At 42.8% G+C, this 70,222-nt stretch overlaps 2 protein-coding genes across 3 annotated transcripts; one reads left to right on the top strand and one right to left on the bottom strand.

The window, feature by feature from the left end:
* Nucleotides 1–10,584: 10,584 nt before the first annotated feature.
* On the top strand, nt 10,585–19,749 carry TMEM243 (transmembrane protein 243). 2 transcript variants are annotated; one of them, XM_027722493.2, is made up of 4 exons: nt 10,585–10,723; nt 17,144–17,194; nt 18,070–18,174; nt 19,240–19,749. In XM_027722493.2, the coding sequence occupies exons 1-4, from the start codon at nt 10,646–10,648 to the stop codon at nt 19,360–19,362; spliced, it is 357 nt and encodes a 118-aa protein (XP_027578294.1). In that variant the 5' UTR covers nt 10,585–10,645; the 3' UTR covers nt 19,363–19,749. The 2 variants fall into 2 exon arrangements, with proteins under 2 accessions (XP_027578294.1, XP_039241967.1); XM_039386033.1 differs by having other exon boundaries at nt 18,070–19,327.
* A 1-nt stretch (nt 19,750) lies between these two features.
* DMTF1 (cyclin D binding myb like transcription factor 1) lies at nt 19,751–48,097 on the bottom strand. Its single transcript, XM_027722492.2, has 17 exons — nt 47,959–48,097; nt 42,637–42,753; nt 41,987–42,106; nt 40,936–41,030; nt 40,094–40,208; nt 37,439–37,515; nt 35,875–36,032; nt 35,040–35,072; nt 33,788–33,897; nt 32,947–33,175; nt 31,194–31,345; nt 29,536–29,751; nt 27,119–27,204; nt 26,330–26,488; nt 25,235–25,621; nt 21,963–22,110; nt 19,751–21,089 (listed from the first exon to the last, which is right to left on the bottom strand). Exons 2-17 carry the CDS (start codon nt 42,743–42,745, stop codon nt 20,980–20,982), a joined length of 2,304 nt encoding a protein of 767 aa, XP_027578293.1. The 5' UTR covers nt 42,746–42,753; nt 47,959–48,097; the 3' UTR covers nt 19,751–20,979.
* Between the last annotated feature and the right edge of the window lie 22,125 nt (nt 48,098–70,222).

The following is a 70,222-nucleotide window of genomic DNA, read 5'->3' as shown; positions in this document are numbered from 1 at the left end:
AATTCATGAAAAATAGATGTGTTGTACAGCCAACTCACACTTATTGACAGAAATTATTGCTATCAGCAAATGCAGAAGAAGGGAGAACATTTCGTACAGCCATTTTCTCTGTCTATAAAAAAGACACAGTTGGGCATTGAAGAGCAGGAATTAAAACTGCAGGGAACTTTTTAGGGTTTGATTTTTTTTTTCTTTTTTAAGAAAGACTTCTAAAAATTGAAACATGCAAGAAATTATTGTAGTATTCCCTCATTTTACCTGACTACTCCTCAATATTTTTGCCATACTGCTGGATGCTTCTGTCTATATTCTGTCTGCATTTCTTACAGCCTGTGGGTATTTCATTTCAGATGAGTAGCATGGGAATTCATGTTCCACTTCTGAAATGCTGATTTTATATGAGTTGGCAGATTCTTCTCCATTTGAGAGAGTGAACTACTTAGATTTTATTACTTATGTTTTTCAGTATTGTCAGTGTGGGAAAAGATGGAATCTCATTGTGATGTTTGAAAGATTAATTGGATGAAAAGGAAAGACAAGCCTTGTAATCAGTGCTGGAGGCCAGTGGACAGACATAGCCTTTGTCAGGACTCTGCTGAATTTGAGAGTTCTCTCACTTCATTGCCGGCACAGCAGGTTTTGTACTGGTAGTGATAGTTCCAGTGATGATTGTCCTTTGGCATCCAGTTCATATCCAGATTTCACTCCAGTTCATGCTAAACTTCAGGTAACATAACCATTCCTTCAGCCTGTCAAAGTTCTTCCTGACCTGGCTTTGGTGTTCAACCAGAAGGGCTGAACATGAAGGTGACACTTGAGTACCAACAAAGTTTCCCCTGCTACACTTATGCTGGATGTATCTTTCACTCAGAAGTGCCGTCAGTATTTTCCCTTATCTGACACATCTGTAACTGAAATGTCCCCTAACTCAGTTTTAAGCATGTGGGGAAATGTGAGCGTACTTTTGTCTTAATGTAATGTCATCAACTTGTGAAGAAGTATTGGGAGCAAGCAATCTGGAGAAGATATGATTTGTTTTAGGGGTGCCACAAAGTTCATATAAAATAAATAATTTCCAAACATCATTACAGAAACTTTTTTACTGAACTTTAAAGAGCTGGAGATAAAATCTCATCTCTCAGTTTTAGTGCCTTGAGATGAAAATATGTGCTATTTTTCTGATAAGAGTCCTAGTAAAAAGTAATTCTGTGAAAATATCTTCCAAGGTATTTTTTTATCTGTTGGTATTCCTCTTATCAGGGAATACTGTAATGCTCTCAACAGCCATTTGCAGCAGCTCAAGGAGTGGCTGGTGGCAAGGCTCCCCGTGAGCTTGCACTGATCTACTCAGGGTAATTTTAATTCCCTTCATGGCTTTGTACAGGACAGGAATAAAAGCTTTCTGTGCCTGTTGAAGCTCATAAAAGGAGGTAGAATAAACTTCCAAGACCTGCTTTTCAGGCTTTGGGTTTGACAGCTACATGTGGAATGGCAAGAGTGCAACCTTGTGTGTTCCGGGCTGGTGTGCTCTGATTTCAGCCTTTACTTGAATCTATTGTGGAACAGTGTTTTCTGACAGTGATACCACGGTTATTTGGTTGCTTTGCAGTCACAGCAGCTCAAAGCACAAACAGAAAGATGGTTTAAGTGTTTTAATTTTCACTTAGGCACCTGAGTGGACAGTTGTTCTTCCAGCTCTGAAGGCAGTTGAACCTCAACCTTTTGTTTTTCAAAATGGTTCCCTTGTTTCAAGGTGTTGAAAATGATTGATTGGCTTCAAACCTGTTAAAGACAACTTTCTAACTCAGCAGCTGGTGGTGCAGCTATTCCTCATGTTGACTGTACTGAACCAAAGGCTGCCTGAAAGCAGCCGGAATGGAGTTCCCTTATGTTCTTTGAAGGTTCTCTCCTAGTACTCCAGTTCCACTGAATTTATCTTTATTTGTTGGATCTGCTTTCTCAGTACCTGCCTGTGCTGAACATCTCTTGGCAACTTGTAATTACTTAATAAAACACATTTTCTTTCTTGTTGCAATCAAGACTTTGCAATTACTTGAAGTCTGAAGCCCAGCACACTCACAAACAGCATTTGGGAGGGTGACTGGTGAATGTTTACTGTTCCAGGCTGGCACCTGAAAAGTCCCTGCAATGTAGCCTTGAACAAACATCACCATTTTTATGAACGCTTTGTCAGCCAGTGTATTTACACATCTCATTGTTGGGATAGAGTATTTTTGCTGCTTGGTGCTTTTGTGGATCTTTTTTCCCATCAATACTTTTCCATATTCTTGGTCTTCACAGGCACCTCACACTCATGGAGTTCTTGAAAATCCTGTCCAGTGTCTTCTACCCTGTCTGTCTCAACCAGCCTTGGCTCAGACCTCGAGTCTTCTCCAGGGGCTGGAGTTAAGAATAGGATTTAACAAGAAGACAGGCCAGACTGCAGGGATCAGAGGCAGGGCCCAGTCAGGTGAACGTCCTGCCCAAACACCTGCTGACATGTCTGATTCCTCCAACCTCCCTCCTTGCCATCTTCCCATACTTGTTCCACCCTAATCCTTCCCTTCCTTCTTTGATCCTGCCCTCAAACATCCCATAGTAAATTTTGTACAGTCCCCCAGTTTCCTTCAAATACCCCTTAATATTCACACTAACCATGTTTTCCCCGTCTTATCAGTTTCAAGATTGAGGCTGACCCCCTCCAAAGCCAGAGTAGCTCCATCAGTGCCTGACAACCTCTGGCTTCCCTTATTATCTCTCTCATCACCTGCGTATTAATGGTTGCGTCTGTGTGTTTAATTTACTATTTTCCTCATTATTTGTATTTCCATGATGTGGAATAAACCTTAGCCACACAACTTAGGGAAGCAAATGCTCTCCTATTTCACATATCCTCCTGGCAGCCTCCCCAAGGCAGGCACTTGGCTCTGAAGGATGAAGACATGTAGAGGCACCTACGCAGCAGGAGCTCTGTGGTGCTGCTGCTGAAGGTGTCCAGGCAGGCATCGGCTCTAAGGACAGGGAGACAAAGGGAAAGGAATGCCTAAAAGCAGGAGGAGGAGGAGGATGTGGTGGGGAGGGAGGGAAGAAGGGGATGGGTTCAGGGAAGGATGAACACATTAATGAGTCAACCACACAGATGCATCAGCCTTTTGCCAGCCATCTTGTACCCACAGAAACCTCCTCCCTTGCTGGCAGTAGCTCAGCTCTTGCTGGCTGGGGAAGCAGGACACAGTCCCAGCTCCTCACTGCAGATGTTCCTCCTGCCTCCTTCCTCTGAATGCCTCATCCAAGGGGAAGGTGTCCTTCTTGGGTGGATAAGATGCTGGCAGCTGCTTGGGGGATGGAGCAAAAAGCAAGGGGACTGGACATGTGGCAGGTTCTTCATTTTTGCCCAGGGTGTCTAGAGGATGTCTGCTGTGCTGTCCTGGGGAGCATCCTCGTGCCAAACACATGGTGCTTTTGAGGAACAGCCAGCGCTGGGACGTGAGCGAGGAAGAGCCAGCAGGTGGGCTGTGGGTGCTGGGAGATAAGTTCTAGGATGCTGTGCCTGGAGAGATGGGCTGGAGCCAGGCACACTCCATGCAGGGATGTGTTGGACAGTGTTTCTGGAGGAAAGAGCATGGTGGCCCTGCAGATCTGCCTTTTTCCCTGGCTCTGGTCTCCTGAAGCTACAGACTTCGTACAGAGTTTTCGCTCTGTGGCCCAATTCTGTGACTGTGGTGATTAGAACCTTCCAGATCCTATCCTAACCTCCCTGACAGATCCGTCTTGATCAGAAGGAGCTTGAGTCACAGCCCAGAGGGACCCAGCTTCCCTTCACTGCCTCTTAAAAAAAGGAGGTCTGTGCACCAAGGGCTAAAAGATCAATGTTTGGAGGAGATGTTGATTAAAAAGATGAAATATGTATTTGATAGTCTATCACTCACAACTTCAGTCTCAACAAGTGAGAAAGATCACTACACTTGCAACTACAAAGACAGAGATTTATTTAAAACATCAGTGGATTAATATTTAGTTAGACTAGAGTAATATTTTGGAGAGAAACAGAGAAGAAAATATATGTAGATAGATATAGATATAGATAGATATGAACAATAAGTTCAGAAGTGATATTTAGAGAAGAGATATTCATTGCTTATGTGTATTGCGAGCAGATTATCTTCGTTTAGGAATAGCTTCTCTGCTATTTACAATTTTACCATTTATATCCCTCAGATGGGAAAAAATCACATCAAATGTTCATAGTTCCTTCTTTACTATATCAAAGCAAAATAGTGGAATCCATCTACACCAGATGAAATAATTTACTGTCTGTAACTAAGGAGGATATGAAGCATCACCTGCTAAATATAAACACTTCCAGTTCAGAAGTCCAGGGTCATGTACACTCTCAGTAGCTTAGGACTCCATTTCATGAATTTTAGATCTTAACAAACTTTGGAAAACTGGAGAGGCACCAGAGGATGGATGGAGGGTCAACATGAGCCAGTACTTCAAAGGGAATGATACTAGACTGAATAAACAGACTCTAGTCAGGGATAAGCTAATGAAGTGGTTACCCTGGAACTCTGTCAATAGAGGTTAATAAGTATTTTCCACTGTGCTTCACTGATCAGACACATCTTGTCCGACACAGACAAGATGGATACAGAGGTACAAGACAGATACAGAGAAGGCAGAGGGTTTGTTTCTGGAACATTATTTTACTGCCTGAGGAGTAACACAGTTTCCAAACGCTGTCATCAACCTCAGCCCAGAGTTACCTAATGATAAGCAGTGACTTGTGCTGTGTGAGACCCTAAACAAGAGATTCACACCTCTCATGTGGGATGGTGCATCTATTCAGACGCCATGAAATCCATGAGCTTTTAGTAAGATAACAGCTTCCTATGCAAATAGGATTTACATTACTTGCTTTTCAATTCAGAGGCTGTAGCTGCTGCAGGTTTTGAATTGCACAGCCCATGGAGAAGAAAAAGCCTGTGGCTGGGACAGTGCCAGCTGGAAACATTTCAGCACAGGAGGCAGCAGTCTGGATTCCAGGCAGGTGTTTTAGTCACTCTCTGGCTAGCCCTTGTTTAATGGAGCGTGTGCCTTGGGAACGCCGAATTTGAGAAAGAAAATCTCCTTCTCCTGTATGCACTTTGCTGCCAGGTAGCCTTGAGATGTTTTGGGCAGATGGAGGAGTCACACAGAACCTCGCTGCTGGTGGGATGACCCCTCCTGGCACAGCAAAGTGTGCTTGCTGTGAGTGAGGAAGGTCTTTCATCTCTGCAGAGAGCATCATAAAATCCTGAATTTCAAGGCTGAGGCTGTGCTAAGGGGACCATATGCACATAATGAGGAAGGACAAGGAGGGGGAGATTGTTCTTTGCTGTTCGTCCTGCTGTGGAAAGCTTAAATAACAAGATGGAAAACCTGCAAAATCAGGAGGTGGTACTGCTGCTATAAGTACTTTTGCGATTCCAAGTAACATTTTTTCCCTCTTGAAGATCAGTAACAATCCAGATTTCCCTGTGATGTTCCTGCCACCCTCGCTGGGCTGACAAGTGATGTTGCCTGATTTGCAGACATAGCAGATGAAGGGCTGTTTCGCCGCTCAGATGGTGTGTAACGATCGGTGTCAGTCCGAGCTCCTCCCTCTGCTCCTCAAAGGGGTGTTTTGAAGCAGCCCCACAGCTGCTGCCCCACTTAACGTCTGCCACCGGCCTCAGAGGAGAGCTGGGTGTTGGTAAACTGCTTCTACGTTTATCAAAGGCACAGCAAGAAAATTTTCATTATATATGCAAACACACATGTATATTAATGAAACTGTTATATTTTTGAAAATATTCTCAAAAATAAAAAACCTTGAGGACATTTTTCTCTGACTCTTCTATCAAACACTGTGAATCTTTCAGTTGAGATTTTGGAGCATGAAGGAGCAGATAGGACAGCTTCTGCAATACATTAAATAAGATAACGTAAAAGAGGGAGAATCCACAATCCTCATGAAACTCAAACTGCTGGAAAACTCACGGGAGAATGAAGATTATAATGAATAATTCAGACAACACATCCCTGGATCAGAATGTTTGAGCTTCTTAATTTGTTCAGTCTGTTGTCTGATCTCTAAAAGCTAAGTGCAAATGTGGAAAAAGTGAAATGCAATAGTTTTGCAGAACCATTTGAAGCCCCCTGCCTGCATTCCGGAGCTCGGAGGGACGCCGCAGGCTGAGGCTCGCACCGAATCTGTGAGCTCGTGCCTCCCTCTGCTGACTGCCTCCCCCAGACCTCTCTCTCCTTGGCTGCAAATGATAAAGGGCTGTAGTTGTTTTTCCCCTCCTGTTGGGCTGATGTTCCTTCCCGTGTCCCAAGCAATGACCGTAACATCAAGGGAGCTGGTGGATACGAGCTGCTCACATCAGCCCCACCGCCGCGGTGCCAGTGGGTGTCACTACAGCAGTGCCGTGTTCCCCCTGTGACACCTGCCCTGTGGATCCCTCTGCCACTGGAGTTCTCCATTAACACTAAATTAGTGCATGAATCCTTGTTTAGGGGAAATCTCTGAAAGCTGTAAGGCAGAGACTCAAGGAAAGTTATCATAAGCTGAGAGATGCAAGCAGGGACCTTTGGCTACATCGTGAGATTACACCTGGGGAATGCTGGAAATATTTTTGCTGAATTTTAACTGCTGTCATTGTTTCAGTTTGAATATGTCTGTAACACCACTGGGTACCAATTTAGAAATCTCTCAGTCCTTACAGGCAGCTACTGAGTAAAACCGACCGCAGGAACTCCAAAACTTAAAGCTTTTGGTTTCTCTTCTCTTTTCACAAACCCTCTGCAGAAACCCATCCTCTCAGCAGAACATGTGCCCCTGCCACATGCAAGTGCAAGAAATGTACAGTCTCAGCATGGCAGCATTAACTGGAAAAAGTCATACCCCTTGCTCGGGGGTGGAGGAGCAGTGCTAGCAGCCCTTGAGCTGGTTTTACCTTTCATCTGCCAGGGTTGGGTGACCCTTTCCATGGAGGGAGACAAACCCAGCTCTTCTGGGATGATGGAGAGGGATCTCAGTGTCGTAAATGTCTTGTCCATTTATTTATCTTCCAGAGTATTTCCTCAGGTTGAGGGCTGACAGAGATGAGAATGAAGTCCATTTTAACAAATCAAGTCTGTTACTCAGGTTCACTTTGGACTTGAAAACAAAGATGAAAACAGTTCCTGGGTCCTCCAGGAATTTTTGGTTGTGGAAGCTTCATTAGAAAGCTCCAAGGAAAATGGTATCCTTTCAAATTAAAACATACCAAATAGAATAGCCCAAGGGGCATTGTGCTGGGAGCTGAAGGCTGATTTAATAGTGCAAAACCCAATTACTAGGCTGTAATTACTAACGGCTGTGTCGGGAAGCTGAAATCGCTGCAGGGAAGGAGACAGGAGAGCAGTGGCTTCTGCTGTTGGAGCTGCAACCAAGATAAATTGCAGCAGAAAGCCCATGCTACCGAAGAGTTATGGGATAAATTGATGCATTAGAAGCCTCAGCACATTAGATCACTTGAAAGGACATACAGAGCATCAGCAAAGAGGATTGGTGAGGAGCTGAAGGCCTGCCTACATGAGCTACTGACCTCTGCCCTGGGACTCCAACAAACCAGCCTGTGAGTTATGGAAGCAGCAGCATCAATGACAGTGGTATATAGTTGGCCTTGGGATACATTGTAATTTTCATATATGTGCTGAATTAAACCTTCATCCAGAGTACAGGAGATAACACATCTTGGCCTTTAATATAAATAAAATATTAGACAGGAGAGAGCATATATTCTTCTACAAGTCCATGGTGCTGATGTTCTGAAGAGACTCCAAAGCTCTCTGCAATTTATGGACCAGATCTATTGCTTGGAAGCAATGCCAAGAATGTTTTTGAGAAAGGGGAGCTAAAGCTCAGCACATATACCTTGGAACTGCTCTAACAGAAGCAGCCAGCTGCAATAAATGTAAAACACACCAAGCAGGAACAAGAAAGATTGTGTCCAACCTGAGCAGAACAAAGCTTTGTAATTTTAAACCACCCAAGATTTCCTTTTATATTTTTTCCTCCATTAAAAAGCGGGTTGTTTTTTATTTCAGCCCTGAGAAGTGTATGTGCTTTTCACTGAGGATTAATACACTTACTTTATGTTGTAGAAAGAAGTGAATCTGATGGGTCTGTTATATTAGTGGCTCAATCAGATTCCTGTGTTTCCCAGGCCCCAACTAGACCCCACAAAACCCTCGGTATTTAATCTGGGAACAGCCAGATCTACTTGGGAATGTTAATACACAAGTGCTGAAAAACGAGCGTAAACCCAACTGTTCTGCAGGTCAAGAGCACTTGTGTGTCAGGAAGCCACATCCTTCACCCACCATGGGATTTTTTTTCCAAGTGGCTCAAGATGACATGAAGAGCCTCTCCACCGAGTCCTGGAGATCCTGAGACCTTCTTCACCCAACTGTGAGTGTGGGAACAGCTGCTGGAGGGTTACAGGAGGCCTTTGTGAGTTCCCACCCAGTCCTTCAGCTCAGGACATAGTTGAGCTCATCGAAACCTTGATAATTTTCCTGCCTTACTTGAGTTTAGTGCTTCCTGTCTTTGGCGCTGCGGCACTTTGGTCTTTGAGCTGTTCAGCTCAGGAGGCGGAGAGGGGCCCTTAGTACACAGCATGGCCTGAGGTCAAGCGGCCCCGGCAGCACTTTTCACCTAAAATGACCGAAATGTTTCGCAAGAGAAGCGACTGCTTTCACTGCCCTCTTGCTCAAGAGCAGGGGAGCTCCCACGAGCCGTGACCAGTGGCCTACAGGGAGATCTTGGATGGCTGGGGATGGCAGGAACTGGACCCACCAAGGGAACAATTGCACTGACAATTCATATTTGCGGCTACTTTTCTTCTTCCTGGTCTTTTCCCCTACAGATCTGGCCTCTAAAATTTTTTATGCAACAAGAGGATATGCCCATCTTATTTCTGCTGAATTCTACTGGTGTTTAGTGGAATTTGACTTTCAAGGCAAGAAGCCCCCTGGAATTCCTGGAGAGGTGTGTGGCAGGCAGTATGGTGTATGGTCAGGGGAAAACCACAGAGTTTGTTTGAACAAAAAAAATTAAAATGTCCTGGGAGCCATGACATTTAATGCATCTTATTTGGTTTATTTTCATCCTAAAGTGCACTTGGAGAAATGCTGAGGCCATGACGGCCTGGGGGATATTTTGTGAGAGCAGGTAATGTAGTTAAAAAAATTAGTTAAAATAAATGAAAAATAAATCAATAAACCCCAAATTAAATAAAAAAACTAAAATAAATAAATATGAAAGGACATCAAATTTAAAAATAAAAAAAGTAAAAAAGGAAAACAAATAAAAATTAAAATTTACTAAAAAAAAATGAATGCCCCCAGGCTTTTTCACATGCAAACCCATCTTCAGCTCTGCAGTGGCAGTATCAAGCTTTACCCTAAGCAGCAGCAGCAGCAGTGCATGGGATTTCACTTGGTGACTCCAAGGGAAAACTGGCTAGTGAATGTATAGAGCAAAATCCCAGCCCCAGGAATAATCCCTCCCTTTTGTCTAGTTGAGGTGGATAACACATGTTGGTGACCAGGAAGAGCACATGTAAGTTCATTTTTGAGCTCTGCGAGCATCAGATGTTTAAAAATAAAATAATTAAAATAAATAAATAAATGAATAAATACACCTCATCTGCAATAAAATAAAGTAAAATAGAATAAAGTAAAAAATAAAATTAAATATAAAATAAGAAAAATAAAATACAATAAAATAAGGTTAGGTTAGATATCAGGAAAAGGTTTTTCACACAGAGGGTTGCTGAGCACTGGACAGGCTCCCCAGGAATGTGGTCAAAGCACCAAGCCTGACAGAGTTCAAGAAGTGGTTGGACAACACTCTCAGGCACATGGTGTGACTCTTGGGGTGTCCTGTGCACAGCCAGGAGTTGGACTTGATGATCCTAATGGGTCCCTGTCCAATTCAGAACATTGTATGACTCTATGATGGCAAAATATAATAAAGGAAAATAAAATAAAATAAAATAAAAACCTAAGAAAAATAAAATAAAATAAACAAAATAAAACAAAAATAAAAAGAAATAAAATCAAAATGAAATTAAATAAAACAAAATAAAATAAAATGAAATAAAATCAAAATGAAATTAAATTAAATCGAATGAAATAAAATTAATTGAAATGAAATAATGAAATGAAATGAAATGAAATGAAGCTCAGTTCTCCAGGGCACCATATCATGACCAACAACGAGATTTGCTCAGATACCGCAACTTTTGTCGAACAACAAGCGGACACAGTCTGCAGCAGAGCGCTGACCCCGCCCCCTCCGCATCCGCGGAATTCCCGCGGAGCCGGGGCCCCTTCCCCAACTCCCTCCATCCCCTGTTCCCTCCCCCTCCTCCAATCCCGGGTCCCTCCCGCGGGGGCGTGTCCGTGGGATGGGCGTGTCCCCGTCCGGGCGCGCGCGGGGCGCGGAGCGGGCGCGGAGGGGCCGCGGGGTGGGGGCGGGAGGAGGAGGAGGAGGAGGAGGAGGAGGAAGGCGCGGGATGAGCGGGACGAGCGCGCGCCCCCCCGCGGCCGCCGGCGCTGCGCCCCCCGCGCCATGGAGGGATTCCCCGCCCGCGGGTACGGCACCGGCGGCGCCGACCACCGCCCGCTCTTCGGGGAGACCTCGGCAAGGGTAAGGCACAGCGCTCACAGCCCCGGCGGGGACACGCCGCCACCGCCTCCTCTCCCCTCCCCTTCGCGGAACAAAACGCAGCGACGAAAACGCAGCGGGAAGTCCCGTAGTGTGTCCGCCACCCCCCACCCGGTGTAAATGCCCCCCGGTAATGAGGAACTTCCTCCCTGACGGCGGCAGCCCCCTCCTCTCGCACCCCGCCACGGTTCCCGGAGAACCGCAGCCGGCCCGAGTGAGGAACCTGCCCAAATCCTGCAAACAAATTAAAAAACACCCCTGTAAAATAACAAATTTGGTCTCCCAGCCCCCCCCCCCCCAAACCACCATCGAAAATCAGAAAGCTGCACCTCGATGGCAAAATGTAAAAGGAGCACCCCCTAAATTCCAAAAGAAGGAAATGCTGCAAATTGGCAGAATTATAATAATAATAAAAAGACCCATCCTGAAATAAAACCAAAACAACCCCCTCCTGATCAGTGCCCCGAACCAAAAATAATCCATCAAAACCAGCCTAGACAAACAGCCCTCAAATTCAAAAAAACCCAAACCACATCCCCAGAACTATTTCCAATTCCCCCTCCAGCAAGACCCCTTCCCCAAATAAAAAACTCCCAAAACAACCGTCTCCCCCCAAAACAATAAACTTTCAAATAAGCCCCCCAAAACCAACATCCCCCCAACTTCCTGGGGAATTGGGGCTCGAGGTGCAGAGAGTCCCAGGGTCGGGGGGACCCCTGGAGCGGGGCTGGGAAAGGGTGTGGGTGCAGTCAGGGGGTCACTGCGTCCCAGCCGGGTGCAAGTGTCCCTGCAGCCCCCCAAGCCGGGGCTTTGGGGCTGCAGCACCCCGGGCTGCCTCTCGCCCGATTTTGGGGGTCTTTGCTGGAGATGGGGCTGGGGGGCCGCGTTTGGTGCCCTCGTGGTAATTTATTTTTCTCCCGGGATGGAGGAGACTGCGGTGTCTCTCCTTGGCGGTGGCTGACGTGTGGCAGCACCGACTCTTCAGGTGTCAATCCCCCGTAAGCCGCTCGGCCGGGCGGCTCTCGGCGCTGCTGCGGGTCAGTGCTGTGGGGGGGGCTGCGCTGGGGAGGGGGCTCCTCAGGCACTGCCTGGCATCGGGATCCCTCGGGAATCATACTTGGTGGTGTGCACCTGTGTCCAGTGGGGTGACATGGGTTTGTGACTTAGGGTTTGTTCCCTGTAAGGAGAGGTTACCCAGCAACGTGTGTGTGTGTGTGTGTGTGTGTGTGTGTGTGTGTGTGTGTATGTGTGTGTGTGTGTGTCTGTGTTTGGGGGGCGCAGGCTGAAACTGTGCAGGGTTATTGACAACTGTATCAAACGCATCATTCCCCCACCCCCTTCTTGCCTAAGTACTTGGAACTGCTGCTAAAATGATAATGTTTAATAAAAATATAAATAAAGTGATACGAGCCAAATTTTCGGACGAAAATAGGTTGATGTGGGATAAGAGGACAGGCAGGACCCCGAGAAGATGAAGTGAGGGGGACAGGTTGTCCCCAGCAGTGGATTCCAGCCCTGAATGGGGAGTGCTGGAGGTTAGGAGTACCTCTGTTGGAGCAGTGCCCTGTGCTGGGGACCTGTTGGCTGTCCTTGGTCTGGGATTTTGAGAAGCTTCCAGGGATGGGCACTTCTGGGGACCAGGATGTGCCATCGGAGCAGGCAATCCCCCAACATTTGAGCCCAGGTCACGCCTTAAGTCCCTGATCCCTGTCTTTCTCCAGCTGTGCCTCTGCTTGCAAAGGAGAGCAGTAAATAATAAATATGGGATGCTAATTCCAGTTCCTGTGCTCAAATGGGGATCCCGTATCCTACACATCACCCCCAGCCCATCTCCTGTGGCTGTTTTTGGAACCTGTTGTGTGGGCCCAGCGGCAGCCAATGGTCTCTCACTGCTGAGCCCGTGTCCAACAGACAAGGGATCACTGTCCTGGCCCGGGGTCGTTTCCTCCGTGATTCACTGGGGTTGCCTAGAGACAGACGCTGGTGAGGTCCAGAGCTGGAAGCGTTCCGCGTCAGAAATGGAAAAGCTAAACTTTGCCTTAGAATGGGAGCAGGTCTGCTGGGAGAAGTGTGTCTGCCCGTGCCCCAGCTCTGCTTTTGGGTCTCTGCAAGCGATGGCTGTCCTGGCAAAGGACATGGGGCTGGGCATGAGGCCACAGGGAGAGGCAGGGCAGTGCTTGTACCCCAGGAAGCCCTGCACCCCAAATTAGGGGTCTTGCACCCTTGCCAGCAGTTGGAAATGGATGTAGAGATGGAGATGCCCTCTTCTTGCCTTCTTATGCTTTCCTGGTCTCCAAGCTAGTGACTTTGAGGCTAAAGCCACCCTGTGGGGATGGGAGAGTTTGGCTGCAGCACCAGCCTCCTTCCCCTGCCATGCTCCAGCTGCTCCTGCCAAGCTCGCTCTCTCGTGCTGACTGCTGAGAGGAGACTGGGGGCAAGATGGTCCCAGAGAAGTCGCTGGTGGGAAGAGGGAATGCTGTGGATTTAGCTGTGGTTATCAGGGATGCAGCACTGGCAGCGAGTGGGTACGAGATGACACAAAGCAAAGGCACAGCAGTGCAGTGGCAAAGAGGAGACTGAGTGTCACATGTGAAGGACTTCTTGGGAAAGAAGTTGAAAGTTGGGTTCCTCCATGACAGAAGCATTTAAATGTAAGTGCAAAAGGGTTAACTGCTGTGGGTTGAAAGCAAAAAGCACTAGAGAGGCTGAGCAGCCCAAAATGGGAATGAGGAGCCTTCGAGGACACACCAGCATGTCCCCATGTCTTGCAGGGGGTGGGTTGGCCAGCGTGGCCCTGAGCACAGCTCTTCTGTATACAGCTTGTATTGCCTGCGATGCCGTGAGGTTTGGGCTGGCACTAGGTTCAGGGATCCCCTATGGCTGCAACAGGCTGTGATAGCTGCTGACCATCTGGACTTGCTGATGTAAGACATAAAAATGGCCTTTCCGTCATTCCTGCAAAGATGGCACCAGGTATCCACCCTCTGGGGGACCAGTGTGTTCCCCTGTCCTGGCCAAGCCTCTGCCAGGATCCCCATGGGCTCAGCCCACAAGCTGCTATCTTGCAAAGTGCTGAGCTGGAACAGGGCAAAGAGCAAAGCTGTTGCTCTGTCAAAGCCCGTGCAGCAGGTGCAGTGGTGACGCTACACCCTCGGTCCTGCCTCGGTTTCCCTGTTGCTCCAAGTAACCTTTACTCAGATCCCAAAGGATCCTGGATTGTGCCCTCCTGCTTTGCAAGGACTTGACACTTCCCGACCTTGTCTCCCTTTCCCAGAGGGAAAGAGGTAGAGGGACCTCTGCACTGCAGCAGCTCCTTGGGACAAGCCTGGTGCCTCCAGCACCTGCAACACCCTCCACAGAGTAGGAGGAGAGGGTATCAACCCTCCATTTCAAAATGCAGCTTGTGCAACACTGAAACATGGAATTCATCTCCTGTCTGGCCAACAGCTCACTATGGCTGCTGAATGGGAACCCCCATCGATACACTGCTGGGGTGTAGCAGAAGTTGGTGCCCATGTGCAGCGTGACCTCCAGCAGCTGTTTTGCTGTGCATGCTGCATTTTTTTTTTGTCTTTTTCTCTAGCAGCTATTGTAATTCATGGTGATGCTGGAGAAAAATCCTCCCTGAATCAGCTGTGCTGGTTGTGAGAGCTGGCTGTGCCAGCTGGGTGACATGGCATGTAGGAGACATGGCTCGTCACAGCCTGTTTCTGCGTGCCCAGGATCCATGAGTGTCTGCCCGGGCTGGGCTGTGCACTCGGACATGGTGTGGAGGTGAAAGGCTCCGTCATCCCCAATCCCTTTAGCCGTCTTGGCCTCTGCTTGAGTATTTTTAACCTTTTTGCTGTGCTAAGCTGCCTGGGGCTGAAGTGTCAGCAGGCCCTGGGGAACACAGCTTCTCACTGCTTTGCCAAGCCCAGGATTTCAGGATCAGTGTCTCTAATCCCTGGATCCTGAAATACCTTCTTCTGCCGGCAGTGCATTTGGAAAATTTGAGTGACTGCGGGTTTAAGCACCAGGAAGGGGATGCCCTGACCCACAGGGACCAGATGCCACGTGGCAAAGCTGCTCCACTGCTGACATCTGCACCTGATTCAGCTGTTGCTGGGATATCCATCCCTCAATAGTGTCAGAGGAGAGGTCCCTCTACTGGGGGATGCTCTTTCCCACACCATGAAACAGAGGAAAATGCTCTGTGGTCACTGCCAAGTATGACCCCCTTGTTTTCTCCCGTCAGACCAGTCTCAGTCCTGGCAAAATGGGTGAATTCTCGCCATCTTAAAATCGTCCCTCCAAGTCTGTAGTTGATTAGGAGAAAAATAGCCATGGCTGAGTTTCTGGATGGTGTATTAACCGTGTGTCCATCCCTCTGAGCCTCTCTGTGGAGAGCTGGCTGTGACTGCGCTCACTGGGTGAGCTCTACAGGATGGTGACCCACTGCTGCTCTGCAGCTGGCTCCTCAGCCTTGCCTCCCTTCTCTGCTGTTGGAAACCCATCTCCTCATGGCACAAGGAATCCAGCTGCTCACCTCTTGCCACCCTGAATGGAGGAGCTGAGGCTGCACACAAACTCTGATCCCCCTCCATAAAATCGCCTTGGTGGGCTCAGCTGAGTCTGCGGGGCAAGGGCAGAGCAAAAACACCGTCTTCTCCTGGTATCAGAGTGGCTTCTGGGGGTAAGGACCTTTCCATATACCATCTAAATTAAAGTTAGCTTTAATGAATTTATTTTAGCTTAGGTGAAAGAGTCCAACTCAGATGTCATGATTTGCTTTCATGGAGCATTTTGTGCTTGCATTTCGTGCTGTTGCTTCTGTTATTTGCCTGGAGTTATTTCTCTTGGCTCCTTTTTTGGGGTCAGTGGTGGGTACCTCATAGATGGCTCCCAGAGGCTGCTGGTTGTATTGATGATCCCGTGCGTGGAAGCGCTGTTGAGAAAGGGTTTGTGCCTGACTGGCAGGAGATGTTGGTGACAATTTCCTATTCACTTCCCTTCCTATGGAGGTGCTCCCATGGGAGACTAATAGAAGAGGTTTCAAAGAGTCTGCTTGCTGTGGCCCTTTCTCTTGGGGGGTGAACATAACCAGGGCACAGCATCCCCCTGTGTCTGAACCACCTGAGCCTGAGCTCCACAAAGTCTTAGGTGAGGGCAGGTGGTCTCCCACCAGAGCATGATTTGCTCTCTGCCTCCTACTCTTTGTTCTGCTTTTCTCCTCATGCCCTGCTGCTGCCAGTGTTACTTCTTCATGATCTGGGGCTTTTCCCTCTCCAAATCCAAATTCTAGGAGGGAAGAAGGGTGCAACACCAAGTGGAGGAAAACCCATGTTGCCCTGCTTGCTGGCTGGGATGTCTTGGGCAAGATGGTTTCACTGCTCGAACTCTTTTCTCACTTTCCTTTCATCATACCTATTCAATGACTCTCAGTGTAATTAACTGAAGTTCGGGGAGCTTTCTCTCTGCACATCTTTACTGCTGTAGCTGTTCTTCTAGCCTTTGATTTGGGGAGTCAGCCATCTGGGGTGTTACAGCTGACTGTGCACAACCCAGTCCGTGTGTGGCAATAGATATTTATACTCAGAGCAGCACCATGAAGACAGGGAGGAGACAGGTGTCCCAGCAGGGATGGGAATGTTCTCCCTTTTCCTTCAAGTTGTTTTTTCACTCCAGTAAGTGCATCAGTATGGGGTCCTGCCCTGGGTGCTCATGCAGCCCAGTGTAACAGCTAGTCCCTGCCCTGATGCCATTGGGGTGGGACTGTGATGATGACACCTCTTCCTAGGTGCAAAAAGGTTGTGTCTTCTCAGCCAATTGTTTTATCCTGATGAGATCCTGCAGAAAGAAATGTGTGGGGGGGTTATCTGTCCATCCAAGCAGAGCCACTGTGCAGTGTGCTCAGGTCTGCTGGTGTTAGGGTGTAATGTTTGGGGTGCAGGCAACACTTCACCCCCTTGCCAGCAGCCCACAAATTCCCACCTAAGACACTATCGAGCTATTAATTCTCAGGCAGCGAGGCTAAAACAAGCTTTTTCTGACAGCCTCCATCTGTGCACTCCCACTTTGAAAAAAAAAACCCTTTAAATGATTTGCACAACTGTAATAGATTTGGACATAGCGAGGAAACCATTTGCAAACAAGCCAACCTGCTGCACAAGGCCTTGGCCAGTACAACCTCCTTGGGGTCCGTGGAACTGGAGGGCGGGAAACTTTCCTGTGTGGCAGATAGAGCTGACCAGGGAGCCTCAGTGTTGTGCTAGGGATAACATGGGTCCTGGGTGATGCTCTCAGTGTTGTTGGTTAATGGCATGTTTCAGGTGTTTTTTTTGTTTTTTTTTTTGGTCGTGGTGTTTTGGGGTTTTTTTTGGCAAGGGATATGTGCATGTAACCGTCTTCTCTTTTCTTCAGGACAGAATCATCAATCTAGTTGTTGGTGGCTTAACAACCTTGCTGCTTGTAGTAAGTATCCCACATCCCACCCCATGTTGAGTGCCTTCCTTAGGTGACAAGGGACCAGAGTTCCTCCCCAAAACAGGTGGTGAAACTTCCCGTGACTGAACAGGCTGTAATTGGGGCCCAGGTAGTCACTTTGGGACACACCTGTCTTTTGAAGCTCTTTGACAACAGGAGAATACCCTTCTTCGGGCCATCTTCAGGCCAGAGTTTGCATTTTTATGAGTTGGCTGTGCAATAAAAAGTTCTTTGGTAAATTGTCCATCCTGGCTGAATGCGAGGCTAGGTGAGACAACAAAGTGCTTATGTCCCAGGAGAGCATGTTTGCTTCTATTTCCTTCTATTTATAACTTCCCTTTAATTACGTCTTATATGAGTCTTTCCAGAATTTGTCCCTTTGTCTTGAGCTATGCTTTCCCCAAGCTTTACAGACAAACCCAATGCTATTGTGACTGGAGAACATCAGTTCTGTGGTCCCAGGTGGGCGGCAGCATCATTTGAGCTGAGGTGCAGAGAGGCCATAGGGACAGCCAAGGTGCCAGCTGGGGAAATGCTTGGCTGAAGGAATGCTCCTACATGGGCAGTGTGTAACCCTGTACCTGCTGGCTTTATGAGTACTTGGAGGATGGCAACAAGCCTGAGTAGCAAAGTTTTCATCAATGTTTTCCACCCGTCTCAGTGTGCAGTTGTACCAAACAGATTCTCCTCCAGAATTTTGCATTTCCCTCCAGCTCCTCGTGGGGTGGGAGTTAAAGAGGAGGGAGGGGTGTGCAGGGGGGGATGTGAGCATTGTGGTGCCCCAGCTGTCAAAGTGAGCCTCTTCTCATCACAGCTCTGAGAGCAGGCGAGAGCAAACTCTTCATCTTTGTTTTCCTCCACAGGTCACTCTAATCAGTGCTTTTGTCTTCCCGCAACTACCTCCAAAACCTGTGAATGTATTTTTTGCTTTCTGCATCTCCTTATGTTGCATTTCTGCTGGCATTCTTGTAAGTACCGCCACATTTGCCGTGCAAGCCTTTGAGTCTACAGTTCTGAATAAAACATTCTTTACGTGGTGCTGCCTTCTTTTTTACATTCTCCTAGAAAAGCTTTCCTGCCTCCATAAGACAAGCTGACAATGAGAGTGGTAACCAGTTTCGTTATTTACTGCGGTGCAAGCGTGTGGACTGAGCCAACTCTTGCAGCCCAGCTGTGGTACAAGACTTGTCACCTCTGTGACTGTGCCACTTGCAGCTGCCAGTGGAGATAGAGTAGGAAACCAGGGAGCAGAGCAGTGAGATGGGAATGCAGAGATGGACTGTGCTGCAGAACTCGCTTGAAATGGTGGGGGCCAGCCAGGCACTTGCAGAAGTCAGTGACCTTTCAGGCACAGGGGTTACAGGGGCAGGAAGCTACAGCAAGTAGGAGATGTTTCTCTACTCAACAGCTGCAGAATTCCAAGAGAGTTGGTCCCAAGCATTGGCAAAGGGACCTGGCAGGTCAGGGTTCATAGAATCACACAATGGTTTGGGTTGGAAGGGACCTTCAAACACCACCTAGTCCAGCCCCCCTTCCATAGGAAGGGACATTCATAGCTCCTCCTTTCTGCCGTAGCATTTTATATTTGGGGCATTCTCCTTCCTCCAGCTGTGACCTGGAGTGATCTGGCCCTGAGCCCCAATGCTGGGTGAGCTGGGAAGTTGCTCTGCAGTGCCTGGTCAGCCCCAGTTTCTTATTCTACAGCTGGTAGCCACAACTCTGCCCAGAACAGACTGTGTTAGTGCAAACCTGATATTTGTCCTCATCAACCAGGGTGTAGCCAGCTTTATTCTTTTTTACAACATCCCTGGCTAACACCCCACCCACCCTCCCTCTTCAACAAAGCTGACCAGACAACCCATGTCTTCATAACTAGTTTCACAGACAAACACACGCTCATTCTCTCTAGCCAGAAGAAGCTGGGTTGTTTTACAGGAAAAAACAGATCTACAAGTTGCCAGTTCAGTTACCATGGAAAGTCTCCGCAGAAGTACCTGGCTTTTTGAAGTAATACAAACTCTTTTCTCTTCTAGATCTACTGGTATCGACAAGGAGACCTGGAACCTAAATTTAGAAATCTAATTTACTATATATTGTTTTCTATTGTCATGTTATGTATATGTGCCAACCTGTACTTCCATGAAGTGGATAAATGATGGACATTGGGAAAACCCAGCAATGATGCTACTGTGTCAGAATGTTTTCAGCTCAGCTCTCAGCTCTACTTGAGACATTTAAGTGAGAACAAGCAGCCTGAGAGGAACAAAGTGGGTTGTGCAAGGATAAATCAGTACATGATTTTCATGTAAATGTATATGTAATGTCCCTCTTGTTAGGGAAAATTATTGCCATAAGACGTGACATTCCGCTTTTTTTTGAAGAGCTACTGTTGCGCTTAATGAACATTCCAGTTGTACTGATGTTTCAGAATGGCACAAGCTTTTTCATTTTGGAAAAAAAATGCACTTTTTTATTACTGTACAAATAAACTGCAGCATTGAAAGGATCTGTGGCAGTATAAATAAATGGCATCTTACAGTCAAGTAAGACAAATACTCTTTATTTTGCTGAAACTGAATATACAATTATTTCTGTTCCCTAGGCAACCATTTAAAACTACAACTTATTTTCACATTAACAAAACCACAGACTGAAAAAGACCAACTCTTGATTATGAAGAGCTAATTACAGAAATAAATAAAATAATTTATACAAAGAGTCTTTAATTTCTATAGCTTTTTCTCTTGATTCCTAGCTAACAGGCTGCTGCTCAGCCTAGTGTCTGTTTCAAACCCTTGGATGTAGGAATTAATTGTCCTCCTTTGCCTCGGGGCCCTATGTCCAAACTCTCACAAGAGCTATTCCTCCAAGACTGCCACCTCCACATCATTCCCCATCTACTAACTTGTTGCAGAAATCACCTCTGGAGAGGTGGCTGGTAGTGTCAGGTAAACAGTGAGAGAGACAAATGTTCCAACCTACTCACAACAATCTCAAAGAAGTTACAAGCTTGTGGGGGTCCCAGTAGCTTCCCTTTCTCATAGCCCTTCCCTTTTTATTCAGCTTGCTGTAGCAATGAGAGAAAAGAAAATAAAGACTTTCCACAACTGATCTTTCCGAGCTCTGTCCGTTGCCAGCAACAGACTCCTCAGGAACAAGCAGACCAGGCAAGTCCCATAAGCTTCTGTGTCTTCCTCCGATGCCACAGACGTACGAACGAGTCAGATGAGATGGGAATACACACCATTTCTTCATGATGCTGCCCATGCTCCCTGAAGTCTTTGATGGAACTCATTCCTTCCTGAAATGTAACAGTAACTCCATGTATTACAAGAGTCAGTAAGTGCAGAAATCCTCACCCATTCTTCATGAAACCTGTGCAAACTAATTCTTGCTGTGGCACTAAGAGGCTACAGTCCACAATCCTTGACTTCTGTGCAGTTTTCCAGATGTGCAGTTCAGCACACCAGTAGCAAGTCAGATCAGAACTGTCTGGATGGGTCCTGGCAGTGAGCACTGCAACAGAGGCTCCTCAGAACACTGAACACCCTGGCTGAGATGTGGCACCTCAGGCCTCGGCTGGCTGCTCAGTCACCCTTCACAGATGAGGTAAAACAGCCTGAACAGAGAAAGTGCACCATAGTAATTTCAAACTGGAAGTTTCTGTTTAAAGAGACAGACTGTGACTGCTTTCTTTGGAGATGTGGCACAGAGTTGTAACTAATTTCACAATGCAAACGTGGTCGATAGAAAATGGACACGGTTACTGCTTCTCAGTGACAGCTCACTAAATCCTCAACATCCTTTGAGTCTTCTGAGTCAGGACTGCCCAGTGATGAGCCAATAATGTGTGACCCATCTCCATGATGCTGTAGGATAGGATCTGTCAAGAGACAAAGTACATTAGAACTACTAATACTGTGCCATTATAACAAGATATAAAATACGCACTTAAGAGACAGGAAACACAGTCTGGAATTTTAACCAATTTTAAGTGATATTGCTCAAACTAGGCAGTTTGCAATTTCTAGTTTCACAGAATCACAGAATGACTGGGACTGGAAGGGACCTCTGGAGATTATCTAGTACAACTCTTTGCTGAAGTTGGTTGAGCTGGAGCACGTTTCCCAGGATCACGTCCAGGTGAGTTTTGAGAAGGTAAGCGATGACTAATATGAATGCAATCAGCACGACTCACTTTTGGATTCATGAGGCATTACACTATCAGGCCTAGTGCTGTCCCTCTGATGGCTCTGCAAGGAGATCTGTCCTCTGGAAGGCAGTACTTGTTACATGCTGCAGTGTGAGAATAAATCTGTGCTGCTTCCAAGTCTGAGATGACTCTTGGCATTGGGAAGTGTGGCACAATCTAGCACATCCTTCCAGGTAAGTGCTGTGCCAACACACAAACAGCTCAGCCCCTCACGATGAGAGGCGTCAAGTGCATTGCTGATGCCTCTGGTCTTCTCTCAAAAAAGACAAACAAATTTCGTTCCAGCACCAGGCATGAAGAAATGCACACTACAGAAAGAGTTACCATCCTATGTGTACCAGTTCAAGGCTCAAGGGTGATGGGAACAGCTCAGCAAGCAATGAAGCACTTGCTGTTTTAATGCTTTTCCCACAAGGTCACATGGGACCGACTCACCTTAAAATTTCATGGCAATGACATGGAAAATTATTTAAGAGAAAGCAAGTGTTGTCTGCAGAGACTCAGAAGTGCTATATACTGCTTTAATGACAGGGACTGTCATACCTGTCAGAGTTGTCAGGGGCAAGACTGATTCACTATCAATATCATCCGCTGCCTGGATAAAACCATGGGAAGAAGGAACAATCAGCACAGTCTCATCGTCTATTGTAGGCTGATCAACTTGTTCTTCTATTGTTGGGGAACCCAGATCCTGCACAACACAGAAGAACAGGACATGAGAGTGTGCTCCTGGTACCATAAACAAAAACCTGCTGTGCTCAGCCATACCCTACAGTAAGCAATAAATTCTGGATGAATTTTATCTCATTAAATTGAAATGTCAGCACCTGAGATAAGTTTACTTCAGCATTTACAGGGTGTGTTTCATCTTAGTGCAGGCACCCAAAAACAAGATGAGAAAAATTCTACCCTGTGAGCAATATAAAGGCAGGGGGAAAGGGAAGGAGAGACTGCAAGGTGGTGATAAAATGTTCTCTTTCAAGTCATAAATTTTTTCTGTGAAGAGGAATAATTAAGCTTTCCCACTACTTGCTGCCGAGATGTTCTGAGAGGCTGAAGCATTACCTTTACAGTACTTACCTGCTCCACAAACACAGAAGCTTTACCTGAACTTAATACTTAATCTCACAACTTCTGTTGTTGAGTTTTAACTGACACTGAAAAGAGCTCAGAAGACCCACTACTTGCTGTGCCTTGCTTGCCACTTGCTTACTGTAGCTTGGCTCCAAACTTGTTTTCCTGAACCTTTTGATACCAAAAATTCATAATGCACTGACTCCTTCCAGGCACAAGTTGTCAACATCCTCCCTCTCTTCCAGTCCTGTCCTAACTGCTCCTGCTGCCTCTTCCCTGGCTCTTGCAGTACTTGAATGGCACTAACAGCTCTGGCTTACTCAGTGTCACAGCACACTCCGGATGCCTGGTTCTGCAAACACAGTGAAAAGACATCCCAGACACAGTTCTTCCAGAATCAGCAGAGACATTTGGATTCCAGCTTCGGTGTGTAACGTGTACGGTTTGTTCAAGCTTTACAAATCCCTGGTGTGGAATGCTGGCAAATGTTTCTGGCAGAACGGAAGGTATCTGGATTTATTACTGTTTTCTGAGGGAGAAGGAATTGTTTAGGAGAGGCTACAGCCCTCTGTGTCTAAGAAAACCCTGATGTTCCTCCACCGTGTTTCTTTCGGAAAACTTGTTTCCCTATGTAATTCCATAATATTTTTGCAAAGGCAACTGCCTGAAAACCCCTTCCCTGGTACTGCTGAAAAGGAGCTTCCTACCTGTGCAGCAGTTTAGTGAGCTGGACTAGGTCCAAACATGTACCCATTCACACAAGGCACCGTGTGCCTGAGCTGCAAGGGCAGCTTCTGCAAAGTGCACAGCTCAACCTGCACACAAGCAGCACTGTCTTGAAAGGCTTGAAAGTGGGAAGAGGAGGCGTGAAAAACTGAAGAAGCCATTGTGGCAAATGGGCACCTTTCCCAGCCAGAAATAATAAAACCCTGCAGCATGACTGCCTGCTTCCCACTACCCACCCACAGTGACAATACAACACTGGCAAGTGCATAAAAATAACACTGACTTGAAGAGAGCAAAATTTAGGCATGTTTTTCTAGAGTAACTTTTCACTCAGAATCACTCACAGACGGTTCACTATTTCCTAGAATTTAAATACACATCAAACTTGAATCTGACTAGAAGTGTAAGGCAAATTACAATTACAAACTCAGTTTGTAATTCTGTATAGAAAAAAAGTTTAATTTTATATCCCGCTAGCCATAAGCATTTTCTACAGTTTAATTAGGAACTAGGTTTATATCAAAAATTTATTAATTCTACCTCAAAAAGCTAAAATTTTAAACTGCAAGTAGAAAGCTGATAGTCTGCCTCAACTGTTGAAAATCTTATCACAACTATGTCAAACATGAGAAGAAAGAAGAAATGGCAAAATAAACCCCAGCTTTGGATGTATTCAGGATTCAAACGCTTCTGTAGTAGCAGACTTGAGACATACAAAGATCTTCCCCTTTGTAAGAGCACAATGGATATGCAGTGTCTATTATAAACTTTAGCAAAGACAAAGCTAAAGCATATCAATGATGGAAAGCAGAGTTACAGCTATTGTAGAGCACAGTGTTTTAGACAACATGATGGGGTATTTCACTCTAACTTCTCTCTTCCCACATTCTAACCTAATCAAGCTTGTAAGGAAAAAAGTATTTTTTACCCACTAAAGAGTGGTATCCTCTCTTTAGCACCTCTAATTTCTGTGACTTAGTCATTTTCATAGTTTCAGCAAGAGAAAGATGGAGGAATTTAATATAAACAATCCAAATACCTGTAATCATTTGGATAAACTCACTTCTGCATCTCAGGTGTTGGAGCGGAATAAATCTGAGGCCAGAGAGAGAAGTAGCTTAAATGCTTCAAATTCCAATTTAACAGATACTTACTGGAGAAGCATGTTTAATAGAAGTCCTCAAAAATGGAAATGGTGGTACACCTTGAAATATGTTATTAGATTCATGAAGCAAAAACTAAATACTCTACCTCACCTTCCTTGCTCAGCAGTGCACCTACCTGTGACACAGGCATGTTGGATAATTAACTGCCTAGTTTAAAGCAACAGCATCAAACATTGGTTACATGAAGGCAACTGTTTGGTGCCACTAATATTCCAACCTTTCCACTGTCACCATGCAAACATACCCTGAGTAGTGAAGCAACTCCACAGCTAGAGAGATGTTCAATGCTCCAGATGAAATAAAATAGAAGCCTCAGTACTGAATTAAAAGCTGACACCTTCACACCCATAACACATTAATGAAGTTCAAGGATAGTGGATCTGAACAAATACTTGTAGAACTGCGATACAGAATTATAGAATGGTTTGTGTTGGAAAGGATTTTAAAGACCAACAAGTTCCAACCCCCTACAATTGGCAGGGACACATTCCACTAGACCAGGTTGCTCAGAGCTCCATCCAACCTAGTGTTGGAACACTTCGAGGGATGGGGCAGCCACAGCTTCTCTGGGCAACCTGTTCCAGTACCACATCACAGCAAAAAACTTCCTCCTAATACCTCATCTAAACCTACTGTTTTTCAGTTTGAAGCCACTCCTCCTTGCCCTGTCACTACATGCTCTTGTAAATAGTCTCTCTCCATCTTTCTTGTAGGCTCCCTTGAAGTACTAATATACATGAAATTACTGACATATTTCATACAAATAGCTTAACATAAAGGTCAAAGATGTAATTAAATCATTTTCCACGCAGAAATGGGGAAAACATCAAGTATCATGCACTCCCTTACCTCAGTAACGTAAGTGCTGGGTAAATCAGAGTGAGAATCCTCATCCTGTTTCAGGCTGGCATCTGCAATCTCCTCCTCAGTTCTTACCATAACTCCATCCATCAGTTCACTACTGTTCCTGCTGCTGAATTTGGAAGCATCATCTTCATTGTAGGCTGACTGCTCTTCATCACTCAGCTTGGACTGATGGATATCGTCTGGGAAAGTACTTGTTTCTAGGGTATCGGGAGGATCAGTCAGGTCAGCTGACTGAATGTCTGAGTCAACAGTCAGTTCTGTCTGGGTGACAGAGGAGGGGATGTCTTCGGCAGCAACGGTGCGGATTATGACGCTTGGCGTGTGGCACTGCACCGTGACGTTGTCACTTGTGTTTAACAAGTGCTCTGGCTGTGAGCAGCATTTGCAAAAAGAGACAAACAAAACCCCAAAAAACATCAGACACTTTCCTGTAACTATCTTCAAATCTTTCAGCAAATACAAGCAAAAAGATTCAAATTGCTAAATGTAATTTAGAGTTTTATATATACAGTATGTCAGCCCAGACCATCTGTTGACCTTTCCTGGTCCTATATGATGACTTTGTAGACTGAATTTGGTGTCACCTGTTTTCTAAGTCACAAATAAAACAAATACATAATATGAAAGAGACAACCATTCAGGTGAGGACAGCTGTAGATTCAAAAGGTCAGAGGTTTTTTCCCCCAAATTTTGTATCACTTTTGTGATTTAATCTCCAGTTTGGTTCCCTTTCCCTCTCTCTAACAAAAAGCAATACTTGTCACTACTATACAACTTTTTTGAACAAATATCTCTTTGTGAGAGTAAATGAAAACATCAAGAAACCATTGGATTTGGTTTTGCTGGGGACCAAGCCACTGTATGGAGACATCCTGTTCAGCCACAGGAGAATGAAGCTGCAACTTCCAAGTTGCTATTCAAAAACAACACAAAAAACCCAAATTCTCTCAGTCTTCAAGATTTTAAGCAAAGTGACACTGTTATGACCTAAGAACTGCTTTGCAAATTTACCATGCATTGTAAATGCTCCCCTCCCCCAGAGCCCAAACTCCAGCGTTCACTGCTCAGAGCACGCACCGATAAGGCGTGGACTATGATCTGCTCCGGGGAGGCCGGAGCGGCCGCGGCCGTCAGGGTCATGGTGGGACTGGTTGTCAATGTTAAAGGAAGGCCTTGGCTTGAGCTTGTCTGCAGTAAGTAGGTTCCTGGTGTTCCAGTCGGCTGGAGATGGAAAGACTACAAAGACAACACAAGTTTAATGCCCAAACTTGCTGCCCAGGCCAAAGTGGGAGCAAGTTGATTCACATGAACCAGCCTAAATGCAACTCTCTGGAAAACAAACACACAAATCCAATCCAATCCCTTCTGCACTAACTGCTGTACTGCACTCAAGAAGCAGAACCCTCCATCTCTAGCCTTTGGCTACCAAGACAAGTATTAAGGGCAAGAGCCCAGCAGGTCTGTATTATGCTGTACAACAGCAAGTAAGAAGGGAACAAATTCAACTTACTTTTACACTGAGATGAAAGAGAAACTGTGCTATAAACTACAGGACAATGGAAATGAGACAATCTTTACTTGCTGAGAGCTTTCTCTGGCTCCTTTATGTCAGACTACAATGAGAAAAAAACCAAGCACAAAGGGAACCTTCATAGCACTAAGGCATTAAGACAGATTTAAAGCATTTAACTGTAATTCACAGTTTTCTCCACAGCCCTAGTGGATTACACTTTCAGAAAAAAGTTTCAGAGCTCTTAACTTCCTCTTTCCACTTGAAAACTTTTGTTATTGAAATGCACAGTTCTGTAGTCTAAGAAGTAGCTGGGCTTAAAAGAAAAAAACACAGTAACAAACTGTGTTACTTACTGGAAGAATCTCAAAGGTCTGTAGTGTTCCACTGTTTAGTGTTATTGTCTCAGAGTCAACAGTAGCAGCAGGGGAATCAGTTGAGGCTGCAAAAGGAAATAAAAAGAAAAAGAAAGTATGTAAACCAGAATGTTCAGTCCTGCAGAGAGCATAACATACTATAATTACTACATGGCAGGGTACTGTTAATTCCACTAAGAGGAAAAAGAAAACTGGCCGCAATCCTAATGACAAGGTTCTCTAATTGGTACACAAGACACAATACTATTTAAGGAGAGCATTCTACAATCCAAAAGAGCAAATGAAAGTAAGTATGGGTTTAGTGCACAGAGATAAAAGCAGACAAATAAAGTTTCTGACGTGATCTAATTACTTTTTGTAATCAGATTTGTAAGAGGTTCTAACGTAACGATACCCTTTAGTGTAATGATACTCTTTGGATCATGTATTGCTTGTTTTAAACTGGTGTCAGGTTTAATATTGTTGTGTTTCCAACAGACCTCTTTTTTTTTTGGTATTTTTAATCTCTTCTACCCTCCACAGTGTGTCTACCACTGATGAAACATCAGATGCTTCCCAAGGTATTTGCCTATCCTGTGTGTTGTGATGGCAGTGTATAAAAGCTGTAAATATTTTGTGTAATTATTTATGAAATTATCTCCACTAATTCTAAAAGTAATGAAGAGAGGCATTGAAAACAATTGATGCATGAGGTATTTCAAGATCACCAGGTCCAAACAACCTGTACCAAAACGTTTATAGCCATAATTACGATTTCTACTTAGTCTTAAAAAAATCACAAGTTCCAGGAAGCTGAAGGCAAATTAATACTTTGCCTGGGATTATCCAGTAACTTCCTAAATATCAAAAGGGGAAAAGACCTACAAGATTACAACAGTGATCCAAGCACTGGAAACTTTATCATCTAAGACTCTCTGGCTGCAAATGAGAGTAATTTTGATCTCTTAAGATAAAAGCTCCAGTTTTGAAGCTTTTATTGTTACAGTGTCATGTTCAAGATTTCCTGCTGCAGGTTTCCTGCTACCCAGTAGCAGAGCTGTGGCCCTTCAGTCACCCAGCCAGCTGTGTTCATAAAACCTGCAGCAACTGCCCCTTTGAAACCTTGAGCCTTCTATCAAATGCAGCTGAAAGTGGCCAATAGGTTCAGCTCTCATGAGATATGGAAAGACACAATACAAAATTCACTTTGATTACACAACCAGAAATTCTTTGGAAAAGCAGACTAAAATGGGGAAAAAGGCTTGTTAGGCAGACAGGGACAAGTGAAGTCACAAAATAACTGTTCCGGGATTCAATTCAAAAAGGACTAAAGGTTACAGAATACCAGCCCATCTTGCCTGCTCATCAAAACCCAATAGCTTTGACCAAGCTTTGTTCAAAGTCTGAGACCACTGACATATGACAGATAAAAAGTTCTTGGCTGGGTGTTGCATGTCATTCTAATTAAAAAAAAAACACACATCGGATGAAGATAGCACTTGATAAGTAGATAAAGACAGGCTAACCTAATGAAATTATAAACAGAAAACTGTTTACCAAATGCCTACTTAGTCATAGTCTGATCAACTAATTTAGTAATCAGCAAGACCAAAGCACTAAATTTTCCTAATAAAATTCACAAACATGAATGGTGCAAAATAGGATATGGTGGAGACCACAGTCTGCATATGGGGTGACTGGAGTTAATAAAATCAGTTAAAAAACCAAGCAATAAAAACTATAATCAAAGTAGACTTGATACTAAAAGTTTGATAATGAGCAAAGTTCATCCTTAAGAGAAGCATCAGCTTAAGAAAAAAAAATATAGTGGTTAGAGCAGAACATTGGCTGAATGTCAGGGTGACTTGGCAGCTAACACTTTACAGAGTGTTTGTGCCTAGAAATAACCGCATAATAAAGAGAAGGACTAGAAAAAACATTATACACCTTCTCTTCAGTGTCCTTCATCAGAACTGAGGGACAGCAGCGTATATAATTTACAAAAGGAGTCCCTGTACATGATATTCATTGTTCTGCACAAGAGCCATCAAAGAAACTTAAGGAATAAACATATGTTCTGCATCTTCATTAAGAGGCTTGTGTACTGAAGGCTTTTCAAAGAACAGGCTACGTGGCAAACTCCTGTGTGCACACACACAGACAGACACCTACAATACCTATGTCCAGGTGCCCCAACTGTAGCTTCTTGGAATTACTTTCGCAGCAATATCTACGTTTGCCTAACAAAGTTAGAAACAGGTAAATGGAATCCAGAGGTGCTTCACCTGAAGTTATGACAAGACCACAGCAGAATCACTACATTTCTTTAAGACATGCCCACTCCTCCTTCAGCATCTAAATGTAAGAAAGCTTCAGGTTTTGTTAGAGGACAGCGGTTGTTTGTTCCAGATACTTACAGACATGGGTAATCTGGACTGGAATCTGCAAAGCTGCCATGGGGCTTGGGGCACTGCCCGTGTTTTCCTCCAAGCGAGCCACACGAATCTGCACGTGCTGAACCCCCGAGCCAGAGTTAGTGTTTGGTAATCCACTTCCAGATTTGTTCTCTGAGAGCTGGTGCCCTGGATTGTTTTTTTGGTTCTCGTGGAGTTGTTTAAGACCCTTTATCAGCACTGAGAGAAAAAATACTCATGCTAAAGCATGTTGAAGAAGCACATTTGAAATGCTGCATGTGAGATTTACCCAAGATGAAAAAACCCCACCAAAATCCTTCTGAATTGGGAACTTAATTCGTAGATGTACAAAAACTAGAAATTTAGCACACACACAAACCACATGTATAGTCAACTACTGCAGTGACCTTGATTTTTCATAGAACCTAGGCATTTCAGAATGCTTGGTGGCGGGGGAAGCAAAGCTTATAAAATTTTGCAACTCTCTAAAAACATGTACAAGTGCAAACTACAATCAAGTGCCAGTATCACTAGTTGTGTAATGTTGCTTCCAGAAATAAACGCTCCAATCTTACAAAACACGAAAGGGGATTTGTTCAAGAGCTTGACAGTAGTGCCACTAGAAATAGGGAGCAAGAGGGAATTAATCTCAAAGTGACTATATCACAATTCTTCACCTGTGCATGAAGAGGCCCACTGCTCCAGGGAGAGAGCAGCTGACATAACAGCAGGTTACAAAACCTGAGGCCTCAGCTTTTCTAGCACTCAGTAAAGCAAACTGCTTAAACATCTCCCACTTTTGGTATCAAGCCATTTTATCAGGGGAAAGAGAGAAGAGCCTGTTGATTCAGTGATGCACTTACATTATGAATTATTTGATGCGACAACTGCCTATTAATGTGTGGTAAGCAGAACAGTGTTCCCCTCCCAACTGCAGCCTCCAGGCATGACTAATATAGAACCACACTGACAACCACAGAAGTGTCCATTAAATTACACCTTTCACTAATTAGACCATGACTAATCTCTCTGATTTTTTTTTACTCTCCCCAAGTCAGAGAAAAGAAGGACTGAAGGTCACAGAGATTGAAATATCCTCTGGCTCAGACACTACTTTCTCTAACCAAGAATGAGAAAATGCTATGAGATGTATTTGGGGAGCTTTATACTCCTGATTTCTCCCCTCCTCCTCACTGCAGATAGTAGATCTACCTTCTGTCTACAGCTGAGGCTCAGCACCTGACACAGATTATATTTTAACATGGTAAAGGTAACACATCTAACCTGAGGCCACAGTTAGGCTGCAGATACATATCCTCTTCCACCTGAAGAGGTCACTGCCCTCCATACCAAAGATCAGCATCATCTGAGATCTGCCAGCTGAGCTGCTTATACACACGCTCTCACTTTAGCCAAAGCGAGGGGAGATGGTAAAATCTGTTTAGTTGTATACATCAGCTCGGCTTGTTTCGACTGAAACACTTAAGGATTGCTTGTAGGAGCAATTCAGCCAGCAGATCCAAGGGGGTCAGTAACTTCCAGCAAAGGAGCAATGTGCTCTTTGGCCAGCAATGCTGTAAGCAGACAACAAAATGCAGCCTTATTCCTTTGACATTTGTGAAAGGAGCTCTCAGAAGAGAAGTATGCAAGTAGTACATTACCAGGGAACGAAACGTCTTTGTGGTTTGCAATCTGTCTTTTAATGGTCCACCATTTACTCCGAAGCCACTGTGGTGAGCGGACACTACTCCATCCTTCAGCAAGTAAATCCCAATTGATGTCATTTTCATCAGAAACTTCAAGTTCCGCTATCCTGGCAGGATACAGAAAACACTGACCTGTTAGAAACTGCCCTCCAGACCGGCAGGGGTGTTGCACATCTCCGGCCGTGTCACACGTAACAGCGCAGAATGACATGCTAGTGATCAGGCCACCAGAGCTCATGAATTGACACAGGCTTCCAAGGCTCCACGCTGCCAGAGGTCAAGCAGAATCATAAACCACAGAAGATGGACTAGACCTGTTAGATGATCCAGTCCATCTCCTTGCCATGCAGGATTATTCTCCTTATTTGCTTATACATTAGGACTTAGATCAGATTATCGTGAAGCATTCCAAGTGGTGGTACTTGCATCTTTTCTTTTTAAAAAAACCATTCCCCAAACAAATCAACAAGGCAGGAAATACTTCCTGAGATTCACTCTGAACTTTCACTTAATTAATTTCATGTTATTTACTTCTGTTTTCTCCTAAATAACAACCATCCATCCTTAACATAGATTTTTGCCTTCTCTCAGATGCTTCTTAGCCAAAGTAGATGAAGTTAACTACGGCATTAAACAGTTCCTCATAAATCAATCCCATCAGGCTCTCCAGGTAAGGGACAGTCTTCTCTACCAGAATCTGTTTGAATACAAGAAATATTTCTGAATTGCCTCCATCTCATCTGTACATGGAGTATATGAAAGAGGTGAACAGTGAGAGGGGGAAATATTTTTGTGGAAGTTAAGAAAAGTTCTCTTCACAAATGAAGCAATAGCACTGGACACTCTTGGCTAGCTAAAGAAAAAAAAAGTAAAAATGGAAAAAACTACCAAAACCAACCCTGCAGGATGAGTGAAGGATATCTGGACAGAACAAAACAGAAATATTAAGATTTATAACTAGTACATTCTGAAATGTGGAATCAGGGTCCTCATTTTGAGTTCATGTCAAACGGCTTCAGTAAATTAGTGAATATTGCTTTGTAAGTAATCCTTAGATTCCCTGGATGTCTTGGCTTTTTATTCCCACCCAACCATAAGTATCCACTGGCTAAAAAGCCTGAGTAAAAGGCATTCAAAATGGGAGGAGGACTGGAGAGAGCGAAAGATTTCCCAAGTCACTACCAGGTTGCCAGTTCAAATGTAGTCAGAGATGCTGACATCCAATCAGTGTTTGGTGGCCTACATGAAATTAATTTGCAGTCTCAGTTTAGCTCTTTGTAGACAAGACGTCCACATCACAGAAACCACCACCACACTTGACCCTTGTTGGTCATCTCAGCAGAGAGGCCAAGGACTGAACGGGCAGGGAGACTGAGCTACCCTCCAGTTAAGGGTTAAAGCGCATCGGTGGGGCCACGTGTGGGAAGCTTGCATGGTTGCTGCCTGTGCTGTACCTTTTCTGTGGAATAAAGAAGACTTCAGTCTCCAGGGTTTTCAATCTGACACCTTTCACGAACACTAACATTCACTAAAAAAACAAAAAACAAAAAGTATGTTCAATAATAAATCTCTAGGAACTGTAAACACAGCAGTGATTTTTGGAGGGTTCTAGAGTTTTCAGTGTCTAAGAAACCAGCAAAATGGACCCCAATGGAATCCTGCCAGCAACACGTATTACAAGCCTTTAAAAGTAACCAAAATAACAAACCTCATGATCAGATTTATTTCATCTTCCTTGGTCCACTCAGTGCCCCCACTTTGTTTCCAGTTGAGATAGTTAAGCCATTTAGAGCGGCATTGCTTCTCGGAGCGTGTCCCGACCCGCTCTGCCACAGCAGCCCAGGATACACCTTGTGTGACAATGTCACCTGGCTCTGTGCTCGTCAGCTCATGCACTACTTCTGCCAGCCTTTTTTCTTCTTTCTCTGTCCACTTTCCTGAAAGAGAGAAAAGCCCTCCAACTTAACTAACAGCAGATATTGCTCTGATCTGCAACACACCAACAGACATTTATCTTCTGTACCTAACACCTTATTCCAGATGCAACTATTGACTTGTGAAGAAAATCTAACTGTTCTTAACTAATAAAAATTTATATTGTTTCCATTCTTGATTAACAAATGCACAATTTCATTGTTCTGCTGTCAAATTTCTTTCTCTTCTCTTCCTCTTCCAGATGAATAAATTTTCCTGCCATTTGAATATATACATTACAAAATAAACAATGCTTTACTTCTGAAGTGCACCTGTCTCTTAACTGACACAGTGTATGTTTATACACATTAAACACAAGGGGAGGCTTTTTAATCCACCTCAATAAAATATGCTCCAGTGGAACATATAATGGACAACGGATTGCAAACGTAAACTGAGTATTCTGATTCTTAAGAAGTGAAACTGGAGAAACTTACACCAAATACATTCTAATTTGACCCCAGATTTCACACAGAGAGTTCCTCAGTTGAGTTACACCCCTCTGAAAACAGTGATGACAAAAGTGACAGAATTTTAACCAGAACATCCATTTCTGACACCAGCATTTACCTCACCTGTGTTGCAGGTATCTTTCATCAATCTGCAACGATCTTTCACAGAGGAAGCACTTCTCCCCAGGGCAGCTCCTATTGTGGCCCAATCGTTACCGTGCTTTACCCTCAGTCTAAAGAGAAACATGCTCATTAGCACTATATCCAGTTAGAAGATTACCAAAATATCAAATCCTCTCTAATAAAAACAGGGTGAATGTGCAGTTCACAGGCTTAAAGACACTTTGATACTTCACTATTTTCTATCATCACTGCTATTTTTTCTGTGTGTTTCTAGAAGCCTTTTGGGCCAGCTAAAACACAGGATATTCCTTTATTAAATGCTTAAAACATCTGTCTTGCAGGAACATTGTAAGGTTTAATGATTGTTAAACAGAATATGAAGGTTTAGATAAACAGCCAACTTCCATTCTATACAAGCTCCTCAAAGATTTTCAGGTGGTATAAAGAGTACTTGAGAAATCGAAATAATGCCTGATGAAAACCCAGGCATCCTACAATTTAAATGAAGCAAAACACTGCATAATCATGTTCATAATTTTAACAATTATTTTCCTCCCTCACATGACAGCAGGTTGCTTAAAATGTTGAGCCCTGACTAGTCCTAACACATCTGGAACCACAGGCACTTTAGGAACAACACAAACCAGCTAAATTGACCCCAACATATCCATCAGTGCAATGAAATGAACTCCCTTCCCTCCTTCAGTCCAACAGTTTCTTCAAACCGCTCAACCCTGGAAATCTGCAGGAGGGGACAAAGTCTGCAGCCCCGTCTCCTTAATTGATCAGGTTTATGTTCAAAATGAGACTCTTTGAGCTGTAGTGATAATTTATGTAATTCTGCAATACTTCATAGGGGAGGTCCTATTCTTGACCTGCCACTTTCTTTAGAAATAACCTTCACTCAGATTTCCTAAAGAAATGGAATTTCTGTTTCTCACAAACATAACCACAAATATTGACTGTTTTGTAAAAATCTGAAACATTCCTTTGAAACAGAAGCTTTGCTTTATACTTTGTTGCATATTGTTGTCCTGAATACACATTAGAAAAAATTTCTAAAAAAATCCAGATATAGTTTCATTTCTCTTCAGATAATGACCACTATTTTTGGATAGTGGCCATTTTACTTGTAACAAGTAAAGTCAAATTTACTTGTAACTTTTCAGTGATTTCACATAAGGAAACCTGTAAAAACTGCTCACGCTACTAAATATAAACATGGAAGAGTGACCTTGTTCATGAGACTTACTCTTTAAGCTTTTCAATTTCCTCAGGAGTATACCTAGGCAACAGGTAAATAAAAATACATTATTTTAAACAGAAAGCATACAGCATACTTTTATTTTACTAACCACACAGTACACATTCAGTTACAAGAGATTAAGGAATTTCTGCTGTAAGAAGCATATCTCACTGAATGCTTTGAAAGAACGTGAGGAACAAATGCCATTTTCCACATCAGCGCATTTCTAACGTTATCTGGTCTAAAACTCCCCTCATTTGTCAGGAAAATTCCTCGTTCTTGGTCATCTTACTAAGAACAGAATTAAAATTTTGCATAGTAGTCTCTCAAATAAACAACTATTCCTTCCTTCCTGTCCCAATTCACAATCACCATAAAGCTGACTTCCCATCAAAAAAAAAAAATTAAATCAGCACTGAGAAGGTATTTTTAATTTTCAGCTACCTTCAAAAACTAAAATCCAACATCCTTTCTGGATGGCACCAGACCACTGTTTTACAGAAGGGCACAGTGTGGAGATCAATTACCTCTAGGTCAAAGCTCTAGGAAAAAGTTACATCTCAGCAGACCCATGCTTGTGTCCAAGTCTTCTAATCATATCAGAATCTGCTACAAACCTTCGTTTTGGGTGGGTTTTTTTGTTCATCTGTTTTTTTAAAGTTGTGAATAGCATCAATTTAACACAACTATTGTCAAGGTTGTTTTACTGGAATTCAGCAGAGGTGACATGATTAGGAAGATCTGCTTGGCTACAACTTCTGCCTCACACAGAACATGTCAAACATAAATACATGACCCTACTCATACCAATAAAACCATGCAGCATTAGAGGTTTTCATACTTTCCAACATGGTTTCTGTCATCATACATGCGAAGAACTCTTCTATAGACAGCAAAGAGAGGCCGATTCAGACCCCAAGCTATTGTCCTGTAGAAATCTTTTCTTTCATCTTTTGACATTTCAAATATAATTTCAGTGGCATCTTTTATTCCACGGGCCTAGAACGAAGCATTTAAAAAAAACAACAAAAAAAAAACAAACCACAAACAAAACACCTTAGATAAAAGTCTCCTGGAAATCAAGAAGCAGAACACTTAAGAACTGAAGCCATTATGAAACTTTTTGTGTATTACAAATACTACAGTTCAAAAGTAAAACTGAGTATTTATGGATTAGCTCCCTCAAATACAAAACCTTGATCACTAGGGTTTATTGTTTTGGGTTTTTTTATACTGGAGTCCAGGCAGACATAGAAACTCTAACTTCCATCCACATTTAAGAAAAAAATCTGTCTAATGCATATTTTAAGATCAAAAATTGAACCATCAAAGAGAACATCATGGAAAACATGTGCTGGAATTAGCCTGGGGTCATACAAGAGAAGGTTGTCAAACAGTGTTGTATCAATTTATTACATAATTTTAGATATTATTTATCTGAAAGCAATTTCTTTCAGTTAAACTACTCTTCTTGTTTTGATGGAAACAAAACATTGGAATGAAGTATGAAAGGAAAGCTTTAAACTATAACTTCTTAGTTTAACTTCAGCTTAAACTAAGAATCATTATATTTAAACTATTCAAAGTAGTACAAGAAAGCAGGTAAGTGGGAAAAGACTGAATCATGATTCATTAGTAACTCAGAAAAGTTATTTAGCTAGCTTCAAAAAGCTTCACTAGGTTTAAAAGACAGTATTACCTATGAATGATTTTGTGGCAGAAATTCTAATATATGCGTGGGCAGACACACTTTCTACAACAAATGCTGTGGGATGAACACTAAATTCAGGGCTTTTTTTTGAAACCACAAGTGAAGGATGGTGAAACTGTACTATCCAGGCTATGCATTCTCAGTTGTAAGGGCTCAGCTCAAATATCCTCAGCTGCAAGCCTACCACAAATATTACTTATGGGCAATTATCACCATCACTGTGTTAACTGCAAGCCAATTTACACTGAACTCTGACACCAACACATTAAGGGGAAGAAAGCAGACACAGCCATCCTGTTAGTGTAGTAAACAAACAGGGATATGGCATCAAGGAAGTCTGAAAGTTGTATTCCATGCTCTGTAAGGAAAATTATCTTTATTGCTAGTGCAATTTTTTTCCCTCCATCTTCACCAGAGGTTTCATGAATAACCAATGTATATTTAGAGACATTTAGGCATGTAAAATATTACATCAGGATGCTCAAAATGGGCAATATTCAGTATAAAAATTAAAAGCAGAGTTAAATCCTGTGCCTGGATATAATTTTCTTATGTACTTCAAATGGGTAATGACCATTTCTACAATGAATCAGTCAGAATCACTTATGAACATTCTGGGAAGTACTAAAGAAAGCTGGCTTCTAGCAGAACTGCATCACCACACCAAGGAGCAGGTAAGATACTCTAAACATACCTTTAAATAACGCTCAATGTTACTCATCAAAATGTCAATTTCTTCCTTTGACCACATCCCTTGCTTCCACTTATGGCCTGAAAATAGAAATGGCAAAGTAATGACTGAAGTGAAAGCCAGGAAAACAGCAAGAACAGAAGTATCTGACACACGACCCTCACACTGCAATTAAAAAAGAAAAGACTAATTTTAGCTACTAAAAAGCTAACCAGAATTTTAAACAGATGTTATTTCATAACTGACAGCAACCATCAACTAATGTTTAAATAATGTGAGTCAGACCTCTCTTCAAAAACATCCATATTTTAAAAACAGAACATAAATTCCTCTATGTGCTGTCAAGTCACATTTTCAGAGTTTCTCTTCAGCCGCAACTAGAAAATTTGTCTTTAAACTGACAGCCGAAATTTCCAGGCTCTCAAAATGATTCCAGAAGCTAGAACTTAAAATGTGACTCATAATATTACTTGAGGAATTGGCAACTACGTAGGCTTCTCTTATAAGCCTCAACACTCCCCAACATGTGAGTAGTGCCACCTACTGTGAATGCTTTTCATACAGGTAAATCACAGAACAGAATGCTCTCTGCTTAGTCTATTTTGACAAGCTGGTCCCCATTTCTCTCCTTTCTTTTGCACTGAGAATAATGCTCAGGGGACACAGTCAAGATAAAAACTCGTGGTCAGAGTTTGATTTCCCTGAATAAAAGTGGCAAACAAATAGAAACAAACATAATGTTCCTCTCTGTCTAAGCCCTTAGTAACTACAGTGTCAGCTGAGCTTTAAAGGCAAATCCAACCGACTTTATTCAGAGAGAAAACTCCAAACCTTAAGCCTATCAATAAAACATTCCTACTCTAAAATACATAGATTATCCTTTTTTATGGTCATACCATACTTTTAATTCAGATTACGTCGGTGTGACCCAGTTTACATACTGGTGTGTGCTGGCTACCTGCCCGCCTCTGCTCAGAAAAATCAGGGTACTTCCTTCTCAGCCTGCTAATTACCAGAGCTGGGAGGCAGAACACACCAAAGAGAGTGTTTACTCAAATCCAATTATAATGAAAAGTACAGGCATTATTACCAATTCCATTGGAACTGGTGAAAGAGAACTCTTTCTGTGTGCCCAGTGGCTTCAATCTCTTCTTCCAAAACTACAGAGACAGGACAACAATCTATTACTGTCACTGTGGTTCATACCTCTACCCAAGCCTCTGACTTCATGGGACACGGCTACTCTTTATACAGAATAACCTTTAATACCCAACTACTTTAGGAAAGGATATATATTTTGCACTTCACTTGTTTGCATATTCACTCTCAGCATTATCATAACCTGCCCACAGGTCTGGAAATAAAGCATTATCAGGTGGAGACTGCTATAAAATTATGAGCTCGGGCAACATACGCCAAACTCTGAGCTACTGAAAAAGAAGGCACATACTGGCATTCCTCCAGGGCTGATCTCTGTGATCACGAAGATCACAAGAAAGGTTCAAGTAGTACTGATTTTCAAATATTTTTCCTGGCATATTTTACTAGAAATGTCTTCCTCAAATTATGAATCTCTTAATTGGAATCTCAGTGCCCTCATTCATTTGCAACTGTAAATGCCCCTTGTTATCACTATGATATATAGTCAGTTGATATGTCTGGGAGACAGCTACAAATGCACTAGGTTTCTGAATACACTGAATAGCTTTGAAGCCCTTTAAATCTAATAAATTAGAAGGACAGAGAAAATGGGAAGAAATTACTTGTCTGTTAGAAGCAACTGGTGGTGCACACATGGGATCAGCAAGTGGTCACTGACAGAGCTGCTCAGCTCCCTTTCTCTGAATTTTTCATATCCAACACTCAGGCCACATTTTAGCTGACTCAGCAGTATACTCAGCTCACTGGACTAAAACTCACTGGGTAAGAGATCATTTGCTCCTGTGAGACAAAAGCATCGCATTTTTTCCTAAAGGTTTCTAACAAAAAAGGAAATTGCTTTGAACTGACTGAAAAAAAACTTTTTCCTCTAGAAATAGGAAAAGTCAAAGCTAGAAAAATAGTAGAGAGACTAAGGAAACTAGAGAGACAACACATCTTCATTGAACTTTAAGTTGTTTCTCCAGGTTCAGAAAGACACTTGCCCTGGGGGAGAAAATAAAAATACAAACTCTCAAGTTCAGCAACTACTATAAGATTGCACAGCTTCATTCTGAAAGGGAGGAATGCCAATGGTGTGGAAGTTTTAGGAGTAGCAGCGATTATTTCAGTAGATCCTGGTCTGCATGAGCTGTCTTCTTCTGAAGCACCTCCATTCCCGAAACTGTTTAATATGAATCATGGCAGCCAGACTAAGAAGCCCTGCCTGGAGGAAGATGCACCAACCTGAGGTCAGATTGTGTTTTTTCCTGGTGTACCCCTCTCTGCTGCAGCTTCCCATCTCCTGACCAGGGAAACACAACTGTCTGCCCCATCTGGGCCAACACACAGTACCTACAGCCCTTCTTTACCATAGCACTGCAGTCACTGTCACCACTGCAGGCACAGCCCATTTCCAAAAAGCCAGACTGAGATTACTTATGCAACGTGCAAAATATTCTGAGACATTTGGAATAGTTTAGCTTTTTTTAGTATGGGAGAGCATTTGATATCTCCTACCTTTATTGGTTAGAGAATCCTTATCCTCTTTGGTTGTGAACCAGGCTTGACTAACAGCTGACACTTCTTCATTGCCCATTGGGGAGATTTCATCCAGCTGTTCATTCTGAAGAATCTTAAAAGACCAATATGAAATTACCCAGTAAAGACCTCCAATTCTTTATCACCTTGCAATTAACATGGAGGCATAACTTAAGGGAAAATGGAATCAGCACACCAAGTCACCTTGCTGACTGTTCAAAAGTGCCCCTTTTTAAATATGGCATTGAAAGTACATTCACCTTTCTTGGAACACCTGAGTAAGATTCAGCATCTTAATATATAGATGTTCTGAGAATTAATTAAGTAACATTCTTCTTCCTGTTTCATGTCCAGTAAATAAGAAGAGTCTCACTGGCTTTGGTGGAGGAAGGACTACGTCCAGCACCTCCAATCTAGAACTCTGAAACACGGTACACCCACAATGAGAACTGCATGTAATTGTTAGACAAAGCCTACTTAGGGCTGTTATAAAGCTTAACTTATAATCAACAAATGACAGAAATAACAGATAAACTTGTCTTCTATGCAGATCACCACAGAGCAAGTGATTATCAGTGGAAGGCTACCTCTATTACTGTTTGCTGTGTTGCTCTTTGGGCAGTAAGTTACACTACAAAAAACCTCTCTCATACATAAAACAGAACAGCATTTTATAAACAAGATCAACGCTTAAATACACTAATTTCATATTAAAATAGTCTTGTTAATTTTATAAGTCTTTCTGGTATTTGTTTATCTTTTCATTTCGATTTGAATAAAAACATGTATCAAAGAGGTAAAATTTCAAACTTTTACTGTACCTGAATCTGGGTAACAGTTCCTTCATTAATCTCATCTTCAGCTACCTCAGTGGTAGCAGTCATGGTCACCTCAAAGCTCTGATCATTTTCTGAAACTTCAGAATGGGTAAGTTAGCTGCACACTTTACTCTGGAAACATTTTTTATGCATGCTACAATTTTACACTTTGCTATCTTTGAACTGAAAATTTTGAAAAAACTTTATTCGGTATTTATTTGTTGACACAGTAAAATCATTAAAATTATTATCAACTGCTCCTCTTCATAAAATTTAAATATGGGTTTTGAAACCTTCGGTTTTACGTTTGACTACAACTAAGATCTAATGTGAAACATATAAACAAAAGGTGTCTGATATGATGCAAACATTTGGAACTGTATTAATACTTCCTTTCCAGCCCTACCCCTGGTATTTTCCAATTACTAAAGGATAAAATTCAAATCTTTTGCCCATATGTGTTTTTCCCAGTTCTCCTTCAACTTCAACATGATAATGCCTTTACTTCTAAGGAATTTCTATTAAGTTCCACCAAATAAACAGCCACTCAAGGTATTGCAAATTGGTATTTTAACTAGATCTGGTTTTGCCTCCCTTTGAGAGATTAAGTTCACCTATCTAATATTCAGTCAACTTCCTTAAGATTAATTCAGTATTCACCCTACCTTTTTTACAACAGTCTCTACCTTAAAAGGACCATACACCTCAATATTACATAACACTGAAATGCTAACAATACTGTTTGATCATTAAAAAAAGTTAACCTCTCTTTGCAGATGGAGAGCATCTAATTTGCTGTTCATCCACTTATCCTCCAATTTATTCAATCCACCTGTGCCTGCAGTTCTCTGTCTGCAAGGCAGGTCTATTTTGCCAGTACTGTACAGATACCAAAAACTGCAAAACCATCCAAGGGTATGAGAGATAAAGATATACCCAAGTGTATTAATAAAATTTGAAAAGAAAAAACCCATATTCTAATGTGATTCAAAGAGTCTACTTTTAACCTTTACCAACAGATATCTTTGCTAGAAGTGTACACAAAAGAACTTACTTGGAACTGCAACAACAGAAATGCATGGAGTGGAATCATCAAGGCTTTGATCATCCTCTGATAAGCAAAGCCTCTTGTGTGGAGGTTCAGTGCTGTCTTCAGAGTCTACTTCATCAGCTTCTAACAACAAAAACATATGCAGGTTACTTCCTGTTAACTAAGCGGAGCTCCGGACAGAGTTCTAACAAAGTGGGCCAAAACAAAAAGTAGAAACAAATGTGACAGGGTGGTTCAGAGCTTTATTGCTACCCAGGAACTTGGTCTAAGTTACAGGCAACACCAGTTCACATGCTGTCCTCAACACACATTTCCTGTGAGATTTTCTTTGTAAATTCTATCCACAGTTTGTCACACTAAAATCAGTCCCTTACTACACAAATTTGGGTACATGCTTGGTTCTAAGGATGTGTTTCCACTGAAATAAATCAGAGCAGCTATATCCCTGTTGGGCACCTATAGACAATTTTAGGATTTAGACCTAATTCCACACTTTATCCTTCTTTAAACCGAAACAGAACAAACTGTAGCATCATAAACCTCAATTGTAGCATAGTAACCCCAGTAGCTGGTAGAATCTGGGGGCAGGGAAGTATGATGGTCAGATCAATCAAAAAAAGAATTAAAAAATACTATGCAATACAATTCTATACCATTTTGAGGGCAATGAAGTATAAGGTTCCCTTCAGTGTCCTGAGTCAAAGTCACAGAGTTCACGGTTTCTACTGTCACTGTGTCAGACTCTTCTTCAACTGTGCTCATACTCAAACCTGAAAGAGCAACACACAGATTACTTTTCTGCAGCTGGACTCTGCTTGGACCATAACTCTGCTTCCTGTATCCCAAAAAACCAGCATAAACTTTCACAGAGTCTACTCCTTCACATGAGAAATCCACAACTGAAGATATTCACCTACCTTTACTTTCTGCATACTTATATATTGCACAGGGTAACAGCAGACAGCTTTAAAGTTACTTTTCCAGTTAAAAATAGCACCTAAACTCCCCATTCAGAAGCATTTGCAATTTACTAATAATTTGGGGGTTGTTCTTTTTTTTTTTTAAACACATACCTCATCATCATGGCTAGGTTTCGCGACATCCAAAGCATTACAGCTAAATTAGCAGACTGTAACTTTATCAAACTAGTTTTGAGTTACTCATTCTGCCTTTGGGGAGTGAAGAAATTGGGCCAAAACATACAGATTCCCTTTTTCATGTTCATATACACTTTGTGTATAACTTTCACTACATGGACTGCTGTAATAAAAATTTCCAGAGTTATGAGAAACGTCATGGAGAATTCTTTAGTTTTTTGTGAACTGGTAGTGATAACACACTGAAAGCCCCTATTTTTCTTCTCACTGTTCTAAAGGCTTGAAAGACATGTTATTTCTTTTTACAAAACACATCACAACAATCATGTACTTCACCTAAAGCTCTTCTAAAAGCAGTGGATACTATAGCACCAGTCACAACAGGAGATACAGCAGACTATTCCTTCTTTTTTATTGGAAGACTGAACACAGAGACAGCAAAGCTGCGTCATTCTTTCAGCAGTTACTCAGGACTTGCTGAAAATCAATTAGTATGTTTACAGGATTTGGCTCCCAAATCACAAGCACGGGGCAGTCAGGGCTGTCGCTTTGCATTCTCTGCCTTGCTGGTTTGCCATGTTAGGAGAGAAAAACGACACAGCATAAAAGAGGTCCATCCAGAGATCCAAACGTGGCATTTCCAGAGGCGGGGAGGAAGACATGCCATGATCAGTAGCTGCCACCCTGACACTTCCAAACAGAGCTGTAACGGAATAAACAGCCAAAGCTGAGGCAGCACATCCAACAGCAACAGGCAGCTCCTCGGATCAAGCTGTCAGCTCGAGCTCCCAGGTACAGCAGAGAACCAAACACTGGGCACTACACACTGTTCAAGGAACTGGGACTTCCCAAGAAACAATTTCTCAATGTAATTCCTGGACTGAGCAGGGTTTTGTAACCTTTTGCCAATGTCCCAAGAATGGTTTATCCCAACAGTTAGTTGAAAAGCAAGTATAAAAACAGGCTCTCCAGAAAAAAAATAATAATGTTCTGTGTAAGATACTTGAGGTTTAGCATATTCAGAGTTTTCTGAGTAAAGGCAATAACCATAACCAAGCCCTGATAAAAACTCAGGAAGAGTCAAACCCTTGAGTTGACAGGAAAAATTCCCGTCAACTTTAATGGATATGGCCTTGGACCACAACTGAAAACTGAATGGAAAGAGCATCAGGAGTTAAGTCAAAGTCAAGTGCATATTTTGGACATTGTTTTTTATTCATTAGACTACACAAATACAAGAAAACTGAAGGAAGAACACAACCAAGCAAACTTGTTCGTTAAAGACACATCAAACCCCAGGACAGGGGTGTCAATCCGTGAGTACATGAATCAGTGACCAAATCCAGGAATAACTGTGGTGGTTCTACTGACTGAACAGGAAGCAATCTCCAGACCACAGAAAAACCACTGGTTTACACTTCAATGATTAAGTGTACCACAGTTGCTGAACATGCAACAAATATGACACACAATGGGACCACTTGGAGTTTATGATGAGCTCAGTGGCCAAAGCCCAGTGCTGCTGCTGGAGCCAATGCTCTTACGGCTTCTTAATTAGTGACAATTATGACCTAGGTAGTCTCATCACCTCAAAAATACCACCTTCTTTTCCTAACTTCACTAAATGTGTTTTTGAAAATGCACTACTTTCTATTTTAAACAAAAAGCTTACTCAAATATTTAATTTTTAATGAACAACCCCAGGCTTTTCTCCAATCCTTGATTCAGACACACTCTTTAAAGAGATGCCAATCTATCACTAATATTTTATGTTCTGAAGGAGAGTTTGCTTTTGGGGAAGGCAACACTGTTGGATACATCTACACCAACACTGCGGATGGCATAATCTTAGATTTCTAAGAAAGCACCTTAGAAATTCGTGTAAATTCAGTAAATGTTTTTTTGCCTTGTTGGATTCTGCGTGTATTTACCAAACCCAACATTTTCAGAGCTGTATTACAATTTCAAATAGGTTTCAACATGCAACCCAAGAGAAGGGAAAATACTTTGCCGACAAGAACCATTTAATACAGAATTCCAATATAAGTTTTCCACTAAAGCCACATAATAGAGCAGGTTTGATTTATTTGGGAAGCCTGCAGCAGATTTAGGCAGGAAAAAAGCCCACACAAAGCTGATTTTATACTGAACTACAAAAAAAAAGTGAATATTTCAATCCAAAAATTCTTGTAATTCTAAATCAGGCAGATGGGCTCAATTATTCTGTGGGCTGTAAAAATTAAGCACTTCTAAGAAATAGTATTTTTACCCTTTAAGACAGAATTCTGTTATGGTCCCTAGTTATTAACTGAATGTTAAGTATAATCTTCAGTGGACTGTTGTAAATCTTTTAAAATTTCTATATGAAATTGCTTTAAGGGCTGTGTTCTGTGCACTGGGCAATAAGTATATTCATTAAGTCCTGTAAAAAGCAAAAACTGAAGATTATTAAGAGAGGTTTCCAGCTATTGTGGCATTTAACGGGAACAATCACATGGAATGCACTGGGATTTCAAGGCATTTGTTCAAGAGTAACACACAGGAAACAAAGTCATTACAGGACCTCGTATTTTAGGAAGCCTGAATTTTAAGTGTATTCCATACTAAGTCAATACTTCTAATATGTCATCAGGAGGTTTTACTTTTCAACTAGTGCCTGTTCTCTTATGCTATTATTCAACAGCAAAAAAACCCTCCTTTTTGTCACCCCAAATGGGTTCCACTCTAATTTAAAATTCCACCATGCAGAAGTTACCTCTAACAGCTGCAAAAATGGATATGAGAAGGAACCAAACCGGACAGACACCAATCACAAGGACCCAAGGGCCTGAGTTTGAGGCATACAAAGATTTATTAATCTGAATCAGCATGAGGTTACAGTCCTTTAGGAACAGTTACATTTGACTCATCAGTGGTATTTAGAGAAGTGGGCCATCACGGAGATGGAATATATGGGAGACACAATGGGACAAAGTGTTCTCATTTGCATTGATCCAAATTTGGCAGAACTCCCATCACTTCTGGCCTATCCATTGATATTTTCATAAAAAGCACCGAGCATGCTTTAAATGTCACACAAGGGAAAAAAAAACAACAAACAAAACAAAATAAAAGCTATGTCCCAGCTCTTTAAAAAGGAAAAAACAAAATCACCAAAACCAGAGAGTTAGAAGTTTTCTTTTTTGGGAATAGAAAATGGCTCTCGGAGACAAGGTTATGACTATGGTTAAAAGATCTTGATAAGTATGGTATATTCTAAAATTACTTTTCTTTCATGTAAAGCCAGTTTCATTCCAAGCATTACAGTAGCTTCTTCGCCTTTATAAACAATGGGCAGAAGTTTAGCACACAAGAAAAATATGAACAGTTATTATCCTAACTGTAAGACTGATAAGCGAAGAGACTTCTCTCTTGCTTTCTCATGGGCAGATGAGCACGGAATTAATGCTCACAAATAAAGGAATTATTAGAACATGTAAAACCCAGTACAGAGGTCTTTGTCTCTTACGTACCTACCTTTTATAATTTTGAGTGGTTAAGACAAAAATCAGTATTTTTAGGCATTCTACTTAAGGAGTTTTAGTTGATGCCATATCTTTTCCATAAGTCATAAAACATCATGAAGTTGTGGATTATTATAACCACGTGCAATGACAGAAATGAGAATCTGAATGAGACGTGTCCACCTCACTGCAAAAACCACATCTCCTGGTTTTGCAAAGGAATTTTAACTATGCTGTCAAGAGGCCAAGTTACATCTGCGGCCAGAGCAGCGCTGGCAAACAAAAAGCATTTTCTAGATTACTTCAACTAACAATAGCCAGGTGAGGCCGAACAATGGTAACTCCTTGTGAATGAACACACACAAACACTATCTCTCAGCTAAAGAAGTAGCTGGTGCAAATGCAATACGCTTACCCGCGCTCAAGGGCACAACCAAGAACACAGAGACCCCAAAAAGAAAAAAAAAAAAAAAGGAGAAAAGAAGGCTTTTCCGACCAGAATCCTTTATTCTGGCAAAACAGAGAGCTTAATTCTAGTGCAGAAAAATCCTGGTACCGCTCTAACATGAAACCCCTGATCTTGGCAGACTCGCACATTTCAGACACCACTTATAAATAAAACCCCCAAGCAACCACAAATCTCGGCATAAAAAAAAAAAAAACAAACAAAAAACCCCCCAGAGATTATGAAACAAAACAGATAAAAGCCACAAGCTCAGGATACCCCAAGCGAGGGGAAAATGGGAGATTCAAACGTGATCGTGCAGGTGGCCTTTTATTACAAGACATCCGACTGGGGGAGGAGGAGACAGTTTAAAACAGAAATAACAATCATAAAAAATATTAATTAAAATATAATAAATATAATAAACGCGCTGGCCGCCCTGCCCTCCCAAGGGAGCCCAGGTTTGGTGATTTCCAGGGTCCGTCCGCCCCCTTCCCAATTTCCTCCTGCGCAGCGCTCCCGACGCCCGGGCAGCACCCCGGGAAGGCGGGGAGCCGCGGCCCAGGGCTGGCCCAGTGCTCTCCCAGGGGAGAAGCCGGCGGGAGGCAGCGGCCCGGCCCCGGCACTGCCCCCGGGGCGGCGGCTCCGGGCCCGCCTCATCGCCCGCCTCAGCCCCGCGGCCGCAGCGCCGCCATTTGGCCCCGGGGCCGCCGCCATTTTCCCGTGTCCCCGGCGGGCGGCGGCGCGGGGTGACCCCGCCGCGGGCCCTGCTGCCCGCCCGGCCCGGCCTTGTCCGCCCGCCAGCCCGGTTGGAGCGCGGCGAGCCGCAGGGCCGCACCCGGCCGCTCCCTCCCCGCCCCGTCCCCGCCGCGCTCCGCCGCCGCCCGCAGCTCCCGGCCCTGCGATCCCGCCGGGCCCCTGCGCACTTACTTCCTGTTTTGGGTCCGGGCACTTGAGAAACCAGGATGGAGACTCCCAAGTACCAGGATGGAGGCGCCGGGCGGGCGGCGGGCGGCGAGCGGGGGAGGCGGAGGCGGTGGCGGCGGGGCGAGGCGCTGCGAGCCCGCCGGAAGGGCCCGCGCCCGCCCGCCCGGCGCTTCCGCCCGCCCGCCCGGCGCCACAAAGCGCACGGAGCGCGGCCCCGAGCGCCAGCGGCGCCACAAAGCGCACGGAGCCGCCGCCTCGCTGAGGGGCCTCCTGGGACAGACACCCCTGATAACACCCACACGTCCTTCCTCAGACTATCGCTTAAGCTCTGAAAATACCGAGTTCAAGCTCTGGCCGAACACCACCGTGGCTCTAAGTCCCGTGCCCATTCTTTCATTAAACACCTCCAGGGACGATGTCTCCATCACCTGCCTGTTGTGATGCCTGATCAATGGATCACTCTTCATTTCCCTCGTGCCCAACGACCTCGCAAAAAAACAAGGCTTATAATCAAAAATGAGCCATAAAGCCGAGAATAAACAAGTATGTTTGCGGCGCTTCCTGCCCTCTTTTCTGGGTGCCTGTAGGTGCCGCAATCCTTGGCAAAATAGAGTCTACCTGCTGAGCCCCCTCACAGACAAACAGGGTAGATAAGGGCAAGATGGCACCTGGCATCCCCTGCCCACAATTTTTTGTCTAAAATCCTTGTAGCACTTCTACCACTTCTTTTTGACCACTTCCCTCCAGCTGCATCCTCCTCAAACCTTGAGAGCTTTGAAAGAGCTTTGCCCTTGTCCCCTGAGAACAGCTTTTTCTGCAAACCTTCCTCACAGGCTGTTGGAAGCCTGACACATTGGGAGAGGTCAGCAGAATCTATTTGCCAGGCAGAATTCAATTGTCCTAAACATCTGGCGCCTTTTAATACCTTAAACCCTAAAAGCCTCACAGATGCCTGCACATGACCAGTGAGTCCTGTGTGCTTCTGAGGCAGCATCTGGAGGGAGACAAGGCAGGACTAATGCCCCATCTAGCCTAGGACATCTCAGATGGGGTTAGATGACCATGATTAGGCAACTGCATCTTGCCCATAAGGTTTCAGGTCCCTCTGGTTGCCCTGAGTATGCTACAGCTGAGATACTGGGGCAAACAGGGTCCTTCCAGCATGGCTCTGTGTTTCTGTGGAAGGGGGTGAAGCAGAAAAGGAACCAGGGGTGTTGTTTGACAGCTGGCTGAATGGGAGTCAGCAGTGTGCCCAGGTGGCCAAGAAGGCAGTGACATCCTGGCTTGTGTCAGGAATAGGGTGGCCAGCAGGACCAGGGCAGTGACTGTGTCCCTCTACTTGGCGCTGCTGTGGCCACACCTTGAATCCTGGGTTCAGTTTTGGACCCCTAACTACAAGAAAGACATTGAGGGGCTGAAGTGTGTCCAGAGAAGGGCAATGGAGCTAGTGAAGGGGATGGAACACAAGTCTCATGAGGAGCAGCTGCAAGAGCTGTTTACGTCCAGGATAAATTCACTGTGGATATTTATCCTGGAGAAAAGGAGGCTCAGGGTGACCTTGTCACTCTCTACAACTCCCTGAAAGGAGGTTGTAGCCATGTGAGGGTCGATCTCTTCTCCCTGGTAGCAAGTGATAGGATAGGAGGAAACGACCTCAAGTTGTGCCAGGGCAGGTGTAAATTGGATATTAGGAAAAATTTCTTCACTGAAAGGGTGGTGGTGGTGGTCAAGCATTGGAACAGGCTGCCCGGGGAAGTAGTGGAATCACCATCCCTGGAAGTGTTCAAAATGCATGTAGATCTGGCATTTAGGGACATGGTTTAGTGGTGGACTTGCCAATGCTGGGTTAACACTTGGACTCGACGATCTTAGAGGTCCCTTCCAGCCTTAATGATTACAAAGCTCAGTTTTGCTGTCTCTTACTCTACGTTAAACAGTCATGAAGAAAAGGTGAGGATTTGCACCTGTGAAACAAAGGCTTGTAGATGGGACTCAGATTGTCTTGGGAAGGCAGGGCAGCTTAGGGAGGAGACACTGCACATAAAACTGTGGTAGTGAAAGAAAAGAGATAAAATGTGTAGCTGGGACAAGAAGGTAGCTGGGATAAGGATCTGAAAGCAAGACTTATAGCATCTGTTTTGTTCAATGCACATTTAAATTAGCTGTGGTCTCTGTATACTTGCTATTTCTGTACATCAAACCTAAGGAATCTCAAGTTTTTTTATTTACTTGATATCAAATTCAAGGTAGATGTAAATAAAATGATGACTGGAGTTCTCTGGTGTTTCAGGAGCAGGATGAAATCTCACTGTGTAACACTCTTGTTTTGTAGAGCAAATGAGGTTCATGCATCCTGAGTTGTCTCATGTTAATGGAACAATTACATGCACCTATACCTATTTAAGTTGATGAAAGACTCAAACACAGAGTTTGCTATGGACATAACAATCTCTTTTTTTTTTAAATTAAGTTAGCTTTTTATCAACTCATACTGAGTTTTATTCCAGAGGCCTCATGTTCCTGGTAGCCACCAGATGTCCCTACTGCCACATGCTCCAGACCCACCAGTTGCATCCCAGAGATGGAACATCTCTCCCTCTGCTGCGATGGAGTTAAAGCTCAATTAGCATTGCTTTGTGGGTACAGTGCACTCACTTCTCATCAGGCATTTGGGGAGAAGTGAGACTGCTTGGTAAGATGAAGAAGTGAGAAAGAGGATCAACATGCTGGTGACTCACTGTAAATCCTGATGCCAAAGCGTGAACTTTATAATCCAAAATCTGATTAGGTGGGTGGTGACAGAAATCTTGGTACAGAGCCTTTTTTGTAATAGAAGAAATAAAGTTCTATTCTGCAAAATTCAAGAGAAGAAATGCAAAAAGTAGAAATTAGAAAAAATTATGTGTACTAAATACTGAGAGGTGTTCAGGGTGAATGATGTACAAGATGACATGAAGTGTGTCTGGCCTTAGCAGATTGTTTTTGAAATGACCCATAAAAGTGTGTATGGTGTAAATATGAAGTAGGTGACTGAGAGGAGTTGTAGTGATCAATATAGGAGGCCCTGGAGCAGACTTTGTTGTAGCTGGAAGAGAAAGCAATAACTCTTGATTATATTATCTAACTCATGGGCTGGTGTATGAACATGTTGCTTACTGCCTTCTGTCTCCAGTTTGGGGAGACTGACACTCCAGATGATGTGCAGCTGAGGGCAGGAAGGGCTGGTGAGGCAATTGCAGGGATGAACAGATACAGGGATCTCCTCAGCTCCTCATCATAACATGATGTCAGTGCTGCACCCCTTTGGCATGGAGAATCTCCTTCCAAAAAAACAACTGCAGCCACATGTCCTCAGCTGTCTCTCTCTTTTAGCCTCTTTACCTGTACCCTACTTTTGCAACTGCCTCACTTTTTAAAATCTTCCTGAGCAGGTGCTCCACATGCTGCCCTGACCAGCTGCTATTTAGGCACATAGCAGCATTTATAGCAGTTTCAGAACTGGCCAGAGCAGATGCAAGTGGCCTATAATGCAGGAAGGATGGGGGTCTTAAGAATTTCGGCTCCTGTAAGTTCATGAAATAATTAAATGAAAAAGGAAGTACTAATTTCAGTGGACTGGATCTCAATAAGGATGTCTCTGCCCTGACATCAGAAGGATCTTTGGTGCTCACAGGGGAATGGTCCTTCTCCTCTGCTTTAATATATACGATGTGCCTTGCTTAATGCAGCCTGGTGTTGGTCCCATTTCAGACTCTGGACTGGTTTACTATTCTTGACTGTGGTTTCGTGGAAAGATGCTGCCACAAATGGTGCCTTTTTCCTTAGGTCATTGCAATCCAGAGCTCCAAAACTTCTCCTCATTTGGCTGCATGTATTTATCTGTTGTGCCCACTTAGCACGAGATATTCCCTCTGCCCCTTTGGGCTGGTGGAGCTGAACCACTGATTTGACCCACCAAATGTCCACTGCTGTAACCCCATCCATTCCCAGTCTCATTGCCAGATATTTGGGTGCTTAGCATCAGTTCAGGATTCACATTTCAAAAATGCATCTTAAATGTCAGTCATAAAAATTTTGCTCCAAGTGAAAATCAAGTCCACAGAGAAGAACTGGACTATCTCTTGTGGATTATCAGATGACTAAGCCTCTGTACATGTTTTTTTCCATCCTTTCCCAAGAAACTGTACCTTTCTGTTGCAGACATGGAGATGCTGCTCTCTAGGGGAGGGTATTTCTAAGTGGAAGCAGTAGTTGACACAATTTGAAGGAAACAAACCTGGAGGGAAAGACACCTCCTTTCCTCACTGCAGGGTCCTACAGACAGGCTGATTCCTGTTTGTTTATGAGATTTTTCTTATTTACATAGATTTCTATCTGTATAGATATGTGTGTATCTAATTACATATGGGTGTAGCAAATTACTCATTGACAGAAAAAAAAAAACATTTCTATATATAAACAATCTAGTATTTATATAACACTTGCTCATTTATGTGCTCACATAAGTAGGTAGGGGATGGCTATGGAGGATTGCTCAGGCTCTGAAGTGCTGCCATGAAAGAGATGCCAGAGAAGGAGTAACAGAGCGTCGGTGGGAGCTTGTGTGGATTCTTCACTGCAGAATGAATCTCCTCTGAGAAGAATTATTACCTTGTGGCCTGGGCTAAGAATAATCCTGTAGAGAGCAGTGACTCATTTTGGGACCTTGTCTGTGGTGACGATCTCATAGTTTCCTCACTTGCGCCTGTGGGAGTCTTTAGTGGACTGACCCACCTTGAAAGTCTCTATTGATATATTTTGAGTGCCTGCTGTGTCACTTACCCTCTACCAGAGTCCTGAAAAATATTAGGGAATGGCATTGTATTCAGGAGCCTCAACACACAGTTTGCGGAGCTGGGAACGAGGGCATTTTCCTGTCTTTTTTTCCTGAAACATCTACCGAGACACCTAAATTCCAACTGCAGTCAGCCTGGGCTGCATGACAAGCACACCTACCACCTGGGTTGCCATCTAGAGGAGCCCAGCTTTCCCCACAATCTGGGCCCATGGCAGTAGCCATCCCACTGAACCCAACCCAAGACTAGGAATGGTTGTGCTGATATGGCTCAAAATGAAGAAGAAAAAGGACCAGAGTCCCAGAGACAGTGAGCAGAGGACAAGTTGCCATCAAGGTCTACATGAGTCTGAGCTGTCAGTGACACTGGGATGAGGCATTCTTCCTGCTATTGAGTTTAGCAGGAAGGCAGCTGTGCAATTCACAGTATCCATAAAGAAATTGGTGGCTGGAGGGGGTATCCGGGCAAACAGGAAGGAGGAAGGGGTTTCTGTAAGATGGTGTATGGACAGCAGAAGAGGAGAAGGAACAAGGCTTCACAGGATCACTGGCAGAAGAGAAGGGAGAGAAATGGACAGAGCAGATGGGAGGAGCAGATGGATCCCAGCTGGGAAGTGATTTACTGTATGCTACTGAAATCAGAGGTGCTGATGGAAGGGGGTCATGGGCAGAGTGGGAGCTTCAGACAAAGTTTATTAGAGAAGCCCTCTTCTTGAGTCACAAGGTGCAGAAAGGACCCCCTTGCTTTCTGAACTCCTTCCCAGAGAGGAGCCTAGATATGGCTGGATCCAATCTTAGACTGTCAACAATCAGTGTGTAAAGGATTATATGGGTGGAATTGAACGTTTGTACAACTTTGTCCTGCAGGATTAAGGATGGCAAACCAGATGTGTTTATATAAATATATGTGATTTATTATGATAATGATTAGACAGAAAGATCTTAATTAGAATTATTTCCTACACATTATAGGAGCTGTAACAACTATTATAATATAGTGCACTATGAAGCAATATTGAAGCAATTACATTGAAGCAATTGTATTAAAGCAATTGTATTCAGGCTAGCAAACTCAATTATTAGTAGAGATTGATGTTACTCACCCATACCAATGACCATGGGCAAATCTCTTTCGCTCAACCTCAAGGAATCACCTCGAAGGGCATCTCCACTTGAGGGAGGACTCCCACATGTACATCCCAAGAAGGGGTGTGTTAGAATTTGGGACTGGGCTTTTATAGTATAAAGTATTTTACCAGGTCTACCATATCTTTATCTCACTATCAGGATGTTTAACTTTGAGATTGATAAGTCAGGCTGCTTTCAGCACTGTTCAACACCAAAAGCTGCTTGATGCCCCCTTCTTCATTTACCTCTGGTAGCTTTGCAAAGGGGGCATCGTTCGAGTTGTTTTCCCCATTCCAGGCAGAGCATCCTGCTACACAGAGGGAGGCATGAGGAGAGGGTTGCAAAATTTAGTTCTTTCTGCAGAAGGGACAGGCAAAAGTGGACAGGTGCTTTCTGCATCACATCATGCACCAGTTGTGTGCAGGGGCCATGGGTGGGCAGGGGGGAAGCAGCTTTGTAGGGGAGGGAGGGACAACATGAGGGCCAAGAGCTGCTTCCTTGGCCTATGTCATCCATAAAATCCCAGTAATTGGAGCTGTATGATCATAGTCTTGAGGTTTGGGAGGACAGTGATATATTTCACAGTGAAAAAACATGTCCTGTTTTGGAGCTGCATGTTGATTCAGCTTTTATGTAGGTTCAGCTTTTTGGCAGTGTTTGTCAAATGCCGGCTCCATGAAAGCAATGACAGTCCTCCTGTGCATTTAAAGGGGACAAAATGTTTCTTCAGGCAAAATGTACCATTTATCATGTAATTCTACTCTCTGCTGGCAGATGGTGCTGTGATATGTCCAGGAGCTGTGAATCGGCTTTTTCAACTCCGAGAGGATGTGAGCAAGCAGCATCTACTTTATATTTTCATTCTGGTTTGTTCCTAAATTTGTTTTACTAGGACATGAAATTCTTCTCCTCTTTGTTGTTCTGCTTCCAACTTCGACTGTCTAAGCAGGTCGTCCAGTTTTATTTTTGTCTTTGGATTATCACAGAGCTGGCAGGCAGAATGCATCTCTAAACTCAAATCTTTCCATCGAAAGAAAAGCTATTTGTGGCATTATTCCCCACAGTGTAAGGTTTTCTTATGTTTACAAAACGTGCCTTTTGGGCCCATACTGGTCTTGCAGTCTCCCTTTCACAGCAGCATGAAGTTTCTGTCAATACATACACCAGAGACAAAACCTAACCAATCTCTGATGGTCACTCCTGCCCTAGTTTTAAATATTTCTTTTTATCTCTCATGTTTGTTAATGTGATCCATTGTTGATTGTTTTTCTTGCAATATACGGTGTGACTAAAGGTTTCTCTCAGTGGTTTCTTTCTATGGAACAAAAAGCCCAACATCCAACTCAAACCTTTTATATGGAAAAAAAAAAGAATATTTGGGGGAACTAATGAAGGGTGGGATCAGCCTATTTAATCTCTAAATGTAAAGGTCTAAAAAGCTGTTGAAAAGTCAGTGATAGATCTCATCTGCTTTCTGGAATTGCTGTTCAAGAGGTGCCTAAACTCTTCTTGCTTTGCTTGAGAGGTCCCTGGAGCCCTCCACCTACATTCTTGAAGAGTGGCTGAAAGTGCTGGAGCCAAAGACCAGAAGCACCAAGAAAAAGACCCTATTCCTGCAGCCAGCATACTTAGAGCCAGACAAGAATTTCTGTCACTACTGTCAGATTTCTCCTGTGAGGATGCAATGTAAAAGTCCTTCATATTCCAGGGAACTGGATGTGAGACCTCTGTTTTGTCCTGCCCAGCTGAGCATCAAGCCTTCTACCCTGGATTTGTGTCAGGTTCAGTGTAAGAGGAGAGGGAGCAGATCCCCCTGCCTTTACCATCCTGACAGAATGCTACGTGACTGAAGTGATCTGGGTTAAGAAAAATAGGTAATTTTTGCTGGTTTTCTGCTTCGTCCTGGATCTTTTCGGTGACCCAGTTTCCAGCACAAACCCATAAAGCTGTTACAAAGCCAGAAAAGAGAACTGCAGAATGTGAGCAGAAGTGTTTGCAGGGAGACTACCTTAGATATCTCTTTATGTGGCTTCAGCCCTGAGGAGAATATGCCCATGGACACATGCTCCACACTGAGGAGGAGCCTGGACAGAGGCCTGCCAAATCCCAGGGAAGGGACTGTGCCAGAAGCCATCATGCAAAAAAAAAGTGAACACTGGTTCTTCCCTTTTAATAAGGAAATAGTCCATCAGGGATCTGTTCTGAGATGATGTCCAGATGGATGGGTCCTAACATATAGGTGCCTAACATTTCCTGTGGATGCCTCACACTCAGGAAGAGACAGAGGCCAACTTAGGGAGACAAGGTTATCCTCCAACATCTTGAGAAGTGTTTACATTTGCCTCAGAAGGACCAGGGGGATCCATCTGATACTTAAGTGTATCTGGAACTCAGATAGTAGGTTACAAATGCAACACTTCATAAATAACATCAATAACGCCAGTCCAGTCCTGCACGGCCAAGTTCTTCAGAAACATTTATCTTGCTGATTGCAATTCCACCTGAAGTCACAGAGAATCGATGGGTCTTGGTGCAAGATTATACCCAGTGCTAGGACACAGTTTTAGTGGTGATTTAAAGTGCCCATGTCCCTTGTCTTGGGCTCTCTCATCTGTTCAGAGCAAGGCTCAGACATGCCAGGTGTTCTATGGAGGGGAATTCTGTGCCCATGTGCCAATGCACTGATGTGGGGAGGTCGAATATGAGCAAGAGAAATTGGTTTCTTGGAAAATCTATTGCAGGGTAGGACTTGAAACCCAAGCCACAACTCATTTGTTTTTTCCTATTACAGATGTGCAAAATCTGGTGAGAAAAATCTCCAGAAGCAATTAAAGCACAAAATTTGGCAATTTACAGGGCAGTGGCCAGGATAACACTGTCCATTTCTAAAAGTGACAGTGATATGTTTCTGTACCTCAAACAGGGCTGTATTTCCATGTCATTTAGCAGAAATATGTTTCAAGTTCTAATCTGATTTCCTAGGCTAGATAAAGAGTGTCTAAATGAGCTGATAATACCTGGTAGCTGTCAAACGACTTTTTGCCATCTAGAGAGAAATGGAAGAATATATGTTCTGTTCTCCTGCTACTTAAGTTAGAGGATGAAAGAAATGGAAGGGGTTTAAGTTGGAAATGAGATCATGCATTATGCCCCTCGGACACCATGTAATCTGGCTAATGGCATCATGGAGTTATTTAAATAACTTCATTAAAATGAACTTGTTTCAAATGAGCTAAATAAATCAGGCTCATTTGTCAAAGACCTGGGATGAAATAATCAGGTTAATTTAAAGCTGCTCACTGGGGGGATGATTCCTGAATTTGTTCCACCAGTGAAACTGCCTTCGGTAGCTTTAGTCACCAGTGGGAGCCCTGATCCCAACGAGAAAATGAAGACTGGGCTCCCATATCTGCCTTTTCAGGAGCCCCTCTCTTGTGATTGTAGCACAGTCTCCAGAATCCCAGGCCTGAAGGTGTGTGTTCCAGGGCATCTAAAGGATTGTTCAAGACCCACCAGATCTAAACCCTTTGCTGGTGGCTATGAGCTGTTCAGCCCCTTATTCTGCGCTCTGTTGTTTGCTCTCTGCCCCAGAATGAATTGTGACATGAATGTTAATTAATTGCTTTTGGTACCTATCCCTGTCTTGGTGGGAGGACTACATGATGCTGCAGGTCTTTTCCACACACTTAATTCAATGCTTTGCGCCTAAATTTTCCCTTTCTTCATTAAGCCTGTTGCTTTAGCAATTTCTGCAGAGGTCAGAAGGATAAATCCAGTTCTTCAGGCTACAGATGAACTTGCTCCTCTGTGGTAGGGATGAATAATTACCTGCTACACTGTAAGAGTCAATTGGGCTGTGCAGATTTAGACCAACTAAAGATGTGGTGTTGTAGGGAGTGAATGAGTAGGAAGACTGTCCCATCCAGATGTAGGCTGTCTGTCTGTTTGTCCTTTCCGGTTTACTACAAACCTCAGATTTTAGGTTATACTACAATGTAAGAATAACTGCCCATGTGCCATCACCATGCATTGTACATCACACCTTTACTATATGACCAGTTTTCTCTTTGCTGCATTTTGGATACTTTTCTTTTACATAGTAGAGGGAAAGGATGAGAATATGGATCTCATGGAAAATGAGTTCACAACCAGCATTTGCAGGCAGCCACATTTCAAACAAAGGAGTGAGAAATCGATTCTTTGTGTTTATATCTTCCAAGATCAGAGTTGTGAGTACAGCAAATTGTGCTCTTGCACAACAAATCTGCCCTGAAGTGCCTGTAGCTGACAGCTATAGATTTATCAAATGAGAAATTGGACTGTGAATTCAACTTTCATCGATAAAAAGACTTTCAGCTCTTTAATACATCTCGGTCCTGCCCTTTGGTTGTGTTCCAGCACAGGTAAAGGGACATACGAATGACTTCAGGCTGCAAGAGAAATTCTTTGTTCCCAGAGCACTGATTTATCCATCTTGATTGCTGATGGCAACCTCTGGGCTACTCTAGCCCTGAGGTGGAAGCAACTTTGGTATCTGTTCACCAAATACCAGTCTCATCCCCTCCTTCTGTCTCAATCAGCTGGTTGACATCCTGCCCGAGGACTGTCCTAATCCTAGTGACAGGACGTGAGGGAATGGCCTGAAGCTGTATCGGGGGGGTTTAGGTTGGATATTAGAAAAAGGTTCTTCACCCAGATGGAGGTTGGGCACTGGAACAGAGTACCCAGGGCAGTGGTCACAGCACCAAGGCTGACAGAGCTCAAGAAGCATTTGGATGATCTTCTCAGGCACATGGTGTGAACTCTTGGGGATGGTCCTGTGCAGGGCTAAGAGTTGGTTTCGATAATCCTTGTGTGTCCCTTCCAACTCAGCCTATTCTTTGATTCTGTGATTCTAATCACAGCTTATCTTCCAATTTCCAGCCTGGTCTGTACCTGCAGACAGATACACGGCTGTGCTTCCCTGTGGAGCACTCTGGGCCTATAGAGTTTGGGTTGTTGGTTTTTTTTGCAATTTGGGAACTTGTGGTTACAATGAAAGCCATGCAGTCACCACTCACCTCTCAGTGGGGTCAGCTCAGGAGCAAGTTCTGGGCAGAAGCTAAAACGCCTGTCCAATGTCTTGGATACAGGGGAGTATGAGAAAGAGAGCCCCAGCTATAAGCTGCTGGATTCAGTTCACAACCAGCTCAAAAAGGGATTGAACTAAGAAATTCTAGACTTATTATCAGGGTTGTAGCATGTGCTGAGATTCCCTCTCCCCTTGTGTCCAAGTTACAGCGTAGCTTTCTCCTCTGACAGCCATTAACAAACATGTCAGCTCACCAAGGGCCAGCACAGCTGCAGCGGTTGTGCAAGTCACATCCATATCAAATAACAGCTGTCTGTGGGGGGCCAGAGGTTGTGCTGCTGGGGTGTACGGGATGTGATGCTGAAGGATGTGCTAATCCCTTAGTAAATGTCAGTGTGCTGCCTGCAGTGGGGATCAGATCATGTCCAAGCCGAAAACTTTGCTTCAAGCTTGAAAACGGTTTGTGTTGCTATGAATTTCCATTATGACAATTTTGATAGTGCAGGTTTCTCTGTATGGGACTGAAACATGTTATTTTCTCATTTTTATGAGAGGAAAGGAGTCATCCTCCTAGGGATTTGAAAGCATATGGTAGATATTGTGGTTTTATGCATTTTTTAATTCATGCCACGTGGGTCATATCCTCCTGATTTATACTGCCGTAAATCTGATTTTATCCCACCTGGCTGACTTTTGTTAGAATCTGTCCAATATTCTTCAACAGATTTTCAGTCTAAACTGATGGAGTTAACCAGTAGGATCACTCTTACTAGTGAAGTGAGCAGGATTTACGTTCCTAGTATCAGACTCATTCTTTCAAGTCATTTGTAAAAGGTTTCTAACCATCTTGAGCCAATCAGAATTAAAATAAAGGACAAAATATTACACTCATCAACATATGACCACTTTCCTGCATTGTAGCAGTTGAGTGCTATACTGCAAACTGCATCCTGCTTCCTCATAAAATTTATTTTTTCATCTGATCAATCTTTTTTAAAATGAATTTGTTCTCAAATTAAATCAGCACAAATCTGTAGCTACAGTATGTGGTTGCTGGCAGGGCAACTTTCAGTGGAGCTTAGTATCTAGAAGGAGCAGGAGGCAGGAAAAGAAGATGCTGGTGATGACAGAGGTCACTGGGTGACAAAAAGGATTTTGGAAGGGACATTTCAGATGAAGAATCTGTATTTACATCTCCTCTCACTGAAGTCGAACACAACTTTTTCAAACATTGATAACAAGGCAAAGCAAATGCAAAGCATTGATAACAGGCAGCAAATGAGGCTTTGTATCCTAAATACCCCCAGCTTTAGCCATCACTGTAAAGAACAGTGAAAGGATACCTGGCCTGACTCTAACAGGTGATTCTGAATTGTCTGTGTAGGAAATTCTTTTTCATCTCTGCAGCTGATGAGGCATGTCATTGGTGATCAGAAAATTCTGTGTTCAGGGGAAAAAATAATCTCTCTGAACAGGACTGACAAGAACAAGAAATTACAAAACCCCTTTGTTTTCCCCTTAAAGTAAAAAATATGCCAATTAAAATACTCTGTCATCAATCTACTTTGGAAAGAAAATCTAAAATCATCAACGTTAAGATCATAGTCTTGAGATCTGCTTCTTACATGTTCTTCCCTTTAAGACAATGTGAACATCCATATGAGCAAGAGGAATTAAAATTATCAGCCCTCAGGATTCCCAGTGTGTAAATACATAAATATATTCTTAATTTCAATCATGAATGGTTCTATGAATTTAGATCAGGAACATATATGCTGGTATCCCAAGCTATAGAATTTTTTAATCAGTATTTGGGTATTTAGGGCCTTTTTCAGACTGGCTGAAATCCAGGGAGTCATAGAAGTTCAAGAGCCTGAATTTGAGGTCGTTGTACAAGTGTTGCAAGTCCCTTTTAGCCTTTTTGCAAACTCCTTTCTGAGAAATATTGTCACCAATGGCAAATAGAAATATTTTACATATATAATACCAGAAATATTGCCAGCTATGGCAAACAGCCACATGGTTAGAAAGCCTATCAATTGCTAATTATTTTGGGAAAAAAATTAGTTCTGATGACATATATGAAAAAATCTTGATAAATACTCAAACTGAATGCATGGTTGAAACAATGTCAGTTGTAACATCAAACCTTTTGGGTGTTTCACAGCACCTCTGTCTTCTTGAAAAGACAGCTTTTAATAATTCACATATCCCTGTAGTGTGTATTAGTCACCATAGACAGTTGTGAGAAGTAAATAGAAAAAAAAATAGAAAAAAGCCCAAGTACACTGCCATTGGCAGTGAATATTGAAGTTATAAATTCAAGAAAACAACAAATAAATACAGTTGATATATATGCAGTGCTGAACTCGAGGATTTAATGTATTGAATGGGTTTTGGTTTTGGGGGTTTTGTGTGTGGGTATTTTTTGTTTGTTTTGCTTTGTGGTTTTTCTTGGGTTGCTGTTTCTTTTTCCTCTCCCTTTTTTTTTTGCTTTTCAGTACTGTGCCTTTAATCTTAGAGCTGTTTGCTGCCTGCAGCAGCAGCAGCTGAGAGTCAGGCCGGTCCATCTCTCAGGTCTGATGCAGGATGCTGCACACTGAGTCCTGGCTTTTTCCTCTGTCTTTCCCTTTTTAATGGAGGTTTGACCACAGAAGCTCTTCTAATTGACCGTAGAGAGGCTCTAGCCTTTTATACCTTGCTCTTTCAGGCTGGTGGAATTGCCTTCACTCTGTTCCTTGGTAGCAGCAAGTCAGACTCCAGCATTAAAAAGTAGGTTTCAGGTGCAGATTTCCAATGTGCTCCGAACTCATCTCTGCATATTTTCTAAATGTGGAGCTGTTAATGTCTGAAGCCAAGGCAGGGAGGCAGAAAAGGTCACTTGTAGAGATTATATCTACATCCAGCCTTCTCCCAGTTTTCATAGGATTCAGAAGAAGGGATTTGGATGTGGACCCTGTCAAAATTCAGTAGGATAGGATATTTTCCCTGAGTGCCGCTTGAAATTGTGTGAAGTCACTCTCGCTCTGTGACCTTCATAGAATCTACCAGTCAAGTTCATTTCTTCTATGCAGCTATTTTTTAACCTCTCAGCGTGTAATAGCACCATTATGTGCATGAAGAGCTGAGGGAGAGGTGAATATTGCAATGGAGAAGTGACAAAAGCTTGATGTATTTTCCCAGAAATTATTTCTAGGCCACTTCATTACATTGGTTAGTCACAAAAAATTGCAAAGAGAACTAAATTCTCAGCAAATTAACAAAAATTACCTCTTTTGTACTCTGCCAATAAGAAAAAGATGAGTCAAATTTATCAGAAAGAAAAAAAAACCTAAAAAAACCCATTTCACCAATAGCCCAGCAGCATATATGAGAGACAGACAGATCTCCTTAGAAATGTCTCTTTTTTTCTATTTGCTCATTGCAGGTAATCATTACCTTTTGATTTGAACAGCTCTGTCCAAATTTGTTTTGTTCTGCTTCTGTAAATAGGAAATGGAAAGAAGTGTGGTATTGTGGTGGGGCTGCACACAGAGCAGGCAGACAGGAGTTCTGTCTCCTCACTTTGTCTCTGTGTTGCTGCTTGACCTTGCATGAAGTATTTGTGCCTTGTCCTGGTCGAAAATTTAAACTATTTAATATTCAATTCACCCCTTTTCCAAAACTGAGGCTTTTCTCTAAAAAAAGTTGTCGATTAGACCAATATTGGTAACAACATTTGGATTTGATCACCAAAAAAAAAAGATTTTAAGATCTATTTTCAACAAGAAAAAACTATAACCACAAATCTTTTTAAAAAAATATATTTTTGTTTTCCTTACTCTAGGGAGGAAAAGTCTGAGCTGTCCTTTTAAAATACATAAACCTCTGGAGCATCAACTGTACACCACTGTTCTCATGGTGTGACATATCCCAGCTTGGGCTCCTATCCAGGTTTTCATGGTTTCATACCATGGTTTATAACACAGTTTAGTTCCACTCAAACATACAACACCAGTTTAAATGACAGCCCAAGCACTGTCATATTCTAGCGTGTTTTAGAACCTCTTTCCTTCTCTCTCATCATTGTGAGCCTGGCAGGTTTTCAATTTTTGAGATAAAGAGCACATTATTTACAGTCTCAAAATACAATGAAGTTTGATTAATATTGATGCAATATCCTGAAACTATGTAATTAGTACATTTGTATTAATTTATTTTTTGAATTTGAATTTGCCTCTTCAATTTTGCCTTTTAACTTGGTCACTCAGTAGCCATTGCCAGTTTCAGATAATTTTCAGTTCTGAATGGTTACTGTGCAGATGCTGTGTGACTATTCCATCATTTCCCCATCACAATTTGGGAACCACAATCCTTGTTAGAGTGTGGGGAGCCTCCATCTGTCTTTGTCTCTGAGTTTCAATCGTCTCTGACATTGTGTAGCAGAGACAAGACAAAAATGGTAGACAGAGGATTCAGGCTTGGATCCTAACCCAGACCTCAACCTACCTCCTACATACTCGAGGCACTGCAGCTCCATGGTGTGACTTAGTTTCTCCTATGGGTTCTTTTACACTTTCTTTAATCAGCTAAATAATCTTTAGATCAGCCAGAGATTTCTCTGCCTTGGAAATAGCCAGTTTCAAGATGGTTTGGACTCAGAGGTGCATTTCCCTAGCTCAAGTAAACATATTTAATACAAATTTCTTGGCTATTCTAATTTTTTTTTCCTCTACCTTTTTACAAATGAACTTGCTCCATGTGCAGAAAGTGAGAGGACAATAGACTCCAAAGGTCACGTGATGGAAAAAATATTTCCTGGTCATCTGTGTTCAGATTATTGCACTGACAAACAAAGAAATAAATAATGGGATAAATTGTTCATAGTCTATTAGGACAATTATGGGATTTTTCTTGTGATAAGCATGAAATCTGATTATTACTTACAGATATGGGAGGGCTAATGCTTCTCATAGGAGCTGAGAGTCTGGATCAGTATCCACATCCATGTGGCTCAACATCATGCCCCCGGTGTGTCTGTACAGCTGCATCTGAAATCTCACACAAGCAGATGGGAAAGAAACCAGCTCCAGCAATGACCTCACCAAGAGCAACCTTCTCTGGGTTTTGACCTGCTATGAATTAATATCCTTAATATCTGTGTAAATGCTGAATCTCTTCCCTAAACATCAGTGCTTGGATACCAATGTGAGTTCTGTTTATTTCCAGGGGCTCTGCACGCAGTAGTGATTAAGGATGAATTATTGTCTATTACTGCTGCAACTGCTTCTGTAGATTCAAAGTGTCAAAGCCAAGACCAGAAACTCTTCACATGACCCACCACCCCAAAAAAAAGGAATAGAAAGATAGTTTTGCTTCAAGCACTTTACGATGTGTTTCTCGGAGAAGAGATGGCAGGTGGGTGCAAATCAACAGACTGAGGAATACCATGAAACAGGGAGTTTGATCAGCAGGATCAGCAGCAATTTCAGTCTCCCAGGTGCCTTTTCATTGTCCATTTGTTTGGAGGCACCACTCCTGTACTTGCTGGGAACAGAGGGACTGCTGGGGTGGGGAGCAGTCGTCTGCATTACTCATAGAGTGAAATGTTTGGGGTTTTTTTTCGTGACCCATGCTTTCATTTTATTTGTTGTTTTGAACCAAACTACGTTGTTAAAAGGCAAGATTTGACGTTTGATCTCACTTTATTAGCATCCACAGTTCCAGCCTGTTGTTTATGACCATTACCTGAAATTCATATGTGTTGAGCCAGCTGCTGTTTGCTTTGGCTGTTGTTTGATCTTTTTCTGTTATAGCTTCAGTGGAGGTTTTATCGACTTCCTCTTTCCACAGCGTTCAGGGAGAGGGTCAGAGAGAAAGAATTTCTTGATTTTTCAAGTGGACGTAGGCAGTCACCTCTACCTAACTCACTTCTTGTATAGCACAGACCTCCAAATTCCACATAGTAATTTCTTCATGGAGTGGGAAATTCTGTTGCAGCTGTAGCAGTCCTTTCAGAAGAATATCTGGCCAGGATTTAAAGATCTGTGGTAATATACAACCCACACAACCCTACACATGTTTTTCCATGACTCACCTTTCCTGTCACCATTCTATGCTTTATCTTATTTTTAATGTGAAATTATTTAGCATCAGCTTCCAGCTGGATCTGATTCTCATTATGTCTTTTTGTGGGGGAAGGAACCACCTAGAATCCAAAATACCTTTCTTGTACGGGCTGTGAACAAGGCACCTGTGAACAAAGCATCTTTTAACCTTTGAATAAATTGAGGAGAAGGGGTATCTTTTCCCTCTTGCTGCAAGACGTGCTTTCCAGACTTATTTAGGTTAATTATATGTCTAATTTTTTTCAATTGCAAGTTGGATTGGGAGGCTTAGGTGCCTGCTTTTTGGTTCGACCATTTCATAGCCTCAGAAAATATCTGTCTATGGCTGAGCTGACAGTCTCACTCTATAAATATTCTGTGAAAAGGTACAAACCATTACACATACATATTTTATAGCCATGAAAAATCGGGGACACTCAGCACTACAGCTCCCATGCACTGAGTGAAATGGTGATCATCTTGATTAAGGAAAGAATCTTCCTGCTGAATCAGAATTAACTTGAAGAGCTGTGATTTATGGAGCTGCAGAAAGCCACTCCTTTTTATTATAATTCTGTTAATTGTACATGGGGAAATGAACCTCATCAGAAATATCCTTGCTAGAATGTAGTTGCACGTTTCTATTTTCTTCAATAGATCTAAAGAGACCTGCAGGATCTTTTTTTCCTCCGAGCAGCCCATAGTTTGACTTGGGACGTGTTAAGTCAATACATTTGTCCAGTAAACAAATAGTTAACAGCGGAATAGTTCCATGTGCTGTCAGTGTAGGATTTCAGAAAAGTATTAAATAGTCAAGAAAAAAGAAATGGGAGATAAGGAGTTGCAAAGCCTCTTTTTAGTACTTTGTCTGTACCCTGCTAATTTCTGCCCTGAAAATCTTTCATGCACAGCTGCCTCGGTCTCCTTTACCAGTCACAAGCAATCCTGACCTAACCCAGTCCTACCTGCTCGCTGAAGGACACTAATTTGTTTTCCATTTCCAGGGCACATCCAGGAATTTCTCTTGAAAATACTAAGTCTTTTAATGTGAATCTGGAGCACAGATGGTCATGGGCTCCTGAAAGCTGCCTTTGTGGTGGCGTGTTGTCTTTCTTCAGCTTTCGAACTTCCCAGGCCAACAGTACCTCTCCATGTTGCTGGAAGTTAATTACATGATTCTCTCCTTCCCCTCCCTCTCCCTCTCCCTTTCCCTTTTGCTCTCCTCTGGCTGTTGTCTGGGTTGGACAGGCTGTGAGAGCAGCAGAGCTGGTTCAAAGGGACAGAGACAGTCAGTCCACAGCAGTGGAACAAATTTTTGTAAAAATTGGCTGGATTGTCACTCTATTGCCAGGAGACAAAATAGCTTAATTCCCTGGCAAACCCTGAAGTGAACCCTCACTTATAGTCCTGGAGTTTATATCCTATTTAGGGTATTAGTGATTTGGAAGGAAATAGAGGGAGAAAGGAGGGGGAGGGAAAGAAGGGGAAAGAAAACAGCAGGTTTGTGTTTGAACCTGATTTTTGAGTACAAGCCATCTGGATCCTGCAAGAGCCCCGGCATACCTGAAAGTACAATACTTGATAAATGGAAGAAAACTCTCTCACTACCTGTGTTTAAGTTTCATGGGTGTTTTAATGCCATTGGGATGTTTTATGATGTCAAAATACTAATAAAATCTCAGTATCTAGCCTTCGGAAAGTCACTGACATGAAAATCCCTCTGATGCTTCAGCTCTGTAAAAGAAGTTTTGATATTTAAAAATCAGCCTGAAATAAAAGCACTTGTGCTTGTTTTACCATAGCATTGTTTTGATCTTTTAACGAGAAAGTTTCCAATATAATAAGTGCAATTAATTACACTTAAATAAGTCTGTATATAGGAATGAGATGGGAATAGGTGAGGTTCTTCAGGACAGTTGCACCAGAAGGTCACAGTCAGTGTTGTGGATCTCCACAAACTTTAACAGTATTGCAGCAGAGCCTCAAGGAAGCTGTAGGTCACCTGCAGAGCCACTGAAGACCTCACCTGCACAGGGCAGAGCCACCCAAATCACATTGTCAATACTCTGATGAACAGAGATGGGCAGAATTGCATTTTGAACAGATGCTCCCTCTACACAAATTAGCTGTGATACCAAGGAGAAATTTCATGCCTGGTGTGCAGCTATTGCAGTCCTGGTGTTCACCTTTGTGCTTTATTCCCAGAGGAGAAAACAGCTTGGGCTTCATTTTGCCAAACAGGGCAGAGCTTGCACAGCTGAGAGTGCCGGAGTGACACATGGAAAGGCCAGAGATGACAGTTCAGCTCTGCCTTCCAAACTTCACTTGCATCAGTTTTTGTGGACACCTTAAAGAAGAGATAAAAAGAAATGAGGAATTCAATAGGGACTTCCTCTCTAACCTTTCCTCACTCTCTCATGAAAGCTTTCACCTGTGTCTTTATTAGCAATACTCTCTGCATACTTTGGGTTCCACTAATTGGCAATACTCCTCTGAATTCCTATAGGCAGCTTCAACAAGTGCCTTGAAGATGTATGATCATTAAAATTAAAAAGAAACTGGTTATTTCTGTGCAAATTTTGCCAGAAATTTAGCATCCTACAAATTATAATTGCAAACTATCATCATGAATATTCACCTATTAAAAGAAAAAGGTGATGTGAATGATTTATTAGATTCTAGGCAGATTTGGAAGCAATTCTGCAGGCAGCACAAAGGAAAAGAGTGAGTTTGTCTTCATGAGGCTGCAGTCATTTACAGACTGAAATAACCTCAACATTTTCTATTTGTTCCCTGAGGCTTCTATAGGAAGGCATTCAGTGCTTCATGGAACCCAAATGTATATTTCACAGTAAATATGACATTCTTAAAAATTTCCTCATGATTACATCTGATCAGGTTATTTGTCTTGGCAAAGGTACAGGCATTTCCAATGCAGGCACCTCGGTTCTCTAATACACACAGCTTGGATAATTTTTCCTGCACAAAGTATCTACGAAGTAGCTGCAAAGTGGGCTTACTGAGAGAGTGCCAAATGTGCAAATTAAACAGGAAAGACAGAAATAATTGGAATAAACCTAGTCTGGTCTGATCTGTTATATTTTGATATATGAGTATTAGATGCTGTAGCAGCTGGAGAGAGTTTTTTGGCTTCTGCAGGCTTATGAGTATCACATTAGCAGCACAGAATCATGGAATATCCTGAGTTGGAAGGGACCTATAAGGATTATTTAGTCCAACTCTTAGCCCTGCACAGGACCATCCTCAAGAGTCACACCATCTGCCTGAGAGTATTGTCCAAGTGCCAGGCCTGGTGCTGTGACCACTTCTCTGGGGAGCCTGTTCCAGTGCCCAACCATCCTCTGAGTGAAGAACCTTTCCTAATACCCAACCTAAACCTCCTCTGACACAACTTCAGGCCATTCCCTCTCTTCAGGCCATTCCCTCTCTTCAGGCCATTCCCTCACGTCCTGTCACTGGTCACCACAGAGGAGACATCAGCGCCTGACCCTCTGCTTCCCTCGTGAGGAAGTCGTAGACCACAGTGAAATCTCTCTTCAGTCCCCTCTTCACCAGGCTGAACAAGCCAAGAGACCTCAGCCCCTATGGCTGAAGATCATAGAATCATAGAATCAACTGGGTTGGAAAAGATCTCAGAGACCATCAAGTCCAACCCTTAATCCAACACTGCCATGGTTCCCAGACCATGGCACTCAGTGCCACATCCAGTCTCATCTTAAAAACCTCCAGGGACGGTGAATCCACCACCTCCCTAGGCAGCCCATTCCAATGTCTTATTACTCTCTCTGTAAAATATTTCTTCCTTATATCCAACCTAAACCTTCTCTGGCACAGCTGAAGACCGTGCCCTCTTGTCCTACTGCTGGTTCCAGGGAGAAGAGACCGACCCCCACCTGGCTACAACCTCCTTTCGGGTACTTATAGAGAGTGATGAGGTCTCCCCTGAGCCTCCTCATCTCCAGGATAAACAACCCCAGCTCCCTCAGTCTCTCCTCATAGGACTTGTGCTCAAGTCAAAGATGCCTGTATTTGTGGTGGAAAATGGTACTGGAGGTGAAATTTGAAGGAGCTGGATATCTCATTTCCATTGGAATCTAAAGAGTACCTATTCCATCCTCATCATCCACATCATGCATAGGTGAAAGGGCAGGATTGCTTATATCTTTGGAGAATTAAAATGTACTCATATCCACATGCTTTTAAAATAACATGGCCTGAATAATCTAAAAGTCATCTGATTTCAATTATTGCTTAATATAGGTTAACAAACCCTAGGAAAAACCATGTGGTATTTGCTTTTCACTGTACCTCATCTAGAAAATGAATTTAATTTAGCTTTTCCTTAAATGGGTAGAGGGAATAAATTATATTAACTGCTTTTTTTCCTTTACAAAGTTTATTTGTCCCAGAGTAGGGCACAAATGTGTGATTTTAACCTCTAATTTTCTGGACAACTACAGCAAAAATATATGAAATCCAAATATTAATGTTTTGAGAATGTGGGATTTCAGTAATTTGAATATGTTTTGTGAAGTATTTTTGAATTTCAGATAATGAAGAACGATAAAGCCAGAATTCATATTGTTTACTGAAAAAAAGAATTTTTTTTCAATAATAATAGAGACAAATGAATGGTTTCTACCCAAATTAAAAGGGACATTGCCAGCTTGCATGTTACACTACAGTTTTGAATATTTTTATATATATAGGGAAACACATGAACACATACAAAGTTACAAGGGATGTGTGCCATGACTTGCTCTGGAATACTTTTTGGTATTTTGCAGTCTTGTTAGCTTTTTGCCTTTTTTTTTTTTTTTTTTTTTTTTTTTTTTCTTTTTTCTTTTTCTTTTTTCTTTTTCTTTTTTCTTTTTTTTTCTTTTTTCTTTTTTTTCTTTTCTTTTTTTTCTTTTCTTTTTCTTTTTCTTTTTTTTTTCTTTTTCTTTTTTCTTTTTCTTTTTTTTTTTCTTTTTTCTTTTTTCTTTTCTTTTTCTTTTTTTTTTCTTTTTTTCTTTTTCTTTGTTTTTTTTTCTTTTTTCTTTTTTCTTTTTTTTTTTTTTCTTTTTTTCTTTTTTTTGCTCTCTTTATTTTGGGTTACAAGTAATGGATTTTGTCACTGTTGTGTTT

Source organism: Pipra filicauda, unplaced genomic scaffold (genome assembly GCF_003945595.2).
Source record: "Pipra filicauda isolate LSUMZ 115617 unplaced genomic scaffold, ASM394559v2 scaffold119_size3216105_pilon, whole genome shotgun sequence".
Classification (NCBI taxonomy): Eukaryota; Metazoa; Chordata; class Aves; order Passeriformes; family Pipridae; genus Pipra; species Pipra filicauda.
Note: the sequence above shows the minus strand (reverse complement) of the source record. Positions and strands in the feature narration are given on the sequence as shown.

Bases quoted from the DNA above. Each gene is read 5' to 3' on its own strand.
- TMEM243 (XM_039386033.1), top strand. From the start codon at position 10,646: ATGGAGGGATTCCCCGCCCGCGGGTACGGCACCGGCGGCGCCGACCAC. The intron at 10,724-17,143 runs GTAAGGCACAGC...TCTTTTCTTCAG, and splicing joins TCGGGGAGACCTCGGCAAGG to GACAGAATCATCAATCTAGT. The intron at 17,195-18,069 runs GTAAGTATCCCA...TTTCCTCCACAG, and splicing joins TAACAACCTTGCTGCTTGTA to GTCACTCTAATCAGTGCTTT.
- DMTF1 (XM_027722492.2), bottom strand. From the start codon at position 42,745: ATGAGCACAGTTGAAGAAGAGTCTGACACAGTGACAGTAGAAACCGTG. The intron at 35,073-35,874 runs GTATGAAAACCT...CCTGTTGCCTAG, and splicing joins GACAGAAACCATGTTGGAAA to GTATACTCCTGAGGAAATTG. The intron at 22,111-25,234 runs GTAAGGGAGTGC...TGTGTTGTGCAG, and splicing joins CCAGCACTTACGTTACTGAG to GATCTGGGTTCCCCAACAAT.